The 72,089-nt window shown below is 34.8% G+C and overlaps 1 long non-coding RNA gene across 1 annotated transcript; it reads left to right on the forward strand.

Moving 5' to 3' along the window:
• Positions 1-23,646: 23,646 nt before the first annotated feature.
• On the forward strand, positions 23,647-45,016 carry LOC129532079 (uncharacterized). Its single transcript, XR_008677704.1, has 3 exons — positions 23,647-23,739; positions 41,962-42,372; positions 44,832-45,016. It is a non-coding gene; the product is annotated as an uncharacterized lncRNA (long non-coding RNA).
• Positions 45,017-72,089: the final 27,073 nt, after the last annotated feature.

The raw sequence follows: 72,089 nt of genomic DNA on the forward strand, positions 1-72,089 counted from the left end.
CTAAAATCAAGATACCAGCAGAGCTATGTCGCTTCTGAAGGCTATCAGGGGCAATCTGTGTTTTCTGCCTTTTCCATCCTCTAGGAGTTGCTTGTATTTCTTGACTCACGACCCCTTCCTCCATCTTCAAAGCCAGTAGTGTAGCATCTTGAAACCACCCCTCCTTCCCCTTCTCCCTCTCCCATGTCTATTTCCAATTGAAAACCACGAATCTCTAACTCTACCATTTTGCCTCCTCTTATAATTACCTTTGGGAATACATTGGGCCCACCTGGGTAATGCAAAATAATCTTCCCATTTCAGGATCCTAAATTTAATCACATCTGCAAAGTCACTTATGCCTTGTAATATAACATAGTCATAGGGATTAGTAGGGGGACATCTTTTTGAGGCAATTATTCTGTATGTCACAGAGGCATTTATAATATAACTGTACCTTAAACAAATGTTAATATTATAAAACAAAAAGACACTGAGGATTCAGTGAAATTAAAGAAGACTAAAAGATACACAAAAAGTAAGTACAGTGCATGATCTTGGATTAGATTTTGGACCATAAAAATATTGCTATAAAATATTATTAGAATAATTGACATAATTTAAATAATTGAACTATGATTATATTAGTGAATGTTCTTGTTCTGAGGGAAAAAAATGCACAGAAGTATTTAGGAATAAAAAGGCATACTGCAGCAACATACTCCCAAATGGATTAATAATAATAATAATAATAAATAAACATAAAGAATGACAGAGTAAATTTGGTAAAATATCAATAATTGGTTAGTCTATTAAAGAGATGCAGGAGTTCCTTGTGAGAATTTTGCTCATTTTTCTGTATCTTTGAAATTGTTTCCAAATAAAATCGTATAAAATACGCTTTCCAAAAGGTCTCTTACATTATGATATTATCAGGTAAGCTCTTTATTTTCAGTGCATATAGAAACAGGGTTAAACAGATATTATCCTTATGACTTGTCAACTGAGGATGAGAGGAAAAAGTAGATAAACGAAATTCAGGTGAGAAGGTACTAGAGTCAAATGTTTCAGGACTGGTCCCTAAAGTGAGGTTGCCTTTCTGTCCAGTGAGATGGTGTTACATCGGACTGTGAGGTCAGTGATAAATTAGAACTTCTTTCTGAGCTTTAGAGTATTTCAGAAGATTTTTTCAGTAGTGGAGTAAGATGATAGAAGCAATAATTAAGGCATAAGTTTTGATGATGGATTGAAGGAAAATAACTTTAGAATTTGGCAGCTATGGGAACTTACAACATGCTATATGTATTTTTTAGCATTCTAATTTTGCGATGGTAAGAATCGAAGCTTGTATATCAGCAGGTGGCCTGGAGAGGAAGAGAAATGGAGTTATCACAAAAAGGAATCTATAGTACTTGAAAACAAGCAAGATACAGCAAGACAGAGAAAGATGAACCTAAGAAGAATAAGACTTTTTTGTTTTTAGTTTGGATGAGGAAGCAAATAATGGAAGCTGTGACAGGAAAATTGGTATGTGAAGATGATTAATTTAATATTTGGCATTATAAGGCTTACTGAATGGTAAGATAAATAATAAGATAATCAGTAAGATATTGCAGGTGTAGGACCTGATCTCAGTAGATACAAAAGGAAGTTCGGTTATAAAACTTAGTCAGCAGAAGACGCCTACTGATTCTGATAACCCACATTAACATTAGGCCTCGAGTTATTTGATGTTATGGAAACATGGAAAATCTAATATGGTAAGAAGAGAAATCAATTTTAACTTAATCTATTTCCATACACACTGCAATAAGCTGTCAGTTTATGCTATTTAAAATTTCCATTTCAAGATAAAGTGGATTTTGTATGTATAATTTGTCTCTAATTTTATCATGTACTGTTATTTTAAGGCAATGTGTCAGATCCATTTTAATCAAGATTTCATAATTTTAGAACCTGTGTAAAAATTAACTTCAAAATCTATGAAATTACACTCGAGTTGTCATCAGTAATTCCTCCTGGTACTTTTTAGAAAAAAATTCATTCATTCCCTCCTTCAAATATGCAATATAAATTCTACTCTGTTCATGGGTTCTGCAAAACTGATGACTATGGCTTAGCAGTTAAATATTCTGCAGGGATTTTTCTTCTTTTTCACATTTCCAAGTTCTATAGCCCCCTGAAGAACTTCCAACTGAAGAAAAAGTTCTATTTTTTTGTTTTATCTATCTATACTTCTAACTAAATCCAGTTGACTGCTCTTCATGGGATCCCATAGTTGTGTAGCATCCTTTAAAAGCAATAGCCTCCATCATGATATACAACATTTATTGAGCACTTGCAATGTATTAAATGTCGTATTAGTGGATAATAATTTAACAGACAAGAAAGTACAGTGTATTTATTTTCTTTTGCTTCTGTAACAGATTGCCACAATAATAGTCCCTTATAATACTTCAGAATTACACTCATACAGTTCTGGAGATCAAAAGTCTAAAAACAAGGTGTTAGTAAGGCTGTGTTCCTTTAGGAGGCTTCATGGAAGAATCTTTTTCTTTACCTTTTCCAGCTTCTAGAAGTCATCTCATTCTTTGGCTCATGGCTCTTCCTCCACCTCCAAAGCCTATCACTCCTACCTCTCCTTATGTCCCAACTCCTTTTGCCTTTGACCTTTTTACCTCTCTGATATAAGGACCTTGTGATTACATTGGGTTTACCTAGACCCAGGATAATATCTTAAATTTATTTACATCTTCAATGTCCCTTTTACCATTAAAGATAACATATTCACAGGTTCTGGAAATTAAGAAGTAGACATCTTTGGTCTCAAGCTCCTGACTCAAGTGATCCATGCACCTCTGCCTCCCAAAGTGCTGGGATTACAGGTGTGAGCCACCGCACCTGGCCTAGGAGTACACATCTTTGAGAAGCCATTATTTTGTCTACCACACATCAGTCAGAGATATAAAAATCTTGCCAATGTCACCCAATTTCTTACAGAGCAGAGGTCCACAAACTCAGAATTGTAAAACTACAAATCATGTGCACCCAATCGCTACACCCTGCTGTCCTCCCAGATAGGTCTTACAGTCTCCATCCTTCTTAAAATTCCTACCTACATTGACTCCCAATAATAGTGTCACAAAACACATATACTTCATATATTGAGGACTTTAGAAATGGAATCACTGTAAGAACACCTGTTTTATTCCTTCAAGAAAATTTGGGCATATACTACTTGTCTGTAAGCCTTACTATGCTTTTTTAATTTTGAATTTTTCAATGTCAGACACAAAAGAGGTGATAGAGCTGAGTTGTTTGATCTTGACTCTATAATAGAAAATTAAACAAAACAACACAAAATCTCTTTTTTGCTTCATGTTCTTGCTACCTGTATTTTCACCTAAATGCCCTTTTGTATTTCATATTCACATAATGGCCTTAAAAATATATCCAAAATACATTATTTATTTCAGAGTAATGGATATCCACTTTTAAGTTATTGAATGTGAAGCCTTAAAGAATTGATGTAAATACCAAAGCAAACACAACAGTCAACTACAGAACTCTTGTCAAGATAGGGTAAATTATTTTGTCACTGACTTCTTAATCTTTTTGTTTTTATATATGTTCCTTTGGTGTCATGAATATCTCCATGTGCTGAGCAGAATTTTATATCTAAGAAACGAGCATCGGTACAATATCAGATTTTAAAAAAATTGAGGAGTTGATTCTGGGAATGAGAGGGGTGTCTCCAAATACTTTTAAGAATATATTCCCAAGCTACACAGTATCTTGAAATAATATTTATTAGACATTTAAATTAGAAATTAATCTGTATAGAGTTGCAATATCTAACTATTAATAAGTTTATGAAATTCAGCTTCCTAACTCTCAGATTCTGATGGTTTAATTTTTGTTATATTTTGGATATTCCCAATCTTTAACATATACTTCTGTTGTTAAAAAGAGTGGGTCCTTAAAATTAGCCTATGCAATTACATTGCACTTAAGTATAAAATTTCTATAGATCATAATGTGACCTAAAACTTCTGGATCATTTTAGTATATTCTTCCCTACAACCTTTCATTTTCAACATTGTCAAAAAATTATTTAATGTAGCAATGGTAACATTCCATAAATCTATAAATTCATGTGCATTCTGATATTCTACGCCCTAATAGCATCATTGCTCAACAATGTTTTGTAAACCCAGAACTTTTTTATGCATAGCACTAGTTTGAAATTATTTTGCTTCTTTTTCCCTTTTATTGCTTTTTCATATTTTCTTAGAACAACAAATTCTTAGTTCTCCTTTTGTATTTTCTAATTATACTTGCTGAGATATGCCATTGTAAGCTAACACAGTATGAAATGTAAGGTTCTTCATGATTTCTTTTTTTAAAATGTTAGAAAGGAAAACAATCCTATACTTTCTTTTGAATAGAATGTTAATCATTTTATCTGAAAGAATAAGAAATAAGTTTAAAATAGTATGTCAAAAAATTGACACAAATAGTCTCAAATGAACTTCATGTCATAATAGCTTTGCTCTTTATTGCATTAGTAATATTATAATTCAGTTTGGCATATTTTCTAAATTAGGTTGATTGCATCAAGACCATCAGATAGAATATGCAGCTTTTTTGCATAAAACCAGAAAATAGATAAACTGTATGTTACTCAGTGTGCTCACATTTTCCACAATTGTTGAGTTCTTAGACCTTATGTTCCAGATATAGATAAGCATGGCTATTATTATGCTAGAGTCTAAAACAGGAAAAATAAGAAAACTGTCATGCCTCAATTAAGGAAACACCGTCAGACTATTTTAAAAGATGTTTTTACTTATTATATTTTTACTTTCTGGAAGGAGTGTGAAATAAAATAACTACCAAGGAGCACATGTTCAAATATAGTGTGGTTACTTATTAATCTGTTTAGTACTATGCTTTTAAAGGGAAGTATATTAATTATTAGAAGTTATTACATTAACTTTAAATGCACCAGTAGGATTAAGTAATTTATACAATATGCTGATGCAGTGCCAAAATAGAGGCCCAATTAATTTGTCTAGCACAAAATTTTTCCATATGTAGTATTTATTTATAATTCTCCCTTTTACTGTAATTTGTTGTTTGTATTTAAATAATTTAAGCATGACCCAGCTTCTATATAATAGCTCTTACCAGAAGGTCAGTTGATACTTACTTGAGGGAATATGTTATAAATGCATTTTGTAAAAATTGTGTACTTAATAATAACATAGATACCATTTTTAGTAGTTTCTATGTATTTGATATTGTAATATATGCTGGTGTTCACAATAATCCTTCAAAGTAATGGTCTCTCCGTTTCAGATTAATAAGGTGAAGATCAAGGAATTTAACTGACTAGTAGACTGCATAAGTTATTTTAATGTGCCTAGCCTTTTTAGCAGCATGAAAAAAAATCTAGCATTTCCAAACAGTAGTGATCATGATGAAAAATCCACTTAAACTTTCATCATATAAAGACCAACTGAAAGTTTCATAATATTTAGAGTGCATTTTGTCAGTCTTACAATAATTTTAAAGGCAGACATATTGTATAAGGCTTATATTTGTTCTGAATAACTCTAGAAGATACCACAATTTAAACAGATATTTATGGAATATTTTGTCAGACACTATGCTCGATATTTAGTCAATTCAGGCTGCTATCACAAAGTATCATAGATTGAGTGGCTTATAAACAACAGAAATCTATTTCTCACTATTCTGGAGGCTAGAAGTCTGAGATCAGGGTGCCAGCATGGTTGGGTTCTGGTGAGGGCCCACTTCCCGATTGCAGACTGCTGTCTTCTCATTGCATTCTTATATGGTAGAAAGGGGACAAGAGAGCTCTCCAGAATCTCTTTTTACAGGCGCACCAATCACATTCAAGAAGCCTCTACGATCATTACCTAATTACTTCCCCAAATTCTCACCTCCTAAAGCTATCACATTGGGGATTACGATGTCAAAATATGCATATTGAGAGAACACAAACATTCAGTTGATAAAATTTAAATCTGTATTAATCGGGGTTCTTCAGGGAAACAGAACCTATATATATGTATAAAGTTATTCTTACCTTTCTATGCACGTATTTGACATATGCATTATGGACATTAAAACCAAGATGATGATTAAATATAATAGGTAGCAGGCCTATATGAATAAGGTTTTACATATAATTATTAATTATATTTTTGTTTGTGGTATATAAGATGTATTCTACAAGTTCACTAAACTTGTTTAATAGACATCTCTATCTTAGAACATATTTTTGATAATTTTTTATAATGTAATGATTTGACACAGCTACACAGCTGAAGAAAAAGGTAGCAGCATACCCATTTATATTACAGTATTTCCTCACCATATGATAACAGAAGTAAAATTTAAATTCTATCACAAACCGCATATTCAATATAAATTAAATAAATGGGTAGCAGCATACCCATTTATATTACAGTATTTCCTCACCATATGATAACAGAAGTAAAATTTAAATTCTATCACAAACCGCATATTCAATATAAATTGAAGGCAGAAATTGCTGAAACCTCAAAATGACTCTAAGTAAAAAGAAAAAAATCACTAAATCCAGCACACAATCTTGCATGCTACATTCCCCGTCCCAACCCACTCTAAGACTATGCGGCAAGCAAAGGCAATTAGGAAAATTGCAAAGAAGACAAAAGAAGAAACTTAGAGAAAGACAAAAGACTAAGCCCATCCTAAGTCTAAAAATACTGAAAATTAAAACAAAAATGATCAAATTACAGTATGATTAGAGCATGGGCTACAGAGAAGGAATGCCCAAGTATATGTGATGTAAAGGGGCAGGCATGGCTTAAATCAGCACTCTTGGAAACATGCAGCTTCTGAGAAACTTGAAGATGAAAAAGGATAAATAAGCACCTTTTGGCAATTGGGTAACAAAGGGAAAAGAGAAGAAAAGGGAAGAATTTGAAATTCTTCAAGACAAAAGGCAATCATAAAAATTAGAATCATAAACCCATATGCCTACCACAAAAACAAAAAGACAATGCTGTACTCTCTCTTCAAACACACAACCTAGTCAAATTACCTGGAGTTTGCTTTGCTGGCAAACGAAGGTAACCATTAAACTAGGAACCTTGCAAAATGCTACAACATCACAAAAATGAACAGGAGAAAATTTAAGTTCATTCAGAGCTATTGCAGAAGATGATTTGGAGAAAAAAAATCTCAATATAAAAAGTGAATTGTAGGCTAGGCACGGCGGCTCACATCTGTAATCACAGCATTTTGGGAGGCCAAGGAAAGCAGATCACTTGAGATCGGGAGTTCGAGACCAGCCTGACCAACATGGAGGAACCCCATCTCTACTAAAAATACAAAATTAGCCGGGCATGGTGGCACATGCCTGTAATCCCAGCTACATGGGAGGCTGAGTCAGGAGAATTGCTTGAACCCGGGAGGCAGAGGTTGCAGTGAGCTGAGATCACTCCGTTGCACTCCAGCCTGGGCAACAAGAGCAAAACTCATCTCAAAATGAATAAACAAATAATTGTAAAATTCCCAGAGGAAAACAGTTGCAAAAGTAAATTTAGTAAGAGGCATCAGAGAAAAGCAGGAAAACAATTAAGAATTAAGAAAATGATATAAAGAAATAAGTAAAAATGGAAAGCATGAAAGTACTGGAAATAGGAAACAAAGAAGAAAAATTGTTCATAATATTGCAGTCTCTGAGAAAAACTGAAGAGTACTAATATTTAAAACAATAATATAAGCAAATATTCTAAAAATTTTAAAAAGACTTCAATCTACTCATTGAAAATGCTCACTGGATACCTGGGAAAATTAACACAGAAATGTTTACCCTGAGACACATCTTACTGAAGTCATTCCATTTCAAAAGGTAAAGGCTTCAATCTCACCAGGTATAAAGAGTAAATGACTTACAAAGGTAAAACAAATAGACAAACATCAGTTTTTTTTTAATACCAATATTCAAAGCAAGGCAATAAACTTAATAAGAGATCTAATGAGAAAATATATTTTGCACCATACATTTTATTTCCAGCCAAGTTTTCCTTCAAGTATCAAAGCTATAGCTAAACAATTTTTTAAAAAACATACAAGGCTTAGGGAATTGTGTCCCCATTAGGTTTCTAGATGACAAACCTCATCCAACCCAGTGATGATGGAAAATTTACGCAAAAGGATGGGTAGTGGCAATATAGACATTATATAAATGTATATCTAAGACAAAAACAATGGTAGACATGAGGGTGGAAGACTAATAAACAAATGTAAATATTTCGACAAAATAGAAATAAAGCAAATACAAAATGGGAGGAGAAAGGAGAAGAAAAGAGGAAAAAAATATAATAATCTGTTGTAATAAAAGAGCATAAAGTGTACCATATTTTAAAAAGAGACTAAAAGATTAAATAAACAAGCAGGATCCTAAAGGCATTAGAAAGGTTTTAAATATAAAAGTAACCACTACAACACACACACACACACACACACACGCACACACACGTGTATGCCACATCTCCCAGAGGAAAAATATAGTTATTATTGCCAAAGAGATATAATTATAATATTTTATGACAGAGTTGAGATCAAACATAGTCCTGCCAATAAATCTGAATTAGTGTAACTTGCCTAACGAGAGAAAAAAATTTTAATTTAAGTCTTAAGATTCAAGTATACACTCTTTACAACAGAAAACAAACCTGAAACAAAATGATCTATAAAAGCTAAAAATAAAGGTGTGGACAAATACATCTTGGAAAACGAATAAAGAGAACTACAGCAGCAATTCTACTACCAAAGTACAAATCAATCCCAAAAGCATTAAATATGAAAAGCAAGGACATTCATGAACGTTAAAAAGCCAGTATTAGAAATAAAGATAAAGTATTTAGTAATACCTGTGCTGTGGAGAGCAGCCAGGTGTCAAGGTGGTCAAATAGAATAATAAGTAGCCAAACTGAGAACATGGGAAGTTCCAGTGGGTCAGTGCACATGACTGGGGAGGTGGCGGGTGCTGGCATACAGCTGAGAACTTAATGACAACCCTCTCTAGAGACTACAGCACTGCACAGAGTACTGTGTGGGACGGTGGCTTTCACCCATGAAATGTGCCAGGTAAATCCTTTGTTATTGTTCATGTTTGGACCTTAAAGATCCCACATAGGATTTTGGCCTGCAGCCACACTCATATGTAACAATCATGTTTATGAAGTTAAAACTCTACAGGAGGTACAAGGAGACATAGAAATAAACATTAACATATAGGATACTTTAAAGCATCATTTTAGAACAAAGGTCTAAAACCCAGTAGAAAGCAAAATGACAAAGTCATGAAAAGACAAATACACACACACATGCAATACACTCATAATATGTTATACAAAACATATATTTTTATATATGAAAAATATTCAAAATCTCTCATAGAGAAATGTAAATTAAAACAACATCTAAATACCATTTCTCATCCATCAGCTGGCAGAAATTAAAAAGTAAAACCAGAAATTCTGTTGGTAAAGCTGTGGGAAAACAGTAATACTTCTATATTGTTGGTGGAAATGCAAACTGCTACAATTTTTCAAGAGAGGAATTTTGCAATATCCAACAAAACTACAAATGCACCTAACCCCTTTGATCCAATAACCCCACTGCTAAGAAACTTTCTTAAAGATATGCCTAAAACCATATACACCAACAGGTTAGTCATCGCAGCATTGTTCATGAAAACTATTAGACACATTCAAAATTCCAATACCTAGAAGAATGGTTGACTAAATTATGATACATCTACACAATCAAGTACTATTTGTCTGTAGGAAACAATAAGGTAATCTCTATAAACTGATTTTATAGTGACTGGAGTCACTTTCAGGACATACAGTTAGGTAGAAAAAAGCAAAAAGCAAACAAGTATATATAGTACGCTATCCTTTGTGTAAGAAAGAAAGAGATGTAAGGAAACAACGTGTGTGTGTGTGCACACGTGCACACAAACACACTCATTTGTACAAAAGAAATGCATGAAGGTTAAACCAGAAACTAAAGAGATTTGTTAGTTACAGGGCCCAGATGGGAAGAGTGAAAACAAGGAAAAACTAGGAATTGTGTAAAAGAGATGAAAAGAAGGGACACTGCTATGATTATAATTTGTGTAGCATTGACTCTGAACCATATTAGTGTTCACATATCCCCTAATAAATAAATAAAGCCAATCAGGATGTGCTGGGAACCTGTAAAGGAATATAAACAGTCAAAAAAATAAACCCAACTGTATTAAGAATGAATTCTATCACCATACTGAAGAAGATAAGGAATGTTTAAGGTTAAAAACTTTAGATAAGTCTTTGACCCAGAAGGATTTGCAGGTTCATAAAAATAGGCTCATCAGGCTCCTACTTCAACAAAAGCTGTGATTAACTGTTGTTATTCAAAACAGCACTAGACCATGTTTGTTACAGAATACGCTTTTAACAAATGAATGAATGAACAAATGAATGATAAATTTGAAAATGTAAGGGTTAGATCTTTGGTTCTCATTGGCTGGGATTTTGACCCTCAGGAGATATTGGGCATTGCTTAGAACAAAGGCTTTGATTGTCAAAACAAATCAAAGAAGGGAGTTGCTATTGCCATCTAGTGGATAACTCCTGGCATCTAGTGGGTAGAGGCCAGGACTACTGCTAAACATCCCACAATCTAGAGGGCAGCCCCAATCAAGAAAGAACTATCCAACCCCGAAGATCAAACTGCCAAGGTTGAGAAATTGATTTAGACCAAACACAGTTGTTATAACTAGTAATAGTGAGAATCTGTATGTTTCTAATATGTATATGAAAAATGAGTATTCAAGATAGTCCATGATATCACAAAAATGATTTCTATAAATCTAAGAGAACAATGATAATTGCACTGATCTTGAACACTGCGGTAAAACAATCCCCTTTCTGTTGTTTTACTGTTGTGGTGAAAATCACATACATTAAGTCAGGTTTTCCCAACATTTGATCAGAGAACTATATGTTCTCTTTTTGGAAGTGAAAATGTCTTTTAAAAAACTCATCAAACATTCTAATTACTCTATTCTTTGTTCTGCACAAAAATTAACCACAGCTTCCTGCAGAAGACAAGGATGCAGATGTTGCTTTTACATTCAGCCAGATGATTTCATTAAAATCAAATTGTAAACTCAAATATATGTTTCAATCTCTTCTCTTCCCTATGGCAACAGCATTTTAAGTCCTAGATTATCAACTTTGTATAAAACATAGGCTAACAAATCAGTTTAGAAATATCACATTAAAATCAATGCAAGAAAAGCATTATAATTTTATGAAGAGTAGTCATGTATTTTGAAATCAATTTTTCACATTTTATGCTATTAAGTATATTTCTCAAGTGGAATTTTTAAAAGTTCTGAGGACATTTTGAATTCAGGGAGCTCAGCGTACTAACACGTTTAAAATCTCTTCCGATAGCAAGAAGGCTCCACTATTTTTCTAGCAGAATATTTATTCCTCATCTTCCACTTGATCCTGTTAGCCATATATATTGAGTGTGAATACTTCACAATTTATAGTTCATATGTGTTCTCTATGATCACATACCACCAGTATATTATAAACTGTCTTTTTCTTTTCTTTTGTTTTCTTTTTTGAGATAGAGTCTCGCTCTGTCACCCAGGCTGGAGAGCAGTGGCGCGATCTTGGCTCACTGCAACCTCCACCTCCCAGGCTTTAGAGATTGTCCTGCCTCAGCCTCCTGAGTAGCTGGCCCAAGAGGCGCATGCCACCATTCCCGGATAATTTTTTGTATTTTTAGTAGAGACGAAGTTTCACCGTGTTAGTCAGGATGGTCCTGATCTCCTGACCCCGTGACCTGCCCCTCTCGGCCTCCCAGAGTTCTGGAATTATAGGTGCGAGCCACCACACCTGGCCTCTACTGTCTTTTTTTTCTAAGTAATATAAAAGTAATTTATTGTCACAATTTGTTTTTAAGTATACAATGATTTGCGAGTTTTCCAGAATTCTCAAGTGGCTTAGTCACAAGTGGAATAGTTTGAGAAACATTCAACTAGGCAATGCATATGATTTGGACTCAAATGGATTATTTATTTACTAGCATATTCCTGTGAAAGGAGATAAGTGGCACTACAATAGAGAATATTCAAAGAAAGTGTTTTTTACCTAAATGTTTAAAGTCTGTCCCAAGATCACTATATACATATATATATATATATATATATATATATATATATATATATATATATATATATATATTTTATACTTTAAGTTCTGGGGTACATGTGCAGTTTTGTTGCATAGGTATACACGTGCAATGGTGGTTTGCTGCACCCATCAACCCATCATCTACATTAGGTATTTCTGCTAATGCTCTCCCTCCCGGAGCCCCCTACCCCCCGACAGGCCCCAGTGTGTGATGTTCCCCTCCCTGTGTCCATGTGTTCTTATTGTTCAACTCCCACTTAAGAGTGAGAACATGTGGTGTTTCGTTTATATTTAAACTGATATTATAGTTTATAGCATTTGAACTCTAAATAGGATTAAAAGATGCATAAAAATGATCACTGTGTTTGGGGCTAATAATCATATAAACAGCAATAGAAGCTACTATTTACTGACCATCTGCTGTAGCACTATGTTCAGAACTTTACAGATACTGTTATTACCTCAATAATATTGACAATAATTGTATGAGGTAGGTTTGAATTGCTCCATTTTACCTATGAGGAAATCGAGATTCAAAGATGGTATAAAATTTTCATGAAGTTATACATGTATAAAAGCATATAAAAGGTAGTTGGAGATAAAAACAAGTCTGTCAAATTTTAAATCCATATTATTGCCACCAGACTAGCCCACCAATTTGCATTCTCTGTCTTTACTACATCCAATAAGGCTTTAAGACAAGAGGATAGCCTAGAAGGTTTATAAGTGTCAACAATTCAAATTAAGACAAATCGAGGGGAAGTATTATTGTGTTTTGAAATTAGTTCTTGGACAAAATATAGTCACTTTTCTAAACGCAATATATAAGATGGTGACTCAAATCACATCCTTGGGTTCAAATCCCTGTTCTGCCACGTATGCTGTGACAACTGGAACATTACTTAATTCCTTAGTTCCTCAGATCTCTCATTCCCACACTCATAGAGTTACTGCACTATTAAATGTGATAGTGTATGTAAAATATCTGACATATAAGGTGTATGCAATTAACAGCAGCTTCTGTTGCTGCTGCTTTCTTGTTGTTGTTGCTATTATTATTATTATTATTGCTCCAGGATAGCGTAGAACAACACATAATTCTATTTAACATCCTTTGCACACATCACTAAATATGAGCTAGAGTTATCTTGCTAATGACATTTGTATCTTTAGTTCTCACATCTTGTGATTCTCAGAAAAACTTTTCATTTCTGGTTCTTTCATTTTCTTGATACTTTGTACATAAGGAATTCTAAAGTTATTAAAAGAATCATACTTTTCTAAGAACTTGATCTGTACCTTGTGTAACCAGGTAGGCAAGAAAAATATCAGAAAGTATCAATCAGGATTAATTTGAGGGGTAAACATTTGATTTCCCTTTCAAAAAAATCACAAAATGATAAAGTTTTCAAACTTATTAAGAATGTCAGAATTTCATGCACATGAACTCTTGTCTTCATGCACCATTTGCTTCCTTGCTGTTTTGGAGAGCAAGGAATATCTTTCTCATCAGGAATTAACATTTGTCTTACATCTTAGACATAACTTTTAAGTATTAAATTTAATTTTAGTTTATTGCTATGCTAACAACTTCTAATAATGGTTATAAAATTATATAAATTCTAATGTAACTTCAAAAATCACAAGAAAAACCTTTTTAATAAGTAAAATTATTAAAATCTGTAGATAGCACATATGTTTTGATACTTCATAAATTATTACTTAGAATTCATGCATAAAGGAATGTCTATCAAAATGTATTCTTAATTGGATTATTTACAGCAACAATTAGTTTATTATTATTCATTGTTATTTGTTCATGTTATTTGTTATTTGTCTTGCTTCTCTGACAAATTTGTATAATTGCTACACAAATAATTTTTTATGTAATATAATATTTATACAATTTTATTGTATATTTTAATTTATATATTATAATTTTATTATTGTTAAACAATAATACAAATTTAATATCATAGAGAATTTAGAATATCTGAAAAGTACACACGATACTTTTATGTTTAAACCTAAGTCTGAATTTCTAACGTTTATTCACAACGTAGATATTAAGTTTTTATTCAGTATTTTCAGGATTCATGATCTATCTCAGAAAATAATAGCACACCTGAGTCCCAGCTATATTAGCCCATAACTCTTTAGTGTAAAGCTATCACCATGAGGTATGCTGTTTTCCATATATCTCTGTCATCTGGAATGAAAAATATGCTTAGATTGAATTTCTTATATTTTGGTACTGCTTTTTCTCTCTGTGTCATAATCTAGCTATGTAACATTTTTCCATAAATGCATTTGGTTGTCTAAGAAAGACTATTTCTCCTACACTTATGAAGGATAATTTTGCTGCATATAGTCCATTTGCATGGCAGTTTATTTTTTTTTTCTTTTAGCACTTTGAATATATCCAGTCTTCCTTGGCATGTGGGGTTTCTGCTGAGAAGTTCATTGTTAGTCTGATGGGGGATACTTTTTTAATTTTTAATTTTTGTGGGTACCTAGTAGATGTATATATTTATGAGGTGCATGAGATATTTTGATACAAGAATACAATGCATAATAATTACATTATGAAAGATAGGGGTATTCATTCTCTCAAACATTTATCCTTTGGGTTACAAACAATCCAATTATACTCTTTTTGTTATTTGTAAATGTATAATTAAATTATTATTGACTATGGTCACTCTGTTCTGCCAGCAAATATTAGTCCATATTCATTCATTCTAACTATTTTTTGTACCCATTAATCATCCCCACCTCCCTCTCCCTGCCCCTTCCCAGCCTCTGGTAATCATTCTATATTCTCTATCTTCATAGGTTCAATTGTTTTGACTTTTAGATCCCACAAATAAGTGAGACCTTGTAATGTCTGTCTTTCTGTGTCTGGCTTATTTCACATAACATAATGATCTCCAGTTCCATTCATGTTGTAACAAATAACAGAATCTCATTTTTTATGGCTAAATAATACTTCATTGTGTATAAGTACCACATTTTCTTTATCCATTTATCTGTTGATGAACACTTAGGTTGCTTCCAAATCTTAGCAATTGTGAACAGAACTGCAAAAAACATGAGAGTGCAGATATCTCTTTGATTCATTGATTTCCTTTTTAGGGGATATAGACCCAGCAGTGGGATTGCTGGATCATATGGCAGCTCTACTTTTCAATTCTTTGGAAACCTCCCACAAAAGAGAATATTTTCCTAAAGATGTTCTCTATAGTGGCTGTATTAGTTTACATTGCCATCAACAAGTGTATGAGGGTTCCCTTTTCTTTACATCCTCACCAGCATTCATTATTACCAGTATTTTGGAATTAAGCCATTTCAAATGGGGTGAGATAGGGGATTTCTTATAAGTAAATAGATGCTTTTATTTTGCTAATTTTAGATTTTCTCTTTGTTGTTGACTTTAGACAGTTTGACTACAATGTGCCATGGAGAAGACTTTTTGGATTAAATCTCATTGGTGATTGCTGGGCCTCCTGTATGTAGATGTCTTAATCCCTTGCCAGTCTTGGGAAGTTTTCATCCATTATTTCATTTTCATTAAATAAGTTTTCAAACCCTTTCATTCTTTTTTCACCTTCTTGGATACCAATAATTCATATATTTGTTTGCTTTATGGTGTTCCATATATATAATGCAGACTTTATTCATTCTTTTTCCCTTATTTTTGTTTACAGGGTTATTTCAAAATTTCTGTCTTTAAGTTCTAAAATTCTCTCTTCTGTTCGGTCCAGCCTATTGGTAAGGCTTTGAAGTGTGTTCTGTATTTCATCCAAGGAATTCTTTAATTTCAGAGTTTCTGGGTTTTTTTTTTTAATAAGAATTATCTTTTTGGTAAATTTTTCATTCATATCCTGAATTTAAAACAAAAAAATTGTATTGTTTTTCAGAACTCTATTGAAACTTACTCAGCTGCTTTAGTATCATAATTTTGAACTCTTTTTTCAGGACTTCATGCATTTCTTTTTGGCTGGGCTATTTGTTGCTGGGGGATTATTGTGTTTCTTTGGATGTGTCTTTTTTTTTTTTTTTTTTTGCTTTTCCTGCTTTCTTATCCCTACATTGGTATCTGCACAACTAGTGTAGTAGTTACTTATTCCAATCTTTTGAATTTGGTTTCACAGAGGAGAGTATTTTCCTAAAGATGTATTAATGGTGTTGGTTGGGTATGGCCCTTTGTCTTTGACTCTGGGTGTATGCAGAAGTATAGTCTCTGTATGAGTTCTTCAGTTGTAAACAGCATCAGTGGCATCTGTGATTTCTTATTGGTGTAGGTGTGATTATTAGTGTAGGCTGTGGTGAAGGTTTGATTGGGGCAGGGATGTTGGAAGGCTTTGTCTTAGGACCCAGTGGTGGCAGCAGTGAGCAGATCACGCCTGACCTTGGACTCCAGGTATGCGTACCCCGGCATTGTTGTTAGCAGGAACAAGCGAGTTGGTTCTCTAGCCACCAGATGGCTTACTCAAATGCCTGTAGTGGCAGCAGTCGGCCAGGCAAGTGAGTAGGTTCTCAGGCCCCTGGACAACCAGTGTGGTGTAGCAATAGCTGCCCCCATGGCAGGATGACCTTCTGGGTCCCAAGTGGTGTGAGCTGATGTTGGCTGTGGCTACAGTGTGGGGTAACCACACTCAGCCCCAGCCAAGGAGTCCTCGGGCTCTCCTGCTGTCTGTGGCAGTGTCCTTAGATTTTGAATAAAATAGTCTATTAAGTCAAACCCAGAAATTAATTAAACAGAAGTGCTTTTTTTCCTTCAAAGATTTTATGTATAAAAGATGTAATATACTCTATTGCAACATTACTGACGTAAATACTTTCATGAACAGCAAGGCGTATAAAATTCTAGACAAAAACAAGGAATTCATATGAGGCTATAAGTGCAAATATATTAGTTTAATGGGATTGGGATGCTATCTTCTATCTAATTCACTATCCTTATTGTTAGTTTTCTTTGGAAAGAAAGCATGATTCATATCTGGCCTCATGTCCCCTTTTGTTCCGACAGTTTTCTGATTCTTCAATAATTCTTTCCCTTAGAACATTTTCTAAATGGTTTTATTCAAAGAGATTGATATAATTATACTCATAAATTCTAAATTGTTAAGTGGTATCATGAATATTTATTTTTTAAATCAATTCATTTGTTTAATAGTATTTCCCCTTTCTAGCCTTTCTAGTAGCAAACTGTTTTTTACTTTATTTGTGTTTTTAATCTGTGTGCACAGTCCAAATAGCATCTAAGCTGCCTTACATTGTTCTGCACTGCTTATAACCACAGCATTCCTGGAAACATCTCAATTTAACAAAATTTGTGACTAGAAAGTTTAGTAAATAACAGAAGTTGAACTGATTAGCATTGCTCTTTGTAACACTTTGAGGCAACTCCTTTCTTTATACATATACACAGATAATAAATGAAAAAAAATTGGAAATATATGACTTTCAAAAGGAAAGTTAAATATTTCCATGCAGTTGAAACTGAACAAACTATTTTACATGAGTGATCTGTGGGGATTTTTGACACTTTAGGTCTACTTAGCTCTGTGTCTGGGTGGAAAGAGATGTGGCCAGAAGATTAGTTCCTGAAGGATAATGTGGACAACAATTGTTCATTTTGAAGTGGAAAGCAAAAGTCAGTCAGAATTGAAAGCCTGTGTCTTCTGAGGAGAGGCTGGTGATGGGGTCTCCAGTTTATGAAGATACAAAAAGAGCAGTTACTAACCACTTCTTGGGGTTCGGGTCTATAACAAAGTATGGCACCATAGTCATAGAAAAAAAGGACATATAATTATGCAACCAGAAATTAAAGCTATAATGTGTCTGGCTGCTATTTCAAAATTCCCAAATCCATGGAGATGCAGAAGGCCTAAATCACCAACGCTGTGGTCCCAAAATTAATAATAATGACCACAAAACCACATGAAATTTTAAGAACGAATATGGTTGAGGTGGGCAGCAATGGAAAACCTTCTTCAAAATATTTGGTAAATCAAATTTCCAAATGACATAAAGAAATCTATTGCTAGGAAACACAGCAAAGAAAACAATTTAGTGTAAATGAATGTAAATGTTGAATAGTCTGACAAAATAATTTAAATATTTAGAATAATTACAGAATAAATATCATGCATAAAAATACAAAAAAGATAAGAAAATATTATGAAGAACTTTATGCTTATAAATTTGATAACTTGGAAAAAAGGGACTAATTGTAAAGACATAAATTACCAATGTCCACTTAAGAAGAAATAGATGAAATCATGCATATGTCAACACAAAATACACTAGTTTCCTTTTATCCTCAGTTACACTTTCCATGGTTTTCTTTTTTTTAACCTATGCTCAGAAATGCAATAGTAGGCTAATGCTATAACACAGCACCTACATTATTCACTTCATCTCATTATATAAGAATTTTATGATCTCATATCATCACAAGGTGGGTGAATCCAGTACAATAAGATATTTTGAGAGACTAGGGGAGAGAGAGAGAGAAAGAGAGATGCCCACATAGCTTTTATTATAGTATATTATTATAATTGTTCTATTTTATTATTCATTATTTTTAACCTCTTACTATGCCTATTTTATACATTACATGTTATTATAAGTATATATACAGAAAAACAATATATATCCGCTTTGGTACTAGTCATGGTTTCAGGCATTCACTGGGGTTATTAGAATGCAGCCCCCTCTGATAAGGGGGAAACCACTGTATCTGTAGGCACATGTTTAAAGTGGCTCTATTTGTAATCACCAGAACTTAGAACATTTGTTCTTCAATTGTTTAATGGACAAATTAACTATGGTATATTTTTACAATGGAATACAAGGTTACGATAAAAAGAAACAAAGCACTGATATGGATGACGATGGATGTGGATGAATCTTAAGTACATTTTGCCAAGTCATAATGCCAAACTCAAGGCTACATCCTGTATGATTCAAGTTCTATGACACTCTGAAAAAGGCAAAATTAAAGGACAGAAAATAAGTCAGTGTTTGTCAGGACATGGCTTTTGTGGTAATGGATTTATTGTAAAAGGGCACAAGGGAATTTGAAAGGTGATGGAAATATTCTCTGTCTTGATTGCAATGGTGTTCATACAATTGTCTTATTGTTTTAGCTAGGACTTCCAGTGTAATGTTGTAGTGGGGATAATGGGCATTTAATCTTGTTTCTGATCTTAAAAGAAGGCTTTCAGTCTTTCATCAATGAGGGTAATAGGATTTTTGGTAAATGCCTTTCAAGATGTTAAGTTCTGTTCTATTCCTAGTTTGATGAGTGTTTTTATTATAAAAGAGTGTTAAATTCTGTTAGATGCCTTTCTGCATATATTGAGATGATTCTGTGTCTGTATGTGTATGTTTGTGTGTGTGTGTTCATTCTATTGATGTAGTATAAAACATTGATTGATATCATATGTTGAACAACCTTGCTGCATGCCTGAGATAAATTCCACTTGGTCGTAGTTTATTATCATTACAATGCACTGTTGGATTAGGATTCCTAGTGTTCTGGTGAGTATTTTTTACAACTGTATTCATAAGGTATATTAGTCTGCAGTTTTCTTTTCTTGTGGTAACTATGTCTCGCTTTGATATCAAGGTAATGTTGGCATCATAGAATGTGTCAGATGTGCCCTCCACTTCCATTTTTTTGGAAGAGTTTGAGTAGGACTGATGTTAATTCTTTAAATGTTTCATAGAGTTCACCATGGAATGTTTTCTGGTGGTGGGATTTCTTTGCTTTTTATTTTGAATAAATTGATTATGGTATGTCTTGGTATAAATATCTTTGAATTTATCCTTCTTGAACTTCATTGCAATTCTTGGATATATAGCTGCCTTCCTCAAATTTAGAAAGTTTTCATTTATTATTATTTATATATGTATGTGTATGTGCATACATATAGACATGTTAATGTGAAGATTATGTCTATATGTGAATATAGATATTTGTGTGTGTATATACATAATCACTATTATAATCTGTTCATTCTCAATCTCTTCTCCTTCTGGGATTTACACAATGTGTACTTTGGTAGTGCTGGTAGCGTCTCTTGGGTCTTTTAGGCCCTGTTTATTTTTTCTCATTCTTTTTTTTTTCTACAATTCTTGGAATTGACAATTTCCATTGTCCAAATTTTAAATTCACTGAGTCTTCTGTCTCCACAGGTCTGCTGTTTGAATCCCTATAGTGAACTACTGTTTATTTCAACATTTGAGGAAAAGGAGACAGGCACAAAAGTATACATACTTCATTATTTCTTTTCACTAAAGCTTAAAAATGGGCAAAACTATTTAGTATGAGTTTCTCTTAAATAATAAAACACAATAACCAAACAAGAGCAAAGCAATTTTTTTTCAAAACCATAAAATTCAGGAGAGTGGAAACCTTTACAGAATGAGTAGAATGTGATAAGAAAGGTAAATAAGGTAGGGGAAGAGGGTTCTGAGGTGTCATCAATATCTTACTTCTTGTTCTGGGTAGTAATTATATGGATATGTACCTAATATTAGATAATTAAGTTAAATATTTCTATTTTATTCACCTTCTGTTAATGATATATGTGTTGTACTCAAAACTCAAAAAAGTGTAAAAAATTTTATCACTACGAAATTTGAATGATTTCCCTCAGAAAATAAGGGGTAAATTTACCAGCCCGCATGTGAAAGTTTGTAAATAATAATCAACACCAATAAGGAAAATGAAATTAAATGAGGCACCCTGACTTTTCTCTGACTTTTCTTTTTCCTGACTTTTCTCAACATTTGTTAAATAAATGTGCATATTTAGCTTAAGAAATCACTGTCCTTTCAGTCTCCCTGAGTTAGTTTAAATGACAGAGGACCTATGAACAGCTGGCCCATTTTCCATTCTATAGATGTGTTTCAATAGAAAGTTATTCATTTCCATTACATCAGTTAATAGACTACCATATCAAACACTGCTGTGTTTCCTCTCTTGGTAACATTTCTGTGATTTACATTTCCCTTTATTGAAGGTTGTTATTCATGAACTGTGGATTCTTCCAAAGCTGATTTTCATCAAACATGACCTTTCATGTTTTTCCGTTGTAATGTAATGCAACTTACTTAGTGTAAGATTAGCATTCATGTCAATCACAAACCTACTCACCATATCTATTTTACTCAGTCATCAACCAGAAGACACATACATTTCATTCTAAATATAAAATAATCTGTCTTGTGTATGTGAGAAAAGAAGTCCACCTCCTTTTGCACTGTCTTTCATTTTTCAGTTTCTTTAAGTTAAGATTACAGATGATGATTTTCTATAGTTTTAGGCCCATGGTAGTTTCTTTTTTTTTTTTTTTTTTTTTTTTTTTGAGACGGAGTCTCGCTTTGTCACCCAGGCTGGAGTGCAGTGGCGCAATCTCGGCTCACTGCAAGCTCCGCCTCCCAGGTTCACGCCATTCTCCTGCCTCAGCCTCCCGAGTAGCTGGGACTATAGGCGCCCGCCACCACGCCCGGCTAATTTTTTGTATTTTTAGTAGAGACGGGGTTTCACCGTGTTAGCCAGGATGGTCTCGATCTCTTGACCTCGTGATCCGCCCGCCTCAGCCTCCCAAAGTGCTGGGATTACAGGCGTGAGCCACCGCGCCCGGCCCCCATGGTAGTTTCTGATCCAATTATGCCACAGAGTATTAGGAACCCTAAACCCAATAAGCCTGGTTAAGTTTTCTAGATATGATATCGTGGTAACAATCATGATTGTCCTCCTCCAACCTCAGAACTAGTATCTAATCCAACAGAGATGAGCCATGAGTTTCAACACTTGCAAAGATTGGATCATTCAAGTTACAACAATTTATGTTCCAATCAGTCTTAAGTCTTGTTTACAGTGTGAAAAGTCACACTGCCTAGTCACTCTTAGGAACTGGTCAATCTCTGACTCATGTCTTCTGACTAGGACCATGGCATCTGACTAGTTCCTTTTGCCACCACACTTTTTTATGAAAGCTGAATCATATCTTCTGTACATCCTACCCTCCCATCAATCCCGACCCCTGGAAGCACTGCTGTGCATGAAGATTTTCTCAGGAATGACTTTCTCTCACTTAGTTCCCAATCCACTTTTAATTAGCTAACTTCCAATTTGTTTATATCCCTAATAAATCAATGTTCTCTAGAGGGTCACAAACAAACTTGCAAAGTACAATTCAGTGGTCTATTCTAAACCTTTACTTCTTTAACCACTTCAGTGCATCTGATTTTTCAAATTCTTTTCTCTGGCTTTTCTAGCACTGAAACAATCTACCTTTGGAAATTTTGTTATCCATCTGTTGTCTACTTTTTCCCAGCCTCAAGATGTGGGAATTCCATTCTTAGTTCTCTTCTCTGATCTATCTCCATATCTTGACAAACTCTTAACAATTTTAAGTCTATATGTATAACTTGAGTAAAATATCAGGTGGCAATAAACACAAGATTCAGTGGTAGATTTCATCTAAAGTTGATCTTAACTGAAAAAGCAAGAAAATGCATGTAGAATATGCAGTTAAGATATTTCATGTGACTTATATTTGAATAATAATAGTAATGATAACAGACAAAACTAACATGTAATAGCGCTAGCTGCTTTATTTAGACCTATTTATTAGATGTGTCAGTATTATTCAAATCCACAAAATAAAGGACTGAAGAACAGAGCATTTAGCTAAATTTTCCAAAGTTACTCCTATGTAAGCTTTGGTACTGGGATTTAACACCTGGCATTATGGATCTAAAGTGATGTGTTCTTAATCACATTTTCAAGTAAATACTTCTCCCTTTGGAAACTAAAAACGACGAGAGAGATAATAAAGGTTTGCTGTCTAACAACTAATACCCACTTCATCTTAGTTAACTTACCCACCTCCCATCATTTGTCCACATATTAGAAGGCAATTTATAACCGGAAATATAAAAATATAAGAGAACAATTTTCTGGGAGTCAAAAGTTTTCCATTATCATGTGTTTGTGTCTCTGTGTGAGAGAGAGCGACAGAGAGATAAAGAGGAGGAAGGAGAGGAGAAGAATTATAAGAGGAGAGGAAAGAAGGAAAAAAAACGGAAAAGAAGAGAGAAGAAAGGAGAGGAGAAGTAAAGAGAGGTCCCTAACTTCTTTCATTCTGATTTGGTACAATACTGTGTACAATTGGACCCATGATAGCAATGTTCTATGACCACAGGGAGAGATGATATTATTTATGAGGGGAAATGCTATGTCGGGGGCACCAATTATTAGGGGGACCAGTCAATTGCCAAAGCCTCCAATTATGACGGGTATTACTATGAAAAATATTATGACGAATGCGTGGGCCGTGATGATAACATTATAGATATGATCATTACCTAGAAGGTTGCCGGGTTGACCTAGTTCAGCCCGCATAAGGAGGCTTAAAGCTGTGCCTAGGACCCCAGCTCAGGCACCGAACAACAGGTATAATGTTCCGATATCTTTGTGATTAGTTGAGAACAATCAACGGTTGGTGAATATAGGTGGGGGGCGGGGGGGGGGCGTAAAATGGCTGAGTAAGGCATTAGACTGTAAATCTAAAGACAGAGGCTAAACCTCTTTTTACCAGCCCCGAGGTGATTATCATGTTGAATTGCAAATTCAAAGGAGCAACTTCAATCCTGCGGGGGCTTCTCCCGCCTTTTTCTCCCCGCGGCGGGAGAAGTAGATTGAAGCCACTTGATTAGGGTATTTAGCTGTTAACTAAATTTTTGTGGGTTTAAATCCCGTTAATCTAGTAAGGGTTTAGCTTAATTAAAGTGGCTGATTTGCGTTCAGTTGATGCAGAGTAGGGTTTTGCAGTCCTTAGGTATTGCAGAAATTAAGTATTATTTACTTACTGAGGGCTTTGAAGGCTCTTTGTCTTGTTTAACCTAAGTTTCTAGGAGATAGATAAAGTGGGGAGATTGGTAGGAGGAAGGTGGCGAGGATGGTTAGTGGGGGGAGTAGTAGTATGGGTTTTGTATTTTCAAATTGTCACTTTATTTTTACATTGTTGGACATGGGGAATAGTGTAATTGAAGCAGAGTAGATTAGGCGTATGTAAAAGTATAGGTTAAGGAGGTTATAATAGCTATAGCAGTAGGAATGGTAAGGTTATTATTTTTTTGTAAACTCTTCATGATAATTCATTTGGGTAGAAAGCCAGTTAACGGGGGAAGGACTCCTAGTGATAGTAGAATAGATGGGATCATGGGTGTTAGTCAGGTTAATTTGTTTCAGGTGCGAGATAGTAATAGCGCTGTAGTGCTTGAGTTTAGGTTGAGTACTAGGAATGCGGTAGTTGTTAGAGTAATATATATGGCCAGGTTAAAAATGGTAATATTTGGGTTGTATATTAGCACTGCCATTATTCAGCCTGTATGAGTGATTGAGGAGTATGCTAGGATTTTACGTAGTTGTGTTTCATTAAGTGCACCTCAGCTGCCTGCCATGATAGATAAAATTGAAAGGGTAAGGAGAATATTTATGTTTACTAATCAGGAGATTTGATATATAATTGAAATGGGGCTAGTTTTTGTCATGTGAGGAGTAGGCCAACACACAGAGGGTGGTAGAGTGGAAGTTTATAAAAGACTTGGGCCCGTCCATGGGACCAATTATCTCTATAATTTCTAAAACATGAGGAACATAGGCTGCTATTGTTTATAGCACCATTAGTCAAGTGTCCTTTTACTTGCATCTGGAGAGACTCTAACATAGGTCTGAACACTGCTACTTTGTGCCATCAGATACTGTGTTACAGAGATAGTGAAGAATTTAAGATGCAGAACCAGATTGCCTTTAAAAACTTATGTGAGCATCTCAACCCACTCCTTACACTCCAGCTTCCTCAATTACAAAATGGCAACAATTATAGTAAATAATTTGTTTTTATTTTTATTATCAGCATCATATTCCTACCTTTATTTTTGTTGTAATTATTCCTTTGTGGCTAAATTTTAAATATTCCTTTCTTGCTCTGATGTTTCATCTACATATTTCTAATCACCTTCACATTATACATAACAGATTGCTGTTACATTGTCTTTAAACATTTTATATGCAAGTTAAATATGGAGACAGTTTTAAATCAGCAGATTATGGATGTCTGTTTGAAGGCACACAAGTGAAAAATTTCCACGAAAAGTCTTGATTGGAGAATCTAGAGATTGGTTAGTAAGTGATGGGATCCTGAAAACTAGCTATAAAGCCCAAAGAGAAATGACTTCTGAATAAAGATGTAGTTTCCCCAAATAGTAAGAATGAAACATCAAAGGCCACAACATTGCTATGAATAATTATATTGACTATGCAGAATTACACTGAACTAATTAAAGTACCTTGAGCCTTGACATTTTCATTTTTGTGACAAGAAATGCTCGTCCCCTTATCTATGCTCACTAATTAGTGGTAAAATTTGCTGATAAGAAAAATGTCATGCAATCAGTTCTGTCTGTGAGGTATTTCTCTTTGATATGGTTTTCTTCTGAACATTTTTACATAACATCTTTTTTTATCATAAAATGTAAATGGTTAAAATAAAATTGTTATTTCCACCCTAAAATAACAGTAATTTAAAAATCTGACTCCTTGTCATCTACCCATTCAGTCTCGATTGCTTAGAGTCATTTAGTTTTTCTCTTCTTCATGCACCCTATCAGAATAGTTCTCAGAACCTTTCTTTTTCCTTTCAATCTCTGAATAACCTTCTTCTTTAATTTCTACTACTACCACACTCAGATCTATATTACTTAATTCTTAAATTTACCACAAAAACCTCTACCTGCTTTTCCTTATTCTAAGCTCTGTACTCTCCAATTAAGATTATCCTTCCTAGTGTGACTTCCTCTCCTTGAAAGTCAGTTGAAACTTTCAGTCCCAGAGTTAATCTATCACAATTATAGAATACTTTAAATAGCAAACATATACCACCATATCTACCCCGACAGATGACCTCAACCTAACATGATCTTTCTGCTTGAATTATATAACAAAACAGGGTTGTCAGCCTCTGCACCACAGCTGATCCTCAGGAGACCCAGTCTCAGTTTTGGCCCTTCTCACTGCAGTTGCAGAATCTATTCCACCTGTGAAGTGACCGGCTGAGAAACAAGCACCCATCTGAACCAATGAGATGTGCTGGGGCTGAACAGCCTCTATGTAACAGCAGATCCTGAGGGGGACAGTCTCAGCTCTAGCCCTTCTTTCTGCAGTTGGGAAACCTCTCTGCCCCTGCAAGGAACTACTGGAAGGCACATCCATGTAGGCCATCTGGGCACACTCACTAGCTTTCATCCCACAGCACATCTTGGTGGTCCAGTCTTGGCTCAAGGTACTCTCTCTGCAGTCCCAACTGTGCAGAGTAATCCTGGGAGACACTCCAGTTTGGGTCACTGGGACAGGCTTACAGGCAAGGGTCCTGGCCAGCCTAGGTACCCTCCTTGTTCTTCCCCAGGTGATAAAACCCAGATGGAAGAACCATGCCAATCTCGGAGCCCTAGCAAGATTCACAATACACATGGGCTTAGAGCACCCTCCAGTGCTGAGACAGCTGCAGTGTCCGTGGGCTCATGGAACATAACAGTCTGCTTAGAACCTCTGGAAGACCCACCGAAGAAGGTCAGACACAAACAAATCCAGAATATGAATATTAAAATACGGAATCCCTCCATGTGGAGAACATATTGCATGTCCATAAGCATAAAGAACTTTCAGAGAAATGTGACCTCACCAAACATACAGAATAAGGAGTCAGAGACTGACCTTAAAGGTATGAAGATATGTGATCTTGCAAACAAAGAATTCAAAATAGCTGTTTTAAAGAAGTTCAGTGAGTATCAAGGAAATACAGAGAAATTATTCAAGATTATCAGAGATATTGAAATAATTTTTTTAAATTTAACAGAAATCCTGGAGTGAAAAATGCAATGACTAAAATAAATAATGCAATAAAGAGCATCAACAGCAGAATTGTTCAAACAAAAGAAAGAATCAGTGGGCTCAAAGACAAAATATTTGAAAATACACAGAGAAGAAAGAAAAAAGGATAAAAAAGAAGAGAAAAAGCTTATGAAATCTATGGTGCCACATCATAAAAGCAAATATCTGTGTTATTGGATTTCAAAGTGGAGCTAAGAAAGACAAAAGAGTAGAATTATTATTTCAAGAAATATTAGAAAGCTTTCCAAACCTAGAGAAATGTATAAATATCCAAGTCAGGAAAATCAAAGGTCAGTAATCAGATTTAACCCAAATAAGACTACCTCGAGACATAATCGAACGCTTAAAGATCAAAGACAAAGAGAGGGTCCCAAAATCTTCTGAGAGAAAAGAAGTAAAAAACATATAATGTAGCTCCAATACATCTGGCAGCTGACTTCTCAGCAGAAAACTTGCCAGCCAGGAGGAATCATTCAGAATGATGAAGAAGGGGAAAGAAGCTTCAACCAAGAATTCTGTACCCAACAGAGCTATCCTTCAGAAATGAAGAAAAGATAAATATTTTCCCAGACAACCAAAGTTGAAGTAATTCATTACTACTAGACATGTCATACAAGAAATAATGAAGGAGGTCTTCAAACTGAAAGAAATGCACACTAACCTGTTACAGAAAAACATTTGAAGGTAAAAAATTCACTGGCAAAACTAAGTATATAGACAAAATTAGACTTACTTTAATACTTATTCTAATACTATTTTAGTGTTATGTAAGCAATTATAAAATTATATCTTTAGTTTGATGACTAAAAGACAAAATTATTAACAATGGTAATAACTACCCTAACTTATTAAGAGATAGGCATTATAAAGAGATATAAAATGTAATATCCAAAATTCAAAATGTGGAGAGTCAATGCAATTAAAGAGGACAGGTGTTTTTGTGTGTTTGTGTGTGTGTGTCTGTGCGTGTGTGTTGGTTATTCTTAGCCTTAGAATTAAAGTTAAACTGTTATCAATTTATAGTAACTTGTTATAACTATAAGATGTTTTGGTAATCTTTATGGTATGCACAAAGCAAAAAAATAACAAATACACTAAAATTAAAAAACAGCAATCAAAACACACTATTAGAAAAAACCATTTAACCAGAAAGGATGACAGACACGGGGGAAAAAAACAATCTACAGAACAACCAGAAAATAAGAAAAAACAAAACCAGCAGGATTAAGTCCTTACTCATAATAATTACTTGAATATAAATGAATTAAATTCTATAATTAAGGAACATAGAATGGCTGAATGGATTAAAAAAATAAGACCCAGTTACATGCTTCCTATAAGGTCACTTCACCTAGACACACATAAATTGCATGAATGTGATAAGATATTATGTGCAAACTGAAACCAAAAAAGGGGAAGAGTAGCTATATTATATCCTATAAAACAGACTTTAAGTCAAAAGTAGTACAAAAGACAGAGAATGTCATTATGTAATGATAAGCATATATAATAATTTTAAGTAAACATGCATAAAACACTGAAGCACCTAAACATATAAAGCAAATATTAATAACCTACACAGAGATAAACCTCAGTACAGTAATAGTAGCAGACTTTAACATCCCACTTTCAGCAATGGATGTATCATACTGACAGAAAATCAACAAAGAATCCCCAGAGTTAAACTGCACCCTAGACCAAATGAACCTAACAGACATTTACAGAACATTCCATCTAACATCTGCAGAATATACATTCTTCTTACAGAAGATAAAACAGTCTCCAGGATAGACCATATATTAGATTACAAAACAAGTTTCAATGAATTTTTAAAATGCAAAATTAAATTAAAATTTTTTTCTGATCACAATGGAATAAAACTACAAATCCAGAAACTGTACAAATACACTGAAAGTAAACAACATGCTCCCAAACAACCCATGTCTCAAAATTTTAACATTTCTTGAGACAAACTGAAGTGGAAACACAGCATACCAAAATCTATGGGATTACAGCAAAAGCATCTCTAAAGGAAAGTTCATAACAGTGAACTCTTATATCAAAAAGCAAAAAGAGGCCAGGTGCAGTGGCTCAGGCCTGTAATCCCAGCATTCTGAGAGGCCAAGGTAGGAGGATCACTTGAGGTCAGGAGTTCGAGACCAGGGTGGCAACATCATGAAACACCGTCTCTACTAAAAATACAAAAATTACCTTGGCATGGTGGTGGGTGCCTGTAATCCCAGCTACTTGGGAGGCTGAGGCAGGAGAATCGCTTGAACCTGGGAGGCAGAGTTTGCAGTGAGTCGAGATCAGGCCTCTGGATTCCAACCTGGGTGACAGAGCGAGACTCCATCTCAAAAATAAAAAATAAAAATAAAAAAGTAAGAGAGCTCAAACAAACAAACTAATATTGTACTTCAAGAGTGGTGTGCGTCTAACTGAGTTGCTGAAGCAAGGACAGTATTCTCCCATGGCTATTGAAGAACAAGTGGCTGTTATCTATGTGGGTGTAAGGGGGTATCTTGATAAACTGGAACCCAGCAAGGTTACAAAGTTTGAGAATGCTTTCTTGTCTCGTGTTGTCAGCCAGCACCAAGCCCTGTTGGGCACTATCAGGGCTGATGGAAAGATCTCAGAAGAACCAGATGCAAAGCTGAAAGAGATTGTAACAAACTTCTTGGCTGGATTTGAAGCTTAAACTCCTGTGGATTCACATCAAATACCAGTTCAGTTTTGTCATTGTTCTAGCAAATTAGTTCCATTTGTAAAAGGGTTACTCTCATATTCCTTATGTACAGAAGTCGCATGAAAAGTAAAGGTTCCATAATGGCAAAAAAAAAAAAAAAACTAGAAAATCAAGATCAATCAAACCAAGCCCAACCTTAGTAGAGGAAGAATATGATACATATCAAAGCAGAAATGAACAAAAAAAAGAAAAAAATACAATAGATTAATGAAATAAAGAATTCATTTTCTAAAAGAACAAAGAAAACTTTAGCTGGAAGCTAGACTAAGAAAAAAAGAGAGACTACTCGAGTATTAAAATCAGAGATAAAAAAATAAGACATTTCAACTAATACCACAGAAATATAAAGGATTATAAGAGACTATTATGAACAAATATACACCAACAAATTGGAAAATTCAGAAGAACTGAACACATCACTGAACACATCCAACCTCCCAAGACCGAATTATAAAGAAATAGAAAACCTTAACAGACTAATGATGAATAATTGTATTGAATCAGTAATAGAAAATCTCCCATCAAGTAAAAAAAAAAAAAAACACAGGACATAATGACTTCACTGCTAAATTCTACCAAACCTGTATAGAATAACTAATACCAATTATACTCAACCTCTTCAAAAAATTGAAGAAGAAGGAATACTTCTAAACTCATTCTACATGGTCACTATTACCTTAATACCAAAACCAGACAAAGACACAGTAAAAAAGGCGAAACTACAAGTCAATATTCTCGACGAACACAGATGCAAAAATTCTCAACAAAAGAGTAGCAAACAGGATCCAAAAGCACACAAAAAAGATTATTCATTATGTTCAAGCGGGATTAATCCCAGGGATGCGAGGAAAGTTCAAAATATGCAAACCAATAAATGTTACGTTAACAGAATGCAGGACAAAAACCACATGATTATATCAATAAATGCAAAAAAGCCTGTGATAAAGTCCAATATTCCTTCATCATAAAATTCTCAACAAATTAAATATAAAAGAAATGTCCCTCAACACAACAAAGGCCTTATATAAGAAAAACACAGTGTCATACTGAAGAGGCAAGTGGAAAGCTTTTACTCTAAAATATGGAATAAGACAAGAATGCCCACTTTGATTACTTTTATTGAACGTAACACTAAGAGTCCTAGCCACAGAATTAGGCAAGAGAAAGAAATAAGGGACATCCAAATGAGAAAGAAGAAAATTAAATTGTTCCTGTTTGCAGGTGATATGACCTTATATATAGAAAATCCCATAGACTATACCAAAAAAATAGTTACAACTAATGAATTCAGTAAAATTGCAGGATACAAAATTAACATACAAAAATCAATACCATTTGTACATGCTGATAATGAAAAAGAAATAAGAAAGCAACCCTATTTACAATAGCGGCCAAAAATATAAAATACCTAGGAATTAATTTAACTGAGAAGATAAAAGATCTCTACAATGAAAACTACAAAAAAATCTGTGAAATAAATAAGTAGAAAAATATTTTATGTCATAGATTGAAAAAAATAATATTGTTAAAATGTTCTTACTACCCAAAGTTATCTATAAATTCAATGGAATACCTATCAAAATACCAATGAAACTCTTAACAAAAATAGGAAAAGTTATCCTAAAATTCATGTAGAACCATAAAAGACCCCATATACCCAAAGTAATTTTGAGCAAAAAGAACAAAGCAGGAGATACCACTCTACCTGACTTCAAAATATACTAAAACACTATAGTATCTATAACAGCCTGGTATTGATGTAAAAACAGACTAAAAATAGAACAAAATGAAACAAAATAAAGAGCCCAGAATTAATGCCATGTATATCCAACTGGTCTTTGACACAAGTGCCAAGAACGCACACTGGGGAAGAACAGTTTCTTCAATAAATGGTGCTGAGAAAATTGGATATCCATATGCAGAAGAATGAAACTATCTTTTGCCACTTAAAAAAATCAACTAAAATGGACTAAAGACATAAATGAAAGATCCAAAACCGTAAAACTACTAGAAGTTTTTAAGGTCTTTGCCAAAAAGCCACTTCACAGACCGGTGTCCTAAACCATTTCATCTAGTAGGGCAGCATCAATAATTTCTAATAGTTTTACCATCATTCTTCTTATTTCTATTTTTTCTTCTACTAGTTTCTACAACCACTGAAATCTGATTTCTATTACAATTTTACTGAAATCACTCTTGCTACAATCATTCACAATCCTCTAATTATTAATAGCCATTTTAAATTCCTTTATACTCTGTGGCCTAATTTGATGCTGATGATTTAATATCAACTTTTTCTGTATCTTTTTCTACTATTCTGGCCACTTGATTTTATTCTCCTTTATAAGCTATTTCTTCTTTGCTCCATTTTACAATATGGTAATTCCTAGTCTTCTTTATACCCTTTTGTTTTTAATATATCCTAGGAACTGGTGACCCACAAACATGTCAATGTACAAGAGCATTTTGTATTTCCACTCCTGTGTTTCTGATTTTCTATTAAATATATCCAAGTACATGCATCCAAAAGCTGTAACACTTGATAGTTCCAAAATGATTCCATCAATTTTTGCCAGCAGGCATGAGAAAACAAACAATATTATAGAAAGATAAGATGGTCTATGTGGCCCATGATCCATGACTATGTGAATGTTATCTCCACTTCCTCAAATGTCAATGCCTGAAGCCTGAGCCTCCTCCTTAAACTCAAACTTTCCTCAATCTCTACAAATATAAAGTCAACAATGATTAAAATTTTACTTCTTTTTTTGTACTTTTTTTATTTCCAACTTTTATTTTAAGATCCAGGTTACGTGTGCAGGTTGTACAGGTTTGTTACATAGGTAAATGTGTGCCATGGTGGTTTGCTGCACCTATCAACCCATCACCTAGATATTAAGCCCAGCATCCATTAGCATTCTTCCTTATGCCTTCCTTTCCCCTTACCCCCGACAGGCCCCAGTATGTGTTGCTCCCCACCATGTGTCTGTATGTTCTCATTGTTCAGCTCCCACTTATGAGTGAGAACATGTGGTGTTTGGTTTTCTGTTCCTGTGTTAGTTTGCTGAGGATGATGGCTTCCAGCTTCATCCATGTCCCTGCAAAGGACATGACCTCATTCCTTTTTGTGGTTGCATAGTATTCCATGGGATATATGTACAACATTTTCTTTATCCAGTCTATTGTCGGTGGGCATTTGGGTTGATTCCATGTCTTGGTTGTTGTGAATAGTGCTACAATGAACATACACATGCATGTATCTTTAAAATAAAATGATTTATATTTCTTTGGGTATATACCCAGTAATGGGGTTGCTAGGTCATATGGTATTTCTTCTTCTAGATCTTTGAGGAATCACCACACTGTCTTCCACAATGGTTGAACTAATTTACATTCCCACCAACAGTGTAAAACTCTTCCTTTTTCTCCTCACCCTCACCAGCATCTGTTGTTTTTTGACTTTTTAATAATCACCACTCTAACTGGGGAAAGGTGGTATCTCATTGTGGTTTTGATTTGCATTTCTCTAATGATTAGTGATGTTGTACTTTTTTTCATATGTTTGTTGGCTGCATGAATGTCTTCTTTGGAGAAGTGTCTGTACATGTCCTTTGCTCACTTTTTCATGGGTTTTTTTTTCTTGTAAATTTGTTTAAGTTCCTGGTAGACTATGGATATTAGACTTTGCCAGATGGATAGATTGCAAATTTTTTCCCCATTCTGTAAGTTGTCTGTTCACTCTGATGATAGTTTCTTTTGCCGTGCAGAAGTTCTTTAAAAATGAATCAATATAAGCTACTTAATGCTACATTGCTGTATCTCTGCATTCCTCTGAATAGCTAACTCTTTGTAGTTTCTAATACTTTCATCTTCAGGACACCTCCCCCACCTTGTTTACCCTAGCACCTTAGCTATTATTACTTGTGTGCTATTCAAAAGGCAATTCTTCATTTGTCCTTACTTGTAATTCAGCTACAGTGAGCTGTCCCATACCTCCATTTCTCTGCTTTAGATTTTTGAAAATTAAAATTCCAATTACACACAAGAAATATCTATATCCTTCATAGGTAGCCAAGATATACACATCTATTTTTTCTTAGTTTTTATTTAAATGGCATTTCTTCCTACCTTTCCATTATAACAGATCTTGAACAATGCCCAGGGTAAGGGAAAAGCAATTATGAGTAGGATGAAAATATTAATAAACTCAAGATTGAAAATAAAACTTTTCAAGCTTCCCCATTTTTTAGATTAAATCATTTTCATTTCAGGTATATATTTAGTAACTGACATTTACCAAGCACAGTACCAGAGCTAGGAAAAATAAAAGAAAAATAATGCAAAGTGAACTGAACTGCACTTACACACAAATTAAAAAATGTAATGTAATCTGCTCTTTTTTAATGGTATCTCTTTACATACAGTCAAAACAGGCTGATATTGTACAGTTACTTTCTTAAATTCTTATTTTTTATTTTTGTGGGTACATGGTAGGTGTATATATTTATGAAATACATGAGATACTTTGATGTAGCCATGCAATGCACAACAATCATATGAGGGTAAATGGGCTATACATCACCTCAATCCTTTATCCTTTGTGTTACAAACAATCCAATTATACTCTTTTAGTCACTTTAAAATGTATAATTAAATTATTATTGACAATAGTCACCCTGCCATGCTATCAAAAATATTAGATTGTATTCATTCTTTCCATTTTTGGCACGCATTAACCATCCCCACATTCTCCACTATGCAACCCCTCCCAGCTGCTGGTAACCACCCTTCTACTCTCTATCTCCATGAGTTCAATTATTTTAATTTTTAGTTCCCATAAATAAGTCAGAACATGCAAAGTTTGTCTTTCTGTGCCTGGCTTATTTCACTTAACACAATGAACTCTAGTTCCATCCATGTTGTGGCAAATACCAGAATCGCATTTTTTATGGTACTCCATTGTGTATGTGTACATGTTTTCTTTATCCATTTATCTGTTGATGGTTATAGGTTGCTTCCAAATATTGGCTATTGTGAATAGTGCTGCAATTAACATGGGACTGTAGATATCTCTTCAATATCTTAATTTCCTTTCTTTTGGGTTTATACCTAGCAGTGGGATTGTTGGGTCATATAGTGGTTATATTTTTAGTTTTTTGAGGAACTTCCATGTTGTTCTGCACAGTGGTTGTACTAGTTTACATTCCCCCCAGTAGTGTATGAGGGTTCCTTTTTATCCATATGCTCGACAACATCTGTTATTACTTTTGGGTAAAAAACATTTTAATTGAGGTGAGATGATATCTTATTGTAGTTTTGCTTTTCATGTCTCTGATGATCAATAATGTTGAGCACCTTTTTATATACCTGTTAACTATTTGTCCTCCTTTGAGATATGTCTATTCAGATCTTTTGCCCATTTTTAAATCAGATTATTAGATCGTTTTTCTATATAATTGTTTGGGCTCCTTATATGTTCCAGTTGTTAATCCCTTGACAGATGAGTAGATTACAAATATTTTCTCCCATTCTGTGGGTTGTCTCTTCACTTTGTTGATGGTTTTCTTTGCTGTGAAGAAGCTTTTTAACTTGATATGATCCCATTTGTCCACTTTTTGTTTTGGTTGTCTGTGCTTGTGGGGAATTGCTCAAGATATTTTTGCACAGTCCAATGTCGTGGAGACTTTCTCCCATGTTTTCTTTCAGTGATTGCATAGTTTGAGGTCTTAGATTTATGTTTTTAATCCATTTTGATTTGATTTTTGCATATGGCAAGAGATAGGGGTCTAGTTGCATTCTTCTACACATGGATATCCAGTTTCCTCCTCACTATTTGTTGAAGAGACTGTCCTTTCCCCAATGTATGGCCTTGGCATTTTGTCAAAAATGAGTTCACTATAGATGCATGGATTTGTTTCTGGGTTCTCTATTCTGCTCCATCAGTTTATGTGTCTGTTTTTATGCCACTACCATGCTGTTTTCATTAATATAGCTCTGTAGCACAATTTGAAGTTAGGTAATGTGATTCTTCCAGTGTTGCTATTTTTGCTCAAGGTATGTTTGGCTATTCTGGGTCTTTTGTGTTTCCATACAAATTTTACAGTTTTTTTTTCTATTTTTGTAAAGAATATCACTGGCATTTTGATAGGGATTTCATTGAATCAGCAGATTGCTTCGGGTAGTATGGACATTTTAATAATATTGATTCTTCCAATCTATGAACATCGAGTATTTTGTCATTTTCTGGTGTCCTTGCCAATTTATTTCATCAGAGTTTTATAGTTTTCATTGTAGAGATCTTTCACTTCTTTGAATAATTTCATTCCTAAATATTTAATTTTATTTGTAGCTATTGTAAATGAGATTACGTTATTGGTTTCTTTTTCAGATTGCTCACTGTTGGCATATAGAAATGCTACTGATTTTTGTATGTTGATTTTGTATATTGCAACTTTACTGAGTTTATCACTTCCAATAGTTTTTGTATGTAATCTTTAGGGTTTTTTTAAAATATAAGATCATACCATCTGCACACAAAAATAATTGGCTTCTTCCTTTCCAATTTGGATGTTCTTCATTTATTTCTCTTGTCTGATTGCTATAGCTAGAATTTCCAGTAGTATGTTGAATAACAGTTGCAAAAGTGGGCATCTTTGTCATGTTTCAGATCTTAGAGAAAAGGCTTTTAGTTTTCCTCCACTCAGGATGATACTGGCTGTGGGTCTGTCATTGGTGGTTTTTATTATTTTGAGGTATGTTCCTTCTATATCCAGTTTTTGAGGGTTTCATCTTGAATGGAAGTACAATTTTATCAAATGCTTTCTCAGCATCAATTGAAATAATCATATGCTTTTTCCTTCATTCTGTTGAAATGTTGAATCATATTGATTGATTTGAACCATCCTTGTATGTCTGGGATAAATCCCACTTGATCATGATGAAAGATCTTTTTAATGTATAGTTAAATTTTGTTTGCTCATATTTTGTAGAAAATGTTTGCATCAATGTTCATCAGGTATATTTGGCCTACTTTTTTTAAGACTGTCTGATTTTGGTATCAGAGAAATACTGGCCTTGTAGAATGAGTTTGGAAGTATTCTCTGTTTCTCTATTTTTTTTAATAGTTTATGATTGATATTAGTTATTTCTTAAATGTTTGGTAAAATTCAGCAGTGAAGCCTTTGTTTCATGGGCTTCTCTTTGCTAGGCGATTTTTTATATGGTGTCCATTGTTATTCCTTATTGCTCTGTGCAGGTCCGTATTTCTTCATGTTTCAATCTTGGTAGGTTGTATGTGTCTAGGAATTTGTCCATTCCATGGTATTCCAATTTATTGGCATATAGTTGCTCAAAGTAGCCTCTAATGATCTATTAAATTTCTGTGGTATTGGATGTAATGTGTTCTTTCTCATCTCTATTTGAGGCTTCTCTGTTTTGTTTGTTTGTTTGAGACGGAATTTCACTCTTGTTGCCAAGGCTGGAGTGCAATGGCGCGATCTCAGCTCACTGCAACCTCCGCCTCCTGGGTTCAAGCGATTCTCCTGCCTCAGCCTCCTGAGTAGCTGGGATTACAGGCATGTGCCACCAGTCCCGACTAATTTTGTATTTTTAGTAGAGACGGGGTTTCTCCATGTTGGTCAGGCTGGTCTCGAACTCCCGACCTCAGGTGATCTGCCTGCCTCAGCTTCCCAAAGTGCTGGGGTTACAGGCATGAGCCACCACGCCCAGCCTGTTTTTTTTTCTTAGTTTGGATAAAGGTTTGCCAATTTTGTTTATCTTTTCCAAAAAGCTGTTTTGGGTTACACTGGTCTTTTGCATTGTTTTCTTTTTTTCAATTTCATTTATTTCTGCTATATTTTAATTATGTCCTTTCTTCTACTAATTTTGAACTTGGTTTGCTCTTGCTTTTCTAGTTATTTAAGATGCATCATTAGGTTGTTTATTTGAAGTTTTTCTACTTTTCTTATGTAAGCACATATAGCTACAAATTTCCATCTTACTGTTGCTTTTGCTGTATCCTATAAGTTTTGGTATGCTGTGTTTCCACTTTTATTTGTTTCAATACATTTTTAAATTTTTTTCTTAATTGATTCATTCACCTGTTAGTCATTCAGGAGCTTATTGCTTAATTTCCATGTATTTGTATACTTTCCAAAATTCCTCTTGTCATTGATTTATAGTTTTATTCTATCATGGTCAGAGAACATGCTTAATATTATTTCAACTTCTTTGAATGTTTTAAGACTTGTTTTGTGACCTAATATATGGTCTATCCTTGAGAAATGATTCATGGGCTGAGAAAACATCATGCATATTCTGCACCTGTTGGATAACATGTTTTGTAAATATCTATTATGTTCACTTAGTCTAGACTGCAGAATAAGCCTGAAGTCTCTTTGTTGATTTTTTTGTCTGAAAGATCTGTCCACTGCTGTAAGTGAGGTGTTACAGCCTCCAGCTATTATTTTACTGAAGTCTATCTCTCTATTTAGCTCTAGTAATATTTTCTTTATATATCTGGGTGCTCTAGTATTGTGTGCATATGTATTTAAAATTTTCATATCTTCTAGATCACTTGAGCCCTTTATCATTATATAATGACCTTCTCTGTCTCTTTTCATAGTTTTTGTCTTGAAATCTATTAGTGATGCAAATATAGCTACGCTTTTTCTTTTTTGGTTTCCATTGGCATGGAATACCTTTTTCATCGCTTTATTATCAGTGTATGTGTGTCTTGTTCCTATTTGGGGTTTTTTTTTTAATCCATTCAGCTATTCTGTCTTTTGAATGGGTAGTTTAGTCCATTTACAGTCAATATTATTATTGATAAGTAAGGACTTACTCCTGCCATTTTTGTTATTTGTATTCTGATTGTTTTCTGGTCTTGTCTTCCTTTTTTGTTTTTCTTTCTTCCTGTCTTCCTTTTAGTGAAGGTGATTTTCTCTGGTTATGTTATTTAGTTTCTTGCTTTTTATTTTTTGTGTATCCTCTGTATTTTTTTGAGATTACCATGATACTTGCAAATAATATTATTTTAATCTGATGATGATTTTACACTAACTGCCTACACAAACAAAAAAGAGAAAATGAATAACAACTCTACACTTTGTCTATTCACTTTTTAACATGTTGTCCTTTGTATTTATATCTCCTTGTACTGTTTATGTCTTGAGAAGTTGTAGTTTTTATTTTCAATTGGTTCATCTTTCAATTTTTCTACCCAGGATGTGAGTAGTTTACACATCACAATTAGAGTGTTATAATATTCTGTGATAATATTCTGTGATTTTTTGCTTACCTACTATTACCTGTAAGTTTTGGACCTTCAGATGATTTATTATTGCTTATTAACATTCTGTTGTTTCAGATGGAAAAACCCCTTTTAGCATTTCTAGTAGGTCTGATGTGGTGTTGATGAAGTCTCTCAGCTTTTGTTTGTCTGAGAAATTTTTTATTTTTCCTTCTTTTTTGAAGAATATTTTCATTGAATATGCTATTCTAGGGTAAAATATTTTTTTTCCTTCATCATTTTAAATATGTCATGCCACTCTCTCCTGGCTTGTAAGGTTTCTACTGACGTCTGCTGCCAGATGTGTTGGAGTTCCTTTGCATGTTATTCATTTCTTCTATCTTGCTGCTTTTAGGATCTTTTTTTTTTTATCCTCAACCTTTGGGAGTTTGATTATTAAATACCTTTGGGTTAAATTTTCTTTATGTTCTATAACCTTCTTATACTTGAATATTGATATCTTGCTCTAGGTTTTGGAAATTCTATTTTATTATCTCTTTGCATGAACTTTCTGCTCCTATGTCTCTGGCTACCTCCTCTTTAAGGTTAGTAACTCTTAGATTTTCTCTTTTGAGACATTTTCTAGAACTTGTAGACATGTTTCATTCTGTTTTATTCTTTTTTTCCCCTCTTCTGTCTGTGTATTTTCAAAGAGCATATCTTCAAAGTCACCAATTCTTTCTTCTGCTTGATCAGTTCTGCAACTGAGATGCTGATGCATTCTTCAGTGTGCCAATTGCATTTTCAGCTCCAGAATCTCTGCTTGATTCTTTTTAACTATTTCAGTTGCTTTGTTAAATTTGTATGATTGGATTATGAATTCCTTCTGTATGTTATCCTGAATTTCATTGAGTTCCCTCAAAACAGCTATTTTTAATTCTCTGTCTGAAAGATCTATCTTTCCAGAATTGGTCCCTGGTGCTTTATTTAGCTTATTTGGTGAGATCATGTTTTCCTAGATGGCCTTGATGCTTTTGGATATTTGTCAGTGTCTGGGCATTGAAGAGTCAGGAATTTTTGTAGTCTTCATTGTCTGGGCTGATTTGTACCCATCCTTCTTGGGAAGGCTTTCCAGGTATTTAAAGGGATTTGGGTGAAGTGGTAACTTCAGTCACTGCAACTGTATCTGCACTACAGGGCACCTTTAGCCCAGTAATGCTTGGCTCTTGCAGACTCAGAGGCACTGCCTTGGTAGTCTTTTATAAGATCCAGAAGAATTCTCTAGATTATCAGAGAATTCTTGTTCTCTTCTCTTACATTCCCCCAAACTAATGATGTCTTTTTCTCTTTGCTGAGCTGCCTGGAGCTATGGGAGGGGTAATAAAAGGACTGCTGTGGCCACCACCACTGGGACTGCACTGTGTCAGATCTGAAGCAAGCACAGCCCTGAGTCTCATCCAGAGCCCATTATAACCATTGCTTGGCCAATATCTATGTTTGTTCAAACCTCAGTGCTCTACAGTCAGCAGATGGCAAAGCCAACAAGGCTTTTCTCTTTCCCTTTAGGGTGGAAAATTTCCCCCCAGCCCAGGTAGGTCCAGGGAAGCCATCCAGAAGCCATGCCTAGAGTCCAGACCTTAGGAATTTACCTGGTGCTCTATTCTACTGTGGTTGAGCTGACACACCAAAAGATAAAGTTATTCCCACTCTTTTTTTCCCCTTTCCACAAGCAGAGGATCCTCACTCCATGGCCACTGCCACCACAGTTCCACAGGGAATACTGCCAGGCTACCACCAATGTTCAATCAAGGCCCAAGGTCCCTTCAGTCAGCTTGTGGTGACCGTTACCAGGCCTAGGTTTACCCTTCAGGGCAGTAAGCTTGCCCTCTGGTCCAGGAAAGGTCCAGAAATGTCATCCAAGAGCCAATGCTTGGCACTGGTGACCCTAAGAGACCACTTGGTATTCTGCCGCATTGCAGCTGCAAGACAAAGTCACTTTACTCTTCTCTCTGCTTTTCTCAAGCAGAAGCAGTGCCTCCCCATAGCCACCACAGCCGTGAATATGATGAGTGACACCTGAAGTAAGCACCTCTCAGAGTGTCACCTAAGGCCCATGGCATGTACTAACTGACTAATGCTGCTGATTATTCAGGGCCCAAGGGCTCTTTAGTCAGTAAGGGATAAATTCTGTCAGAATGTGGTCTTTCCCTTCAAGGTAGTGGGTTTTCTTCTTGTCCACGGTATGTCTATAAATGTCTAGGAGCTAGGGCCTGAAATGGGTGCTTTGGGACTCAGTCCAGTGCCTCATTCTACTGTGGCTGAGCTGGTATCCAAGTTGCAAGACAAAAATCCATTTACTGTTCCTTCTCCTTTTCTCAAGCAGATGCAAGGAATCTCTTTTGGAGCTGTGAGCTGTACTGCCAGGAGTTGGGAGAGGGGTGGCACAAAAGTACGCCTTTGGTCACTCCCAACTGGTGTCTCACTAGGTTACTTGTTCCCCACATCCACTGGCTCTGAGCCCCACACAGCACTAGGACTTGTCTAGGAGTTGCAGTTCTTATGGCTTAGACTGCCTTTCTTTCTTTTTTTCTTTTTTGAGATGGAGTCACTGGACTGCAGTGGCACTATCTTGGCTCACTGCAACCTCTGCCTCCCAGGTTCAAGCAATTCTCCTGTCTCAGCCTCCCTAGTAGCTGGGATTACAGGCACACGCCACCATGTCTAGCTAATATTTTTGTGTGTTTTTTAGTAGAAATGGGGTTTCACCATGTTGGCATGCTGGTCTCAAACTCCTGACCTCAAGTGATCCACCCGCCTTGGCCTCCCAAAGTGCTGGAATTACAGGCACAAGCTACTGCGCCGGGCCAGCCACTGCGCCCAGCCTGCTTTGCAAGTTTAATTGGAATGCCAGAGCACCTTAGCCTACGGCGGTGAGGCTTGCTGAAACTCAAGTTCCAAGCAAGGAGATGGACAATTTCTCTTTGGCTAGAGGTTCTAAATGCTCCCTCTGTGGTCATCAGCTGAGTTCTGCAAAGTGTTGTTTTCCACTGTGACAGGGCAGCAGTGAATTCCAGTGCAAAATCCCATAATCACTGCACTTCTCCTCCCCCAATCATACAGATTCTCCACATCATGCAGTTCCTGCTAAGGAATGGAAAAGGTATGGTGTCAGCAATTCAAGACTATCTCTCCTACTCTTTACAGTATCTCTTTCAGTGATATCAAATTAAAACCAGGTGATTGCTCACCTGATTTTTGGTTCTTATGAAGGTGCTTTCTTGTGTAGGTAGTTGTTACATTTCATATTCCTGTGGGGAGGACAACTGGTGGAAGCTTCTATTTGGCCTTCTTGGTAATATAATTTTTGTAGCAATAGAAGTATGTATATTTCACAGAAATGACACATAATTTAAACTGATGCTCTCAGTAGTTTATAATCATTAGGAAAGCAGCATGAAAGAAGTGACTCCTAAGCAAAATTGCAGGAGATCAGTGGGAGTGCAAAGATTTACATAAATTGGGAATTTTAGAAACTGGAAGTAGCAAATATCAACATCAGTATGCGGATGGCTCTTTTATGTTTTTGTCTCATTTAGCACCTGACGAGTACAACAGACAAATAATATACATATTTGTATATAAGAGAGAGAAACTGTGGTAACAGGTGAAAGGTATGACCAACATAGATTTCATAGTTATGAAAAATGACATTCTTCCTAATCCTCATATTATATAACTGAATCTATTTTGCACTGGGACACTAGATTGTTCTATCTCTTTTATTTATTTATTTTTGAGACGGAGTCTTGCTCTGTCGCCCAGGCTGGAATGCAATGGCACAATCTTGGTTCACTGAAACCTCCGCCTCCCGGGTTCAAGCAGTTCTCCTGCCTCCGCCTCCTAAGTAGCTGGGATTACAGGTGTACACCACCATGCCCGATTACTTTTTGTATTTTTAGTAGAGATGGAGTTTCACCATGTTGGCCAGGCTGGTCTCAAATTCCTGACCTCAGGTGATCTGCTGGCCTAGGCCTCCCAAAGTGCTGGGATTACAGACGTGAGCCACCGCGCCCAGACAGATTGTTCTATTTCCAATAATTATCAATATTGTCTCCTTCATTCAAATTTATAAGGTAAGTCTTTCTATGTGGCTACATCTTAATACCACTGCTTTACTCATATATGTAAGTAGAAAGGATTGGACATCCCTTTTCTGTTTTGGTGGGCTGGTTCCAGAACACCATATAATATATTAGAGCCATGAGAGGTGTTAAAATCCTTAAAATACAGAGCCACAATCCCTCTCTAATAGGTTTGGGAAATCTCTACCTAACAGGAGATAACAAAGTAAGCAGATTCCTGAATATCACACTTGCTTCTCATATTTTCCTGAAGAATGTGGCTGAAATAAATATCACCAATGACCTTTATAGGTTTCACTTTATTAGCCATCCAAATATTTGACAACTACTTAATCAATCAAGAATAGGTACCACATAAGAGAGAAACAATTTTTCTAGTTAAAGCAGAAGCTTAGAAAAAGTATAACTCGTTTCAAGAATCTCAAATTTCATGGTGCATAAGAAAATTTACCTATCCTTACATATGCTATCCTATGTCCAGGGAAAGATTCATCAAAAATATTGTACTAGTATCAAAGATTGGGAGAAAGACCCAAAAGGTAATGGTTCTTCTAATGTCTCAAATTTTAAAAAATGAGCGGGAAAATCTCTATAAAAGTTACACATTATAAATCACATTTTCCTGGAACAAAACACCACTTACCTTGGAAATTGTCTCTACAAAATATATTGTCTCTCTTACTTACAAAAAGCAAAATAATAATTACCTGACAAAGAACTACAAATATTTGATTTTTGATGGAGCTTAATTACAAGCTCTGTCTTTGGTAGAAGCTTTGAACAGGATTTATGCAGACCTTCACTTAATTTGAGAAATATGATTCAGGGTTAATTTAGAGTAAGAGAATGCCAAATTAACTATTGGGATGAGGTCACACATGAAGCTCCAAAGCTGGCTCAGTTCAAGGCATATTTTCATGAAATTGTAAATTGTCTTTCATAAAAGAGGTTCTTGAATGTAACAGATTCATTCATGAATGAAAGGAAAAAATAGGAAAGCAGAAAGATTTGAAAAGAAGCTCATTAAATGTATTTATTTTAAATTAATAACATTGAACAGTTACCATATTTTTATAATCATAACATAAATAATTGAAATCATGCGGTACAACAAAAATCAATTTGACAAAATAAGACATCTAATGGAATATAAGTTTTGAAGCAAAATCACATTTTATAATACAAAGAAAAGTGAAAGCAGATAATACAGAATAAATGTATATAAATGATAATTTGGATTATTTTTCAGATAATTTCACTGTCCTTTCCCTCTCATTGGGAGTGAAATAGAATTCCTTCCTTTAGTAATGTTCAGCTTGGCCATGTGACTCACTTTGGCTAATAGAAGGTAATGATGTTGCTACAAGCAGAGACATGGCTTGGATCCTATTATGGTCTTACGGTTTGCCAGGAGAGGAATATATCCTAGATTGTCTGAACCTCACAATGGAACATGAAGAGACCATTTGCCTTGTAGGTGCGGGTTCAAGGAAGATGAGACAAATATGGAATAAGCTTGTATCCATTCCTGGAGCCTGGAGCCTGGAGCCTGGGGCCCAGATACTCAAGAAGCCTTGAGTCTAATTTAGTCCAGCTGATTTTCAGCTAACCCTCGCACACATAAACATGAGAATAAATGAGTTTTCTTTCAATTCAAAATAACTTGTCTCTAAGAATTTAATTTGTCTTTGAGAATTAGAAAGAAAAAGAATAAAACCAGGAAGAAAATGTAGTATTGGGATTTTTATGGACAAAATTATTTCTGTCCCAGTTTTTTATATTTATGCCTTTGTATACTGTGATTATTCTGCAGTTGATTGGTGAAAAAGCATATCTGTATGCTTTTTCAAGTATGATTGTTCATCAATGTGTTATTTTAAACAATTTTGATTTTATGTTATATTAAAGAGAATAGCTATAGGAAGCAAAGGGTTGTGTATAATGACCTAGTATTATTTAACAATGAGCTTAACATTTTTAGATAGAAACACAGCCTGATACTTTAAAGGTCTTCAAAACCTGGTACTAATATGTATAAGTTACTCAGTTAAGAAAATACAACAATTTAGGAATGAGTGACGAGGAGAATTAAGGCATAAGATAAATGGAATTGCCAGTGGTTGATTTAGACATGTGCAACTGACTATAAAATCAACCATTGGTTTGTAGTTTCATTGCAATTCCATTTCTTCAGGAACAGTCTTGACATATAAAACTATTGAATATTATAGTCAGTAAGATACCATATAATATCTACTTTGTCAAAAAAAGTGTACTTTCTAAATTAATGAACAATTTCCAGGTGAAATACAAAGAGGAGAAATGTGGCATGGCTAACTTTTACTCAAATCCAAGGAGATTTGCTTGTCTTCCACACACATTGCCTTGTATTTAGAGTTATATCCTATAATTAAATCCAGAGGGAATGAGTTGTATTCTCTCTGGTAACTCATCTTTCAATGTTTTCACATAAATTTCAGGAATGTCTTGGTATAATAAAACTAATTGGTCTCCGTGGGAAATACAAAAGTGCATTTTGAAGAGGTTTGCTTTCATTTTACTATGAGTTTTGTTTGGTATATTATTAATATGTAAAATAAAGAAGTAGATATCTATACGTATGCAAAATCAGTCCTATAATCCAAATATTATAATAGATGTGTTACATGAGGCCTGTTTCAAGTCAGTTCTATGGAACACAAATTGTACTTTTCAGAAAAATAATGGTATCCCCAAAGATTATTATTCTGGACAAGACTGAAAAATAACTATCTAAACTCCTAAAGCAATTTAAATCCTCCTTGAAATAAGGCAGGGGACAATAAATAAATAAGAAAAAACAAATAAAGCCTAATGTAAATGACTAATAGACTATGTATTAACAATGTTAACATGAAAAAGTAATTCAGAATTTCACTTTTATTTTCAGAAAATTAATGATCTGTACTCTAATTCAGGCATGAACTGGGAGACTCTAGTTTGAAAAGAGGTAAACAAAGTAAACATGGTATTTGACTGTAAAAATTTTAAGTATGTTAGAAGAAACTTAAATTTTCACAGAAGTAGGGCTAATGGCAAAAGTACATTATTTGAGACATTCTCTATAGTGGCAGGACAAGCTGCTGACAGCAAAATTGATCTGGTTGCAAAATGGAGCTCAAGAGAAAATTTAAGCAAGAAGAAAACCATTGGAAACTATGGAATAGGCAATATCTTGAGAGTCTATGAGTCAGGAAAGATGACAAATTCCCAGCAGCAATTAATGGACAGAAAAAGATCAACTAAGAATTTCCTGCCTATATGCCTGCTGAGATAGATAATTAATCTGAGGTGTTTATTTAAAATATATGGGTTAATGGCTCACTCTTTGTAGCTGAATATAAATGACTTCCTTGATAAAATTAGAACAACGTATTTTTACCACAAGAATATATTTTAAAATAAGTAGTTCAATTAAGTTGACTAGAACTGTCTCCAATGCTTAGCACAGTGTTCAAATCTAGTATGTTGAGAAGAATATAATGGATCATCAATAAATATTAGATAAAAATTAATTTAATTAATATTTTGGGATTAAAAATTAAAATATTAGACATTAACATAATTGTTAATACTATTTTTGACATATTTTAACATACTTTTTAGAAATAATTCTTAGTAATTTTGATGTTGCTGTAATAAATGATATATTTATCTGAAATTCCAAAAAAACAACAACTGAGGTTTAGTGTAGTTTGGTCACAAAAAAAGAGCTAGTAGATAGCAGAGAATATATGCAGATTTAGACTGGCACCAGAGCCTGATCGTTTAGACACTATTCTACATGGGTTTTGAAAGTTGAAACAAAGTCCAAATTTGAACCTCAGTCAGATTTCAGACCTGTCTGCACATAACCAATAAAATAATGGGCAAATCCTTTGGATGTCACTTTTTAAGAAGAAGAGAATGGGAAAGTAAGTTGGCAAGGGGATTAGTGGAATTGTAATGTCAGAAAGGTTTCTGCTCAATATCTTTGCCCAAAACTAATGTACCTGTGCCTGAGCTGGTCATCAGGCTAAAGCTTCATTTTCTATTCAGGAAATCAGGACTGGAAAAAGTAAAAATTTAAGTTTTATAATCTAACTTCATTGACCAAGCATTGGTGTCAGTTGCCCTGAAAGTAGAGCATAAACTTGGGTCTGCAGCTTCTTTCCAGTAAGCAATTGAGCTGTGAGTTTTCAGCATTAGTCCTTGCAGAACTTTAAGAAATCTTTAATTCTATCCAAAAGGAGATATCTACAACAACCTACTAACTGAAGGGTCATCGGCCCTTGAATAACCAGCAGTGATAACACGGATACGACTCTGAGGGACTTGGGTGTGGCTCTGATATTTAATGACTTCAGGTGAAACTCAGCACATTCCCAGCTGTGGCTACAGGGCAAGACTCCTGCTTGAGAAAACAGAGGGAACAGTAAAGGGGACTCTTGTCTTGCACCGTACGTACCAGCTCAGCTACAGTAGAGTAGAGCACTAAGTGTCTTCTTCGGATGTCTGATTCCAGGATTTGGCTCTTGGATGGCATTTTTGGACCTGTTTTGGGCCAGAGGGGATGCCACTGTCCCTGAAGGGTGTCACAGGCAAGGCAGCATTTAGCAGAAGCTTACTGAAGGGCCTCTGGGCCTTCAAGAAACATCAGCGGTAGTCTCCAGTACTTCCCATGGGCCTGTGGTGGTGTTGTCCACAAGGTGAGGCTCCTCTGTCTTTGGAAAGGGGAAGGGAGAGTGGGATAGAGTGCATCTTCTGGTTTGAGTGCCAGCTCAGCCACAATATAATAGAACATCAGGTAGACTTCTAAGGCTTTTGACTGTAGTTCTTGGCTCCTGAATGGCACCTCTAGACCCAACTAGGGCCCTGGGTGACCTCATCACCCTGAAAGAAAGAACACAGATCTGGCTTACTTTGCCACTTGCTGACTGTAGTTCCCAAGGGCCTTGAGTGAGCATAGGCAGTAGCCAAAGAGTAGTTACAGCAGGGTGAGACCAAGTGCTGTGCTGGCTTCAGGTCTGACCCAGCGCAGTCATAATGGTGGAATTTTGTATCATTCCACTCCTAGGTTTAGGTGGTTCAAAACAGAGACAGAGACTCCATTTGTTTAGGAGAAATTAAGGGAAGTGAGCAAGAGTCTCTGCCTGGTAATCCAGATAATTCAACAGATTTTGTCAAAGAACATCAAGGCAGTACCTATACAAGTCTGCAAGAACCACAGCAGTACTGGGCTGGGGTGCCACCTAAAGCATCTACAGCTTAGATCACAGCACCAAAGTCCTTCCAAATATCACCAAAGATGGACTGGTACAAACAAGCCCAGACTGCAAAGACTAAAATAAGTACCTAACTCTTCAATGCCCAGACACCAAAGAACATCTTTGTTCTTTGCATCAATGCCATCAGGGAAAACAAGACCTCACCAAATGACCTAAATAAGGCACCAGGGACCAATCCTGGAGAAATAGAGATATATGACCTTTTAAGACAGAAAATTCAAAAATAACTGTTTTGAGGAAACTCAAAGAAATTCAAGATAACACAAAGAAGGAATTCAAATCTGATCTGACAAATTTAACAAAGAGATTGTAATAATTAAAAAGAATCAGGCAGAAATTCTGGAGCTGAAAAATGTAACTGGAATACTGAGGAATGTGTTAGTCTTTTAATAGCAGAATTGATCAAGCAGAAGAATGAATTACTGAATTTGAAGACAGACTATTATAAAATACACAGATGAGACAAAATTTTTTAAAAAAGAAACATGCATAAAGGATTTGGGAAATAGCTTCAAAGGGGCAAATCTACTTATTGATCTTATAGAGGAGGTACAGAAAGAGAGGGGTAAAAAGTTCACTCAAAGAGATAATAAGAGAGAACATTCCAAACCTAGAGAAAGATATCAATATCCAAGTACAGGAAGATTACAGAACCCCAAGCAGATTCAACTCAATTAAAACTGCCTCAAGACATTTAATATTCAGACTCCAAAAGATCAAGAATAAATAAAGGATATTAAAAGCAGCAAGAGAGAAGAAACAAATAACATACAATACAGCTTCAATATGTCTGGCAACAGATGTTTTAGCGAAAATCTTACAGGCCACAAGAGAATAGCATGACATATTTAAAACACTGAAGAAAAAAAATTTTACCCTAGTATAGTATATCTGGTGAAAATATTATTCAAACTTGAGGGAGAAATAAAGACTTTCCAGGTTAAACAAAAACTGAGATATTTCATCATCACCAGATCTGTCCTACAAGAAATACTAGAGATAGTTATTAAATCAGAAAAAAGGACATTAATGAATAATAAATAATCACCTGAAAATAAAAACTCACCAGTAATAGTAAGTAAACAGAGAAACACAGAATATTATAACATTGTAACAGTGGTGTGCAAAATACTCTTATCCAAAGTAGAAAGACTAAATGATTAACCAATCAAAAATAATTACCAGAACAACTTTTCAAGACATAGAGAGTACAATAAGATATAACTAGAAACAACAAAACGTTAGAAAGTGGAGGCACAAAGTTAAAGCATAGTGTTTTTATTAGTTTTCTGTTTGTTTGATTGTTGATGCAAATAGCATTCAGTTGTTATCTTTTTAAAATAATTAATTGTAAGATAGTGTCTGCAAGTCTCATGGTAACCTCAAATCAAAAATCACACAAGAGATACACAAAAAACAAAAAGCAAGAAACTAAATCATATCACCAGAGAAAAATTATCTTCACTGAAAGGAATACAGGAAGGAAAGAAAGAGGATAAGACCACAAAACAACCAAAGTACAAATTAAAAAATGGCAGGAGTAAGTTCTTACTCATCGATAATAACATTGAATATAAATACACTTAACTCTCCATTCAAAAGACAAAGACTGGATAAATGGATTAAAAAAAATGACACCCAGTGATCTTTTGCCTACAAGAAACATGGTTCACCTGTGAAGACACATTTAGACTGAATTAAGGGATGGAAAAATATATTCCATGCCAATGAAAACCAAAATTAATAATTTAATTGTACATTTTAAAATAACTAAAAGAGTATAATTGGATTATTTGTAGCACAGGGCATAAACACAGTTCTCCATGATGTTAGTATTATATATTGCATGTCTACATCAATACGTCTCATGTACCCCACAAATATATACACCTACTATCTAACCACAATAATTAAAAATTTTTTAAAAGGTGAGTTAAGAATAGGTTGTTTCAGAAAGCCAATGGGCACTTTGAAAAATAAATAAATAAAAGTGATAAACCTCAGGCAAGTTTGATCAAGACATAAAGAAAAGACAGACACACACGAACTATACAACAGGAATGGAACAGGTGAAAGAACTACATAGCTGAGACATAAACAAGACAAAAGAACGTTATGAAAATAACCCTGTTCCTGTATTGGTTTGCTGAGAATGATGGTTTCCAGCTTCATCCATGTTCCTGCAAAGGACATGAACTCATCCTTTTTTATGGCTGCATAGTATTCCATGGTGTATATGTGCCACATTTTCTTTATCCAGTCTATCATTCATGGGCATTTGGGTTGGTTCCATGTCTTTGCTATTGTGAATAGTGCCTCAATAAACATACGTGTGCATGTGTCTTTATCATAGAATGTTTTATAATCCTTTGGGTATAGATCCAGTAATGGGATTGCTGGGTCAAATGGTATTTCTAGTTCTAGATCCTTGAGAAATTGCCACACTGTCTTCCACAATGGTTGAACTAATTTACACTCCCACTAACAGTGTAAAAGCATTCCTGTTTCTCCACATCCTCTCTAACATCTGTTGTTTCCTGAGTTTTTAATAATCACCATTCTAACTGGCATGAGATAGTATCTCATTGTGGTTTTGATTTGCATTTCTCTAATGACCAGTGATGATGAGCTTTTTTTCATGTTTGTTGGCCACATAAATGTCTTTTTTTTGAGAAGTGTCTGTTCATATCCTTTGCCCACTTTTTGATAAGGTTGTTTGTTTTGTTCCTTGTAGATTCTGGATATTAGCCCTTTGTCAGATGGATAGATTGCAAAAATTTTCTCCCATTCTGTAGGTTGCATTTTCACTCTGATGATAGTTTCTTTTGATGTGCAGAAGCTCCTTAATTTAATTGGATCCCCTTTGTCAATTTTGGCTTTTGTTGCAATTGCTTTTGGTGTTGTAGTCATGAAGTCTTTGCCCATGCTTATGTCCCGAATGGTATTGCCTAGGTTTTTTTCCAGGGTTTTCATGGTTTTGGGGCTTCACTTTAAGTTTTTAATCCATCTTAAGTTAATTTTTGTATAAGGTGTAAGGAAGGGGTCTAGTTTCAGTTTTCTGCGTATGGCTAGCCAGTTTTCCCAAGACCATTTATTAAATAGGGAATCCTTTTCCCATTGCTTGTTTTTGTCATGTGTGTCAAAGATCAGATGCCTGTAGATGTGTGGCATTGTTTCTGAGGCCTCTTTTCTGCTCCATTGGTCTATATATCTGTTTTGGAAGCCTTGTATCCCAAAACTATGGTTCTTTGGTTATTGTAGTCTTGTAGTATAGTTTGAAGTCATGTAACATGATGCCTCCAGCTTTGTTCTTTTTGCTTAGGATTATCTTGGCTATACAGGTTCTTTTTTGGTTCCATATGAAATTTAAAGTAGTTTTTTCTAATTCTCTGAAGAAAGTCAATGGTAGCTCAATGGGGATAGCATTGAATCTATAAATTACTTTGGACAGTATGGCCATTTTCACGCTATTAATTCTTCCCATCCATAAGCATGGAATGTTTTACCATTTATTTGTTTCCTCTCTTATTTCCTTAAACAGTACTTTGTAGTTCTCTTTTAAGAGGTCCTTCACATCCCTTGTAAGTTGGATTCCTAGGTATTTTATTCTCTTTGCAGCGATTGTGAATGGGGGTTCACTCATGATTTGCTTCTCTGTCTATTATCAGTATATGGGAATGCTTCTGATTTTTGCAAATTGATTTTGTATCTGAGACTTGCTGAAGTTGCTTATCAGCTTAAGGAGTGTCTGGCCTGTGATGATGGGGTTTTCTAAATATACAATCATGTCATCTGCAAACAGAGACAATTTGACTTCCCCTCTTCATATTTGAATACGCTTTACTTCTTTCTCTTTCCTGATTGCCCTGGCCAGAACTACCAATACTTTGTTGAATAATAGTGGTGAGAGAGGGCATCCTTGTCTTGTGCCGGTTTTCCAAAGGAATGCTTCCAGCTTTTGCCCATTCAGTATGATATTGGCTGTGGGTTTGTCATAAATAGCTCTTATTATTTTGAGATATATTCCATCAATACCTAGTTTATTGAGAGTTTTTAGCATGAAGGGTGTTGAATTTTATCAGACCTTTTCTGCATCTATTGAGATAACCATGTGGTTTTTGTCATTGGTTCTGTTTATGTGACAGATTACGTTTATTGATTTGTGTATGTTGAACCAGCCTTGCATCCCAAGGATGAAGCTGACTTGATCATGGTAGATAAGCTTTTTGATGTGTTGCTAGATTCGGTTTGCTAGTATTTTATTGAGGATTTCACATCGATGTTCATCAGGGATATTGCCCTGAAATTTTCTTTGTTGTTGTGTCTCTGCCAGGTTTTAGTATTAGGATGATGCTGGCTTCATAAAATGAGTTAGGGAGGAGTCCCTCTTCTTCTGTTGTTTGTAAGAGTTTCAGAAGGAATGGTATCAGTTCCTCTTTGTACTCATAAGTGGGAGTTGAACAATGAGAACACATGGACACAGGGAGGGGAACATCACACACAAGTACCTGTTGGTGGGTGGGGGAGCTAGGGGAGGGATAACATTAAGAGAAATACCTAATGTAGATGATGGGTTGATGGGTGCAGCGAACCACCATGGCACATGTATACTTATGTAACAAACTTGCATGTTCTGCACATGTATCCCAGAATTTAAAGTATAATATAAAATAAATAAAATAAAATAAAATAAGAAAACTGAAAAGAATGTAACTATTAGAATTAAAAATAATTTAACAAGACTACTAGATTTAAAAAAACCAACATATAAAATTCAATTTTTAAAATCATTGAACTACAAACTTATTTGTTCTCTCTTATGTATGAGTATTATAGGTCAATAAAAAGTTTAATTTCTAAAGATGTGTATTTCTAAATACCAGGAACAAATAATTTTTAAAGATTTAATCTATTTTAGTAGCATTGAAAGTATAAAATATCTAGGAATAAATCTAACAAATAATAACCAAGACTTTTTAAAAAATATTATAAAACTTTATAGAATTACATTCAAGAAGACTCAAATAAAGAAAACCTAAATTAATAAACTATGCTCATTGATTTTAAAACTAAATATTTGAATAAACTATTTTTGACTTATTCAGTATAGATTCAAATGCAGTTTGAAAACAATGGTATTTTTGTAGCAATGTAGAAACTGAATCTGTAAATGCACATGGAAAAAAATGAACTGAGAATAACAGACACTCATGAAGAAAAGGAACAACATAAATGACTTCACCTTACCATATACTGAATATCATTATAAAACTAAAAATTAAATTGTAGTATTGCCAAAGGCAAGACAGAGAGATTCATGGACACAGAATAAAGATCAGTAATAGATATTTGTAAATATACACTTGAGAACTTGATTAAAACAGAGCTGATTTTGCAGACTACTGTGTAATGGATAGAATCTTTGATAACTGTTGCTAGAACAATTAGTTGTCCATATAGAAAAAAAAATAAAGCCAGACTAATACCTCATATCAGAGACAAAAGTAAACGTTATCTTAACTACAAAATTACATGTGAACAACTAAATTATAAAGCTTTGAGAAGACAATAGAGGAATATGTACTTATTACTTCAGGACTAAGAAGAATTTCTTTAAAAATTTATAAACCAAAAACCATTTATGTCATTGTTTGGGAATTAAGGACTTCTGCTTATACCGAGACAGCAAAACAAACCAAAAAACAAGCAACAAATGAGAAAAACATATTTTCAGTTATATAAGGGATATAAATGTTTGTGTGCATGTATCATAATATATATATTATAAATAAAGAATGACTAAACAAGGAAAAGATAAGTGATCCAACTAAAAAACAGGCAAAAATATTGTGGAGACACTACATAGGAAGAAACAACTAGTAACTATTAGGTTGGTGCATTAAAAGTAATGACAAAAACCGCAATTACTTTTGCACCAACATAATTTTTAAAGATTAATCAAATTGAAAATCAGAAGAATCAGAAATAAAACCACAATAAGATGTCATTTCACACATATACTAGATAGGCAAGAATATTAAAATCTGAAAATGTCAATTATTAGAAAAGATGTGGAACATTCAGAAGAACAAATAGCTTACGATAATGTAATATAGAACAACAAGCCTGGAATGACATTACATAATAAATTTGAAGATATGCAAAACACTTCCATTCCTGAGAATACACCCTAGAGGAATTCTTGCTATTTATATGCTCCAAGAGTCCTGCTCAAGAATATCAATGGCCATACATTAGAGACACCTGGGAAGAACATTACTGAGCACTGAAAGAGGAATGACCTAAAGGTTCCACCTGTATTTATAGGCTAGAATGTGATACAACACTGAAAATGAATGCATTACAGCTACGCACACCAACAAAAACATGTTTAAAATCTTAGCTATGACCGAGAAACACAAGTTATAGGAGAATACAGGAAGCCTAATTCCTTCACATACATATAAAATTGAACTATATAAAGTATAGGAAAAGAGCACATAGAATTATGATGAAAGGCAAGGGAATCTTAAACACAACATTCAGAACAGTGGTGTGGCTTTTCACCTGACTGAGAAAAGAAAGGAATGGACGAGGCAAGGAAGAGGAAATTTCAAAACAAGTAATATTATGTTTCTAAACCTGGGTTATATTAATTGAATCACTGTGATTTATACTACTTACATTTTAGAGTTTTTTGCGCCTACAGATAATTTAAGCAAAATAAAAGATTTTTTATTTCACTCTCATCTCACATCTCAAAGCATTGTCTGGTGCTCCCACTTGGAGGATGCCTACAACAGAATAAATAAGGAAGATGCTTACCCATCTTCACCGGAATTCCTGTTGGCTCCCTGAAGGCATATGTTTAAACAGATTGTGGAGTCTTATTGCACTATATTCTTTCTTTCTCTACTTTCTTGTATAATTAATTAATGCTGATTAGTCCCCCTTCAAAGGTATTTCTTTCTTTCCCCCCTCTTTAGCTCTCATAAAGGACACAAACTGACATGAGACAAACAAATGTACTCAGCCCTAATCCATTTCCTTTTATCCTTCCCTAATAACTTCCTAAAATTTTATTTGTTCAATTTCATATATCCTTCTTTTTACCACCTGCTTTAACTGTTGTTTATAAAAACATACATGCTCAAAACCAATTCAATTAGGGGTTAGCCTTTCCACACATGGTGCTGGAGTAATTTACATCTATTGGCAAAGAAAAAAAAAACTTTGACATAAATCTCACGTCCTATACAAAAATTAATTCAAAATGCATAATAGACTTAAACATAAAACTATAAAACCTTCCGTAGAGGACCTTCAAGATCTGGGGCCAGACAAAGAGTTCTTATACTTTACAACAAAGGCACAATTCATAAAAAGAAAAATTGCTAAGTTAAGCATCATCAAAATTAAAAACTGTTGACTTGGATAAGACCCCGTTAATAGAATAAAAAGATAAATTACAGAGTGGAAGAAAATATTTACATACTAGGTATTATACAGAAGACTATTATGTAGAATATGTATACAATTTTTTAAACCAACAATAGAAAAGTAAGCAATCCACTTAGAACATTGGAAGGACAGGAAGGAAGTGGATATAGCTATCTTTACTATATCAATGTCAATATCCTAGCTGTGATATTTTATTGTACTTTTGTGAGATACTACCCTTGGGGGAACTGGGATAAAAGGTACATGGAATCTCTGTTTCCTTTCTTACAACCGCCTGTGAATCTACAATAATCTAAAAAATAACAAATTTTAAGCTTGGTGCACTTGGTGCATGACCATAGTCCCAGCTACTCAGGAGGCTGAGGTGAAAATTTGAGGCTTATACCCGGGAATTTGAGACCAGTCTGGGCAATATAGGAAGAACTTGTCTCTCAAAATAAGAAAAATTTAATTAAGGAAGAAGAGCTTTCAGAAGGTAATCGAATTAGTCCTAACAATTAAAATACATACATTCTGATATTAGAACACCTTCTTGTTGAAAGAATAGTTTTATCTTTTTATGCCTCTGACATATTAAAATGTAACTCAATCGGGAAGATGATAAAATCACATTAATTTTATTACAGTTATTCATCATCATTCATCGTCATTATTCCCTTCCTTATTCACTTATAATTAATAAGCCATTTAACTTAACTGCTAGAAGTGACTTCAGTCAGAAATACAGTCTAATCCCTCATTTCAAATGGGGTATCTAAAGCAGAGCTTCTCAAACTTTAGGGGCATGAGAATCATCTGGACAGTGTGTTAACTTACAGGCTGCTAGGTCTCACCCACACAATATATAGTTCAGCAGTTCTGGGCATCCCTTGAGAATCTGCACTTCTATTAAGTTTCCAGGTGTTGCTGGTGCTGCTGATGCAGGTGATGAAGGCATTGGTCCACACACCTCATTTTGAGTGGTACTCTTTCTGAGGCCAGAGGACTTAAGTATTTGTCTAAAGGCCGCACAATTCACAATAGCCAAGCACTAGTACATTCTTTACCACTACTTTATTTTGAAATTCTGCTTATTTTATTATTTAAAAAAAATTATAAGGAAAATCCTTTTTTATCTCCACTGATTGGAATAATACGTCATAAACTAGAATTCCCACTTCTACAGCACATGTATATCTCACTAAGTGTTGGCCAAATTTTATAAAAAATCACCAAGGTTGAAGTCACCGTTTGAACTGTAGTTTAAAAAGATAGAAGTACTTGAGGTTTTGTGTAAGATGTATAAACTTGTCATAAAATGGCTTTCAAGCACAGCATGTTTAGCCCCACACAGCAGCATTGTCTTGCACACAGTCATCCTTAAACTATAAGGTAGCATCCATCATAAATCTTATTTTAGAACTATGAAAATAAAAAAGCAGTACTATTTCTCTCAGCATTGCGTAGAAGTAGATTCAAAATTCCAAATATATATGATAATATTGCCATCTAATGGATAATCCACAAAGAAAATATAAAGTTCATAATTAAATTTGCTGCTGCTGTTGAAATTCTGCTATAATCCAGCATAAAACCTTAGATTACAAGATCAAAGAATTGCTAAAAAAAAAGCATACTAATTTTTCTCTGATATGGAAAATAGTGACGTAAGTCACGAACTAATGCATGTGACAAAACATTTTCTTCTTTTTTCAATAAACATAATATTTCCTATTTTCCAGGAAACAAACAGGAATAAAATTTTCATTTTTTATTATTTCTAAAACTAAAAGATCATTCTCCTTCAAAATATTTAATCACTAATTGTATTTTTTAATAAGATAGTTTGTAGAATTTTTTTATAAATTAGAGAAAACATCATAAATAAGGGAAGGAAATTTACAGTGACTGCCTTGGTCTTTGTAAAATAAGCAAGGAGTGGAGATCACAGTCAAGAGCACAGAATCAGCCGATAGTTATTATCTGACTTAAGCAAATAGACTACTGTTTTATCACTCACAAAATAAAGATTTGAGATCAAATAATCTTTAAGAACCTTCCTGATTTAACGTTCATGATGAAATACTTTTATTTGAGTTTCAGTTCTCTTTCTTATGGAAGGTAAAAGTTGATTGCAGTTGAAAAATTACTTTCAAGCAAAGTTGAAGCCACAATCACATTTGCTTTCTCAGGGATTTCCTAACTGCTTTTCAAGGCTCTGGGGTTAAATATATATATTGTTTTCATTTTTCACACACCAGAGTTACATGTAATGTGAAAATGTATTTTCCCACCCAGAGTCTCCAAGGCCTTAGGAAATAAAGCCTTCCAAGTATGATTTCCTCTTAGTATAAATTTTCAGCAGCATATACCAAAGATAAAATCAGAGTGTCTAAAATTATATTACATGTAAGCTTTCCTAGGGTTACTTACCTAGGGTTCCTCATATGTTTTAAAAGTTTTTGTTTTTTCTTTATCAAAAAAACAAATGCAGAACAACAGAAGACAGAAGGAGAGGAAAAAAGGAGAAAGGGAGAAAGACATCTTACAAAACCAAACTGCAAATGTAATGGAAATACTTTGGGACAATATTATTTGTGTGTGCTATATGTCAAATCATAAATGTTACAAAATTTGTGCCTAAATACATAAATATTTTCATAGTATGTGTTCTTAGAAGTGAAATTTGTAATTTAGAGAATAGGCAATATTTACATTTTGATTGATACTGCCAAAATAATCTAGCTACAAAAAATAATAATGCAGTTTTTGTTTTCTTTCATTTTGTTTTTGAGACAGAGTCTCATTCTATTGCCAAGGCTAGAGCACAATGTCACGATCTTGGCTCACTGCAGTTTCCACCTCCCAGGTTCAAGGGATTCTCATGCCTCAGCCTCCTGAGTAGCTGGTATTACAGGTGTGTGTCACCACACCTGGCTAATTTTTGTATTTTTAGTAGAGACAGGGTTTCACCATGTTGGCCAGGCTGGTCTCGAACTCCTGACCTCAAGTGATCCACCCACAACCTCCCAAAGTGCTGGGATTACAGGCATGAGCCACCACAGCTGGCCAATACTGCAGTTTTGATTGCTGTTGCTGAAAATGGAAAATACAGAGGCCACAGAGGCTAGATTGCCTTTATTAAGAAAAAGTTCATACTTTTGGACCTAGATGTAGCCCCCATCTCTACTACCATGATCACATACCTCTGCCCATTGTAACAGATTGGCATGGCCAATGATGAAGCCTGGCTAACTTTATCTGGCTGAATAATTTTGTCTACTTGGTTGTTTAGTGATTCTTCCATGTTAGATACTTTCTGAGAAGTAATACAAAATCTTCAAAATTCACATATACTATCATGTGTTCATAGACATGCTTCTACCTTAGATCTCTGTCTGATATCTACTAATTCTTTTGTTGTCATGTCCCTGAGAAATTGACCAGGCCACTGGCCACTGCTCAGGTATTTGTATACACTCTTGATTCAGGGTCCCACGTCTCCTCTGCCCTAATTGCCTGACCAGGTCACCACTCACATCTCCACTCATCTGTTATTGGTTTTCATCCACATAGTAGCTGACACATCTGTAAAACAAACTTGAGCTTTCCTTTCTCAGTTGGTGATACATGACCCTCATATGTCCATGGTTGCAAGCTGAGGAAAGTGTGCCTATGCACATGTAGAGTAATACATGGATTTTATTTACCTGATCACGCAGCTTACTTGTGCTGTCAAGTCCTATCTAGATTCAATCTTAGATGTTCCATTTAAAATGTACAAGTATGTGTAAATTTATGATTTGATAGGGCTGACAGAACCCAGCTCATTACTATCAGTTTAGATGCATAGTTATTTGGTTCTGTTATCGAGTGTTTAGTCTCTACCAACAACATGCCAAGAGAGATTTCTCAAAGTCCCTACAGTTCTCTGTTGAGGTTGACCTAGCTTTGCTGTGGAATCACAAATTTCTGCATTTTCACTATAGCACTGGGCTTTGTCATAAGTTCCATGTAGCATCTTTTTCTATCACCACCACTTCTAATACCATAGACTCTTTTGGAATGTATGACTTTATTGGCATTGCTTCTTGCAGTGTGACCTGGATCTGCTACAAAACACTTTCTTGCTTCAGGTTCAACTCTAAACTTGCAGCTTATTTCTTCCAGGTGTGAGATGGTTTACCGCCAGGACCCAAAGAGGCTCACCTGGTTCAGTGGTTTTTCATTTTGGTAATGGATGCAAAATGCAACTATTTGTCTCTGACTTTGGAGAAGTTATGCTAGATCATTCTTGATCACAAGATCCCTAAATTCTACCAATGTGGCAAGTGCTTGTATCTTCATAGTGATTATCTTTCAGCCTGTAAAATACATGTGTTTTCCTAAGGCCCCTCCAGTGAACTAGCCACCTATTTATCATCCTGTCTAATCAGCATAATGTCACCAATGTAATGGATCTATGAAATGGCAAGGTGTGCCAGATAGTCTTGTATAATATTAGTACATGCTGGTTGCAGTAGTTCACTCCTGTTATCCCAGCACTTTGGGAGGCTGAGGTGAAAGAATCACTTGAGGAAAGAAGTTCAAAATCAGCCTGGGCAACATAGTGAGACCTGGTCACTACAGTTTTTTTTAATTAGTGGGTCACTGTGGTGTGCACCTGCAGTCCCAGATACTCCAGCTACTCAGGACGCTGAGGCCAGATAATTGTTTAAGCCCAGGAGTTTCGAGGGTACGGTGAGCTATGATAGTACCAATGCACTCCAGCCTGGGCAACAGAGTGAGACCTGGTCTCTAAAAGATAGATGAATAAATAGAAAGATAGATAGGTAGGCAGGTAGATAGATAGATAGATAGATACATACATACATACATACATACATACATACATACATACATACATATATATATAATTACAGTGGGCAGGAAAGTTAACATAACTCTGAGGAAAACCTGAATAATTATGTCTATCCAATGTAAATGTGAAAAATTTCTGACCCCTTTTTAAACTTGAAATAAGGAAGTGATTCACCAAATCAATGGCCACATATCATGTAGGTGAGGCCTTATTTTTCTTCTCTAGCAGTGATACCACATTTGCCTCAGTGACTGGGATTGGGTTTACTACTTGGTTAAGCCTGCAATAGGCTACAATAATTATCCAAGAGTTACTTACCATATTTTTTCAGGGGCCAGACTAGAGAATTAATCAGATATATGACAGTGACCACCATTGCTTTATCCTATAAGTCTACAATAATCTTACTAAACTTGATCACCCCATCCCCCACCACCATCCTCCGGGGTGTGATACTGTTTTTTGTTTTTACCTTGGCAGGCAGAAGGAAGTTTGAGAGGTTAGTTAGCCTTACTCATCATGTATCATAACTTATTCCACAGGCCAGGAAACCTGAAAATCTCTGTAGGTTTACTGACATTATCTAACACTCCATGGATCTCTGAACCATTGAATACAAGACTTTTCTCACTCTCCATGGTGCTTATAAAAGGTAATATGGGCAGGCTGTGGTGGCTCATGCCTGTAATCCCAGCACTTTGGGAGGCCAAGGTGGGCAAATCACCTGAGGTTGGGAGTTCGAGACCAGCCTGACCCACATGAAGAAACCCCGTCTCTACTAAAAATAAAAAATTAACCAGGTGTGGTGGTGCATGCCTGTAATCCCAGCTACTTGGGAGGCTGAGGTAGGAGAATTGCTTGAACCTGAGAGGCAGAGGTTGCGGTGACCTGAGATCACACCATTGCACTCCAGCTTGGGCAACAAAAGTGAAACTCAGTCTCAAAATGTAATAATAATAATAATAATATGAAGAGGACTGAGGATAGAAAAAGCTATTCCAGAAATCCCCCTTGAGTAGTTAAGCTTTCAGATATCATAATGAGGCTCACTTTTTCTTCTGTTTTTAATCAAGTTATCTCTTAGGGGAAAATAGGAGCCCAAAATCGTAGTAGCTAATAGGTTTTTGTTTTGTTTTGAGCCATAAATATAATACTAGTCACTGGAGTCTATCCAGTGACCTGTTCTTGGTCATGTCATCCTGGTCCCCACTACAACATATTAACCAGGTCCTGAATATCTTTTGGTAAATATTCCATTTTTGTTTATATCAAGAACACTCTGAGCCCTTCCTAGGTCATGCTGAGATCTGAACCTAGTTATTTAAGAAGTTCGAGGATTACATTTTGAAGCATCTGCCCAAAGCAAGGTCTTTGCTGAGTCTCCAAGAAATAGGAGGCCTTATCTCTAATTAGGGAATCTGCTAGCTTATTAGATACCAGAGGGAACAGGCAATCTACAAATTCAAAAATTTTATATGTATCTCCCCAAATGTCCTCAGCACAGGTCTCAGAATTGCTCTTCTTTCCTACTCGGGTCGTGATTAAAGTCAGGCCTACATTAAATTATAGGATGGGAATCATTAAATATTTTTTGGAAAGGGCTAGATAATTAATATTTTTAGCTTTGCAGGCCATATGGTGTCTGTTGTACCTATTCAATTCTGTAGAGTGTTGAGTGAAAGCAGTCATAACAAACAGGCTAATGAATGGTAATGGTTGTACTCCCATAAAATTTTATTAAAAAAAAAAAGTGGTAGGCTGGATTTGACCTAAGGGCCATAATTGTCTGACCCCTACATTAGATCCTTGCCAGGACTATGAATATAAATTCCTTTGTTACTATGATACTTTATGATCAAATCTTCATTTTTATTACCAATACAAATCTGCCTTCTAGCTACAGAAAATGAGAGTTCCTTTATATACTGCCATAAAGGCTTTCTGTCTTTTCCAGCATGCCCTGAGTTGGTAGTTGACTAATCAAATCCTCTTTTTTTTTTCTTCAAGGTCTGTTTGGTGGATAACAAAAGTCAATCCAGTCCCTAACTGTATAACTAGTTGTCATAGTTATTAATGTCCTTTTATCTTTCAAGTTTTAGAGCTATTTCTTAAGGTATATATTACATTCCAATATGCTCCAAATGATGAAAGTTTTAGCAATTACACCAAGCTACAGATCTCAGCAGCAACTGATTCCTTGTTGCCATCTGTTTTGTTTGTTTTTAATTTTTTTCAGTGAAAATAATTTCATTGAGGAAAAAATGAAAAGTAACAGTTTAAAGATTTTTTTAAAGAGGCGCATGAAAAATTAGGCTTATCCATTCTTTGACCTTTGTTTTGATTTTACACAAATGGTCTAAAACATCAAAATAAGCCTTAGTTGAGTTTAACTGAGTGGAATAAGACAATTATATTCTTTACATAAATCACAACATAATCAATGAATCTCTATTTGACTAAACCATGTAAATATAATTTCAAGACTTAGCTTCTCTATATTCCATGAAATCATGGATAAGAACTTGTCAAGCTAATTCTGAGTTCCCCAAATGCAGACTTTATATTTTACTATAAAAACAACTTCAGTAATCATACAGAAACAAAGCTCACATTGTTATAATAATTAACAAGGAACCAATTTATTTTTACTATCCAAACAACTAATTTTTTAGCCTTTAAGATTTTTTTCTGTATTATCTCATTACAGTAAAAATGCATTCGGTTCAGAAATTATAAAAACAAGACCTTATCTTTCTTAAGTATACATATCTACTTGATTTCTTGTTGCCATATGAACAGTGACCGAATTAGAGGTTTTCAAGTGTTACGTCTGCTCACTGAGTTCTTTCCAAAGCATTTAGGTGAATGTAATTTAATCAGTGAGTGATCATAGAGGGCATATGAGGTGAGAAAGTGAGGAAGTAAGACAAAAAAAGATAAGAAGCTCAATAAAGGAAGCATTGACGATGAGCAGGTAGGTGCTGCAGCTAAATTCTGATAAGAGCCCTCTGAATGACTAAAGAGAATACATTTCAGAATTGTCTCAGTGAAGGAGAAAAAGTTGTGATCACCTACCAGCTCCCATCCGTCGTTTGTGGGAGGTTGCATCTTTGCATTAATAGCCCACCCCTACCCAGCCCCTCCAGACAGCTCTGGGACTCCCTGGGCATTATCTAGTGGAAGAAGAACACCCTCAGGCAGGAAGACGCAGGAAGCTATTGGTGTGTGTAGGAACTGTCTACTGAAAACCTCCAGGTGAACTGCGCTAATGTGTTCAGAGACCAACAAGATCTCTTACAAACGTATTTCAATGGATTTGTTTGGAGAAACCACAATGAGGAGGTTAACATCTGAGTAGTGACTGATCCACAGAAACACACCGTAAGAACAACAAAATAATTTTGAAAGGTTACTGTCACTTGTATTTTTAGTTAACAAAAATACATAGTGAATAAATTAAAATGGAATTTGCGGTAGGTGGCTATACTATCATTTGCATGTATTCAGGTATCTTGGTGATCTAGTCAGGGTGTCAATGCCCTCTATCCAAAGACCACTAGGAACACACTTGTATTTGAACAAGTTGTGATTATTGCTCCTTGAAGCAAAGGAGAAGACACACCATGAAAAACCGTGGACCATCAAAGCAACAGGGTGTTAGAAAGGACTGGTTATAAAATTTGGGTATGTGTTAGGTAATTTTGGGAAATTTTTCAAGAAGCATACTTTGCTCTGGACGAAATGCTATCAGGAAGCAGGAGTAATATTATGACTGCATATTTGAATAAATCTTAGCTAGGAGGGCGGTAGATGAGAACAATTTTTTTTTTTTTAGACGGAATCTCACTCTGTCATCCAGGCTGGAGTGCAGTGGCACAATCTCAGTTCACTGCAACCTCCACTTCTCAGGTTCAAGCGATTCTCCTGCCTCAGCACCCCAAGTAGCTGGGACTATAGGCACGTGCCACCACGCCCAGCTAATTTTTTTTGTATTTTTAGTAGAGACAGGGTTTCATTGTGTTAGCCAGGATGGTCTCGATCTCCCGACCTTGTGATCTGCCTGCCTGAGCCTCCCAAAGTGCTGGGATTACAGGTGTCAGCCACCACGCCCAGCCCAGAACAATTTAAAACTGTAGTTAGTAAAGCAACAGTCACTCACATTAGTTATGAGTGGGGGAATAGTTGGTCCTTTGTGGCAGAGGCAATGGCCACGTGTTGTCTGTGTACAGATATGATTATGGAATGCTTTTGTCTTGACCCGTCAGATCATAGAATGGCCTTATCTGATGTTGATATTTTGTGAAATTGTTTATGTTTAACAGAACACCAAGGCACATCTCTGAATAGAAGGCCAGCTCATATCAGCAACAAGGCCCAGCTGATAGAAAAAGGCCAGATCCTGGATATCAGGGCATGCTTTCTTTCTCAAAGGAACAAACATAGTGGTACAGATTGCAAAACAGCTCATTCAAATCCATTTCATTTTATGAAACGACATGTGTTTTTTGAAACAAAAGTCATTAACTGATATGCTTTCACTGTGTCTCCACCCAAATCTTACCTTGAATTGTAGGTCACATAATGCCCATGTGTTGTGGGAGGGACCCAGTGGGAGGTAATTGAATTATAGGGGATGTTACCCTCATGCTGCAGTTCTTGTGATGGTGAGTGAGTTCTCACAACAGCTGATGGTTTTATAAGGGGCTTTTCCCCCTTTTGCTTGGCACTTCTCCTTCCTGTTGCTATGAGAAGGACGTGTTTGCTTCCCTTTCCATCATGATGGTAAGTTTTCTGAGGTCTCCCCAACCATGCTGAACTGTGAGCCAATTAAACCTCTTTCCTTTATAAATTGCCTGGTCTGAGATATGTCTGTATTAGCAGCATGAGAATGGATTAATATATTTACAGATGAGTGTGGATGGTAAATTTAAATTATTTGGTTGAGAATTGATAAGCAAGAATTGTTGTTTGTGTTTACATTTCTAAATCTTTTCAGTTTATGATATGATTATTTTTCATATTTAGAAGAATCCACACATTTAAAATTTAAAATTGTTATATTAATTTAATATAGTCTTTAATCATTTAGCATGTTTAAATTAATATAAAAGTTCTCTAAGATAGGTCATTTTTAAGTCTTTATTTACTACCACCTTTAGTATCCACTTACTTGTTTATAAAAAATGTTGCTGAATTTCAGAAAAAAAATTTATTTAGAATTTTTTACAGTTTGACCATACTGGGCATATTTTTTTCTACTGAAGATGAAAAGAGACTTCTATATGTATTCTGGAAAGCATCTTTACTTTTGTATTCAGTGTTATTGTGAAAATGAAAATACTGCTAAATAAAGATGAGTTTCTCACCATATGAAATACTTATCTTTACTTTCAAAATAATAAAATAGTGTACGCAAAGTCATATTTGACCTTTTCTTATTCTATGCCATCAAAATATAAAGAAAATGATAACATAAAAATTATATAAAAATAAATTATACTGCTCAGAAATTAAGTCTCTTAAAAACATGAAATCATTTTCTTCCTACATTTCAGCGAGATTAGATAACTAACCATACAAGTTATAATTTTTATTTTCAAAAGTTTAAATTACTAAATGTGGAGTTGATCAGAAACACAACAAATTATAATTACTGAATCAAATAAGATCAGTTAATTTCTCTATTTTGTTTACAAACTGTATAAAATAATACATTCTGAAACATTTTAATTTGAAATATGTTAAGAATACAAATTCTGGGAAATATGATGCTTGAAATGTATTTTAAACAAATCAGATTAAACTATTCCCCAATTATTCCAGTTACATAAGATTTGGCTCTAGCATGGAGGAACCAAATAAGAGGTACAAGTTAATAATATAGAAAAGTGAGCAGAAATCATTTGTCAGTTTTCTATGACATGTCATCCTGGAGTGCCACTCAGAGGGGAAATACTGATATTTGTTACAGCTCAGTTATACCCTTGTTTTATATAAACACATTTTGTTACCTCTATTAATATTCGTGACAGATGAGTAAAGTGTACAGCTGTCTGTTTTTTATGGCTCTGGCTACTGCACCTGGACAGCCTTTGTAATTAGCTAGGGAATGCCTCTTTTCCATCTGTCACTGCCATGATAACCAAATTTAGTGCTCAGTAGAAATTTGTTGTAAAAAAGAAATAATGATAAACAACTAATAGAAAATGTACATATAAAACTATATTTTACTCTTCCACTTAAAAATAATCATTATATGAACACATTGTTAAAAATAATTCTGCAAATCACATATTTAAGTAACCAAACAATAAAATCTTGGTGTACATATACACACACTATCTATATATTATAGAAAAAGTTAAAGGCCTTTGTTTTACATGAAGATCTGAGATTAGCATATCCTTAAAATTATTTCTAGGTCTACTATTCCATAATTCTAATATATAATATTCTAACAAGGATAATGTCTAGTGGAGTCATATAGACAAAGAGGGACTCACATGTCTCAGAAATACTGCCTCTTATTTGTATACACAAACCATAGCCTACCTCACAATAGGAAATCCTGGGGTAGTAGAAAAAATACAAGAGTACAAGCTTATTCCCAAATATTCTAGGAAGCAGTTAGCAGTAAGCTCCCCTCTTTATGCCCCTGAAAAATAGAGAACACATGTGTCACAACATTTAAGAACCTCACAGCAAAGAGAAAATATTTTAGCAATTTTTATTCTGGAAGTTGCAGTAAGACTGAAGTTGAGACTGAAAGTCTTTTTGCTGTGTTTTATGTCTAGATCAGAATTACCTCATCACCTTTAATAGTGATTAGCAAAATTACTTATAATGAAATTTTATTTCTTAGAATCCTACTACCTAACTGGAGTCATTTCTCTTATTTGAATTTCATTCCATGGTTCATGTGAATTTTTTTGTTGTTTTGAGCATTTTTCTATAATTCCAAAGCTAAGAAGCTTATTAAATGGGGCCAAATATTCCCTGACACCAATAATATTAATTCCAAAATTCACTTTATTTCGCTTTTTTCTGATTTAAACATTCCCAAATAAATGTTCATATTGGTGGAAATTAAAGGCAGAATAGCTCTCTCAGGAGATCCTTGTCTACTGCTGAGAAAATAGTTTTCTTTAAGTCAATACAAGGGATTCATAGTCTTTTTATTTAAAGAAAACTTCTATCCATATAAAAATGTATATTATTATTATACTTTTCCTTAATATTAATTTTACAATGCTTAAAATAAAGTTGGTTAATTGCATTATTCACTCATTAATCTTTAGCAAATATCTTTTAATTTTTACACATCTTCCCCATTTTCCTTAAATTTTTATATCAGTGAAATATTCTCCAACATGTTTTCATCTATTTGCATACACAAGCATTTTATATATTGTATACATTCTATATAAAACCAGTTCTAAATAAAAGTATTATATATATATATTTCTTTTACTAATACATATTTTCTGAAAGAAAGTATACCATCTATATCAGTTTTTGCAGTGTAAGAAAACCACTTCAAAGTCACATCTAAAGTTGGTTGGGCAGGTTTTACTGTCTTGCCTGGGCTCAAATATGTATCTTAGGTTAGATAGAGGTCTGGAGTTCTGCTAATATTTGCTCAGCTCTCTAATATGTTTGCAAGTGGGCTGACTAATATCTGCTCTAGTATGGCTTCATCAGAAGGGTTGGGATGACTTGCTGCTTTACCAAATGGTCTCTTATCATGGAGCCTAGGATAGTCTTATCCTAGGTTTCTCTTCATGGAAGTGCCAGGGTTCTGAGAAAGGGCAGAAGCACACAGGGAATCTTGAGGCCTAAGTCTGAAACTCACACATCACTTTCACTATATCTATTTGCCAAAGCAGTTCACAGGACAGCCAAGAGTCAAGAAATGAGAAATAGATTCCACTTCCTTAAAGGAAGAGCTTTAAAGTCACACTATCTTTGAAGCATTGGGTGAAAGATTAGAGCCATTTTGTAATTAATCTACCCTGTTATCTAATATTATGTGCAATATAATTCAATTTCATTCACCATTGTATGTTTAGCACCTGGAAGACTACCTGGAACATATAAGAAATAAATATTTGTAAGACAAAAGAATGTAAAATCCCACCCCACTTGGAGGACTACTACTTATATGGAAAATAATATTGATTGTCTTGCCCAACATTTATTCCAACAAGTGACCACCATGCTTTTCCAGAATGCCAATGTTTGAAAACTAAACCCTTTATTCCACAAGCAGTTTAGTACTTAGTTTTCTGATGGAGGCTTGGTTTTGCAAAACAAGCATCTCCGAGAGTTGACAGAAGAAAATAGTGTGAGGCGGTGCCCACTCTAGGAAATGATTCTTCTTTAAGCAACTCTGATGTATACTTTTCACTTCTTCTTCTTCTGAGACATACCTAAAAGTTTCTGGTGTCTTGTTCTTAGGATCATATTGAAGCAGTAGCAGTTAGGTTTCTACATTTTAATCTCTGATTTGTTTCCACTTTTTTCCCTTTCAAACAAAAATTAAAAAAATAAATTATAAATGCCTGTGGAAATAAGTAATTCAGTTTTATCTTTTACATTTTTAAAGCCATTAAAAATACATTTTATATTTGTTCTGATTATTTGTTCCAAAATGAATCACCAGGAGTGGGTAGCAATTAATGAGCATTGAGAGGTTCTACATCACTTGTGAAATGCAAGCTTCAGGAAGACAGAATGTCACCTAATTAGTCATGTTAGCGCTAACTAAGGCCTCCTCTCAGCACTGCAAGAGAGACAGACAGTCACCCAACAACCACTATGTATTCACAACTCATGAAAGTACTAACAGCTATGAAGCCTCTGCGATTTGAATTGCCAATAAGAATCTTAATTTTCCACCACAATATGTTGTTCATGTGACTACATTAGTTGAGATTATCCAACCCAAATTCACAAAGTCCTAGACTCTGCATATTAAGGCTCGAGAACATTTATACAGAGTTGGATCCATAGAATGTGTTGAGTTATACTTGGTGATTGCATGAGATAATTTTTCAAGGAAGAAGTATCAGTCCTAATCTCGCTGAAAAAAAAAGTAGATAGATATTTACCTATGAGAATGAAAAGTAAATCATGAAAGGCTTGGTTTCTTAGAAACATACAGTCTGTGTCTCTTGGAAAATTTGCTTCAAAAGTAAAGTTTAATCTTCCAAATTACTGTATTGTTCAACTAATATTCCTCCCAGCCAAATTGAGAAAAGTCTATTTGAGTTTCCATCATTAGAAATTAATAATAAAACCTGATTTTTTAAACAGGAAAGTTAAAATTTAGCCCTTTTCTCTAACAGCAAATTTTATGACAATAATCAAATTTTATTTTTAATTAATATTATACTTGTTGACATTTTAATAATTTTAAATGACATTTTAAGTCATTCACTTTTATTTTTTACATTTTTAAAACCATTAAAAATACATTTTAGATTTGTTCTGATTATTTGTTCCAAAAATGAATCACCAAGAGTGGGTAGCAATTAATGAGCATTGAGAGGTTCTACTTCACGTCTGAAATGCAAGCTTCAGGAACATAGAATGCCAAAATTCCCACTGAGGAGCCAACAACTTGCTGCAATATTTCTTTATCTATGTTTTCACAGTTTTCATAACCTAACATATATACAAGTATACATTAACATCAATTCATTTTCATTTCAGAATACTCAAAACTACAGAAAATGTATGACAGAGCAAAGTTGAGTATTGTTGTAAATTTAAGGAAGACTGTATTCTTCAGCCCTCTCATGAACAAAACTTAAAACTGAAGTTTTTAAACAAATTTTTGTTAACTTCTCCAAACTAAGAGATGGAACAGAGCTTACGAAATCTATTTTCTAGGTTAGAGCTCCTCTCAGTGGCTTTATTTAGAATTTCACATGGCATATACGTAGAATACTCTTAAATTTATGGTCCCACAAAAGTTTACAGAAATAAAGTAGGAAAAAGGCTCACTTCAATACTCTGAGAGATATTGAGGGACAACTATTTAGGTTTCTTTTGTATATCTATAAAATGTTAAAACAAGGCTACTTAGAATAATATAAAGTACTCCAGGTTTTTCAGATTACCCAATCATGATCACGGTCTTTTCACATCAGAGATATAAAAACAAATATCCTTCAAACTCTGCTTCCACTGATAGCCTCTTGATGACTTCTAGCAAATCTCACCAACCTTGCCCTACCCCCTACCATTAATCTAAGAGGAGAACTCTTTGAAACTAGAGTTTCATTCTCCTAATCAAATATCACTATAGTGCTTATAGGACTTAATATACTAATTACAGCCCTTTACGTCCTGCATATGCTAATCACAACACAACAAGGGACACTTACATATTATTTTAACAGTATGAAATCTTCCTTTACATGAGAAAATACATTAATATTTACACATTTTGCACCTGTCTTCCTATTATCCTTATACCCTAAAATTATTATGGGATTTTCATGCGGTAGCTATAGTTTAACCAAAACATTAGATGTGAATCTAATAATAGAAGCATGCAACTTCTTATCTACAGAGAAAGTATGCAAGAATTGCTAACTCATGCACCAATGCCTAACAACATGGCTCTCTCAACTTTTGAAGGATTAGAGTCATCCATTGGTCTTAGGAACCAAAAACACTGATGCAACTCCAAATAAAAGTAACAAACATGTATTTTTCCACTACTGTAATAGCCCTAATTCCCTTAATCTTACCGATTATTACTATCTTAGCCAATCCCTGCAAAAAAAGGTTCATACCCATTTTACCTAAAAATATCTATTGCATGCACCTTCATCATTAGCCTCATCACTACAATGTTTATATGTACAGATCAAGAAGTTATAATCTCAAACTGACATTGAATGGCAATCCAAACTCTTAAACTTTCACTAAGCTTAAAACTATACTACTTCTCCACAGAATTTATCGCAGTAGCATTATTCGTTACCTGATCTATTGAAGACTTTTCAATATGATATATAAATTCAGATCCTAACAATCAATTTTTCAAATACCTACTTATCCTCATCACGATATTAATTCTGGTTACTGTCAACAATCTCTTTCAGCTCTTTATCGT

The sequence above is a fragment of the Gorilla gorilla genome, chromosome 11, assembly GCF_029281585.2.
Source record: "Gorilla gorilla gorilla isolate KB3781 chromosome 11, NHGRI_mGorGor1-v2.1_pri, whole genome shotgun sequence".
Lineage (NCBI taxonomy): Eukaryota > Metazoa > Chordata > Mammalia > Primates > Hominidae > Gorilla > Gorilla gorilla.